This window comes from Talpa occidentalis, unplaced genomic scaffold (assembly GCF_014898055.3).
Source record: "Talpa occidentalis isolate TD23 unplaced genomic scaffold, MPIMG_talOcc4v2.1, whole genome shotgun sequence".
Taxonomy (NCBI): domain Eukaryota; kingdom Metazoa; phylum Chordata; class Mammalia; order Eulipotyphla; family Talpidae; genus Talpa; species Talpa occidentalis.
The window spans coordinates 4,755,092-4,826,163 of record NW_026555331.1 but is presented as its reverse complement, the minus strand read 5'-3'; the positions used below and the strand labels follow the sequence as shown (position 1 = coordinate 4,826,163).

At 53.0% G+C, this 71,072-nt stretch overlaps 1 long non-coding RNA gene across 1 annotated transcript; it reads right to left on the bottom strand.

The window, feature by feature from the left end:
- Positions 1 to 19,131: 19,131 nt before the first annotated feature.
- Positions 19,132 to 39,717, bottom strand: LOC119236547 (uncharacterized). The gene is made up of 3 exons (XR_005123100.2): positions 39,606 to 39,717; positions 27,366 to 27,488; positions 19,132 to 19,402 (listed from the first exon to the last, which is right to left on the bottom strand). It is a non-coding gene; the product is annotated as an uncharacterized LOC119236547 (long non-coding RNA).
- Positions 39,718 to 71,072: the final 31,355 nt, after the last annotated feature.

The following is a 71,072-nucleotide window of genomic DNA, read 5'->3' as shown; positions in this document are numbered from 1 at the left end:
GAGCTCCAAGGACTGGTGAGATGGCCAGTGGGAGTATCGAGCCAGGTGTTTAGCTTCCTCTGAGCCTATATTCCAGTTTCTGATGTGATATTGGCAGATGGAAACTGGACTAATAGGACATGTTTGCTTTCCCAGACTGACAGGATGAGTCAAGCCACAAACTGGCTCCAAGGCTTATGGACAAAGTGGGGCTTTCCATTAGTCTTAGAAACTGCCACCTTAAGAGCAGCCCCTGCCTACAGAGCATACCCACAGATTGGCTCAGTCTGCTCAAAAGTTCTGAAATACCCAAATTTGGGGAGCTTGTTTTCAAACTTCTGATCCCAAAATACTAAAGCTTGTTTGCATTAAAAATAAATGTAAAAATAAAATGTAAGTGAGGGAATTGGGGTTAGAGACCTAAGGTTTTCACTACCACCCCAGGATGTTGGGGCAGGCATGAAGGACAGATGGGCGGGTTGATAAGGGGTTTACTAAGTGGCTACAACTGCAAGTCCTGTGAGTTCTGAAATTCTAGAAGGCTTTCTCTGCCAGATTAGGAGCTGCAGGCTCCTGGGAGAGGGATGTAATTCTAGAGGGGAACCTCCTAGGTGGTGGCAGGATATATCATTTTGATGAGACACATGATCTTCCTGGAAAGATCTGTCTTACTCCTAAATTCTAAGAAAACTCTTCCTGACACTCTTAACTTTCCCCAGCAGTACATCAAGATGCCTCCAGGAAAATGCTGAGTACCATGTGCCTGCAATTAAACATCACAATTGATACTCAAATTTCACAATTCAGTCTCAAGAGCATCGAGAGTAGTATTGGGGTGAACAATAATTCAATTTTATCCATGCAGCAAGACTACCTCCTTGTACTGCTGCTAGAGATGGAAATGACTCAAACTCGGTGCCAAGATGCCAGGCTGCCTGGGTGTTCATCCCAAGAGGGATGCTCCAGAGAAGGGGCCGAGATGGGGCTCTCCTATGTTACTCGTGCGGACCTGTTGTCAAACAAGAGTGAGGCAGGACTCGGGCTTCTGGCTACATCAGTTGCTTAAAGGGAACCAAGCTCTTGCTGAGAGAAATCCAATTCTAATTGCTAGTAACCAACCAGTAATGTTTTCAGGAACTGATCAATTAGTCTTGACCAGGAGGTGAGGCTTGTCATTTCTAGTCTTCATATCAAGTGAAATGCAAGTTGCTCTTGCCAAAGGCAAGAAGTAATCACCATATCTTGGTTTCTGAAAGCTTGCTGTCTTGTCTTGACTACTGCATTTCTCCTAACCACATCCTCGAGCTGGGACTGCAAGCATCTTAGACTTTTGCTGCATCCTATGTCTCCTGTGCTGTGTAGTACCTTCAATGTCTTTACTAGTTCTACTTCACTGATTGTCTCCTGAGGTTCCTATTCTTTGATCTTGCATTAATTTCTAAGATGGTGGGAAGACGTTGGATGCTGGCTAATGGCATCTTGCACACTGTACTGGTGTCAGGCCAAAGGAATGTGAGACGCTGTGGAAACTTGCAGAGCCCTAGGAACTAGACCCAGAGCTACCCACAGCCCTGGGTGAGAAAAACCCTCCAAGACTCAGTTGCCACCGGGGCAGGTGGGAGGCTGAGGCAGCGAATTTTTAGGTCTAAACGAGCAGAGGGGACGTGCATCTGCCGTGGGCATAGAACAAGATGGTGCCCAGAGGGGCTCAGAAATCCTGCTGGGGGTGTAGGGGGCAGGAAAGCATACGTAAAACTCTGCAGACCTACTTGATGGTCAAAACGTTTCCCCAAAACCAGGTACGGACAACTTGAAAACTTGAATTCTGGAGTCTCCTGAGATATATTGGGGATAACTTAGGTCAGTTGGTGTCTGAAGGGAATTGCAAATTTGGGTTAATATTTTGGGAAAATTTGCAGTCATAGCCTAAACTCCATCATTTAAGATGTTTTCTGAGCCTCAACCTTGTAGTTATAGTTGGAGGAGACTGGGTTGGGGAAACAAGAGGTGTCCACTTAGAGCTGTGGTTGGGGTGTTAGCAGTGCCCACTCTGGCACTCAAAGCAGACACCTTCTGCTTGCTCGGCCCCTCAGGGGCCCCATGTGGAATGGGGCTGAGTGCCGCCAGGTGCTGAGGAAATACATCTGTAATGCAACCATCCCATAGCGGGTAGGTTCATCACCGGTTCAAGCATACATGTTGGTGTTTTCATGTTCTCCGTGGCTTGCCGCTGCACCCAGCCGCACGCCGCCGCACTGCTGTGTACTCCACACCACGTTGCTCCACACCATCCTCTGCCGCCCTGGCATTATATGCCCAGTCTCTTGGCCCAGGTGTATCCCATCTTCGCATGCCCACACCCTGCTCCAGGTGCCCGCCATCAGGCATGCATTCAGGACCTCAGATCCATCATCCGTCCTGATGGCGGAAGGGCAGGAAAGCCTGAATGCTTCATTGCCCTGCACATCTCATGGAAGGGAGATGAGTCTGCATCAGTGATGAAGGAAATGTTATGAAATAGTAACACACACTAGAACGTTAGTAGCTTGGGAGATGGGGCACACAGCCCCAGGTCAGGAGAGGGAGACGAGACTCCGATCAGCGGTGTGATGAGGCCGGAATTGGAAGTCCGACAGGAGGGGGGCTGCGGCCGGGTGGGCCTGCGTGGAGGGCATGTCCCTGGCTGTGGGCTCCAGGGTATCAAAGTCAGCAGGTGGACTGAAGATGACTTTTACCTTGACCACCATGAAGATAGGTTTTCTGGGTCACCCCAAACTCCTTTTTCTATTAACTCCTAGAATTGTAGACTATTTTTACTTTTCAATTAGGAGAAAGTGGAGCTAGAGATAAAAACCAATGTAGCCTGAGGCAGGAGCTGTGATTTTGGGGAGACTGGTCTTGATAACACTTCCGTTGTCCCCAGATATACATCCTCAGGATCTAGAAGTTCTCCCGCTGTGTCTCTTCCAGGGAAATCATGCAAGAATCATTGCCACTGATAAACCCATTACACTTGGGCTATGTGACAACCATCTCTTGCCTAAAGAATGTTTAAATCCTAAACCACTCAAATCAAGAGTTACTAGGAGCAACGGAGTGAAAGTCTGCCTAGCCTGGACTTTGAGAATGAAAGAAGCGACCGCCCTAGACTTCCAGAAAGTCAATTTCATGGCCATCAATCATCTGGAGGCCTGGAGGCTCCAAGGGTAGTATGGACAGATCTTGAGGTGCTGGAGAGCTGCTGCCTACCCAGAAGGGGGCAATTATTAGAGAAAATAGAAGCACTTCTTAAAAAGGGGGGGAGGCAATAGTTTCTCCAGGAATAAGCTCAAAGTTTAGTTTCCCAGACAGCCTGGAATTAAGGGGACATTTTGACTCAAGGAGCTTATTCATATCTGCATCTGAACACTTCTGTAGTGGTTAGCAATGAGTCTACCCATGTCCAAAATCTTTGCTTTTGAAGACAAGCCCGCCTAAGGGCTGCAGGCTGAGGAGCGTCAGCCTTACATTGGCCCTGGGTCCTCAAAATTCAAATAGGTGCCCTGTAGACTCGTGGCTAGATCCCTGGGGCGCTGTCGTGAGGTCTGCCTGGAGCCTGGTCTCAAAGGCACCGTTCTCTCCAACTACAGGTTGAAGAGATTGTTCTAGGCTCTAACATTGTCAGACCATGAGGGTGGACAGCTGGGGTGTTGGTTTGTGTAGCTGAATGTATCACAAAAGCACGCCTGGAGAGGGAAGGAAAAGAAAATGACAAACTGAAAAGGAAGCCAGGACAGGCGCCGTCTCCGCGAGACGAGCTTGAGCAGGCCAGGCTGACGCCACAGATCGGAGGCCAGCACCTGGGACCGGCCCAGGGGATCCGCAAAGCAGCAAGGCGCCCTTTACCTCCCCTAGGCCCAGGCGGGACACGGAGAAGCTGGGTGGGGAGATGAGACAATTCCGACGGAAAAGCTTGCTTCTGCAACGAGTCGCAGCAAATAGCCTTCCAGGTCTTTCAGCCCCTCAAACACCATCACCCCGTCCCCCACGTCTTCCGGGAGCAGAAGCCCGTGCAGCAAGAAATCACCCAAAGCTGGCACGATCGGCCAGATGGAGACCTCAGACTAACGCAGACCCACTGAGGCCTCTGCCCACTCGGCGGGATCGCCCTCGGCTCGCTCCTGTCAGCCTCGCTGCTGGAGGCCCGGCTGTCCCGCGCGGCGCCTCTCCTGGGCTCCCTTCCCAAGAGGCCCAGGGGCGGAGGCGCAGAGGGAGGGAAGGACGTTCTCACCCGCCTCCTTATAGAGGCTCCCTGACGAGGCCCAGGGCGAGTTCTGAGCTGGTGAGTTTAATCCAGGGGCACAAGAGCTGGAGTCAGCACGGGGGACACGGTCCCGGGAGCACCTGAAGGGGCAGGGGGCGTGGAAGGAAGAACGCCCACCGAGGGGGTGTGATGGAAGTTGCTCTTAATTCCTGTGGAGGTCCGTCGCGCCGGGCCTTTGGGGGGCTGGGGGAGCACGTCTCACGGGTCAAAAGTGACGGTGCTTAGGCCCCCAGAGGGACCTGGCTCTTGGAGGCAGACGCCTGCGCCTCCACGGGCCTCTCTGAGCTGTCTGATCCGCCCCCGCCCGTGCCCGGGGCCTCCGCCCCACCCTGCCTGCCCTGCTGGGGACCAGCCCCAGCTAGAAGTTGTGTCAGGGGTCTGAGGAGAGGACGGCGTCGGCCAGGTTGTCTCTCTGAGGACTGAGGGGAAGTGGAGCGAGGTAGACGTGAGGTAGATGTGAGGTAGACACAGACTCTCTGGTGCAAGTATCTCCTCCTGAGGGCCTCAGCAGGTCTTTATACCTTGAGGCGAGCGGTGAGATGACATCAGCGTAAGCATCAAAGCAGAACAGAGACCATCGTTACATATTTTCTCGTGAGCATACAAAGACCCTCTTGATCTCATACTACAAAAGGACACTTCCTCAATCTGATTAAGAAAATCAATAGGGACAATGACCCCTGTCAAGCCTTCCTGACTTTGGGGTGGACATGAAAGTCCATTGTTGTGCTGTATTACTAAGATCAGCCCATTCCCTAGTACTCGATTCCTCTAGCCCATTATCAACTACTTCAAAGTGATCTAAAGTAACTCATCAAATCTATAAGTTCTACTGAAGTCTCACTCTTAACTAGAAACTCCTAACCGCCACACACCCTGCAAACTATTAACCTCTTGCAAATACCAGGAAATGTACTGTTGCTGCAAACAGGTACCCCCCAGGTGAGGCGATGGTTTCCAAGCACAGCTGGTTCAGGGCAGCTTGTTCTCCATAGTTCTCGGGGCCGAAACATTTCTTTCCTAACTATATCTTTAACAATTTTTACTTTTGTGATAGTTCGCTAAGAACAATGAGCCAATTGTCACCTGGGTCCGAATTAGGTTTTCACAGGCCAGTTAATAACTAACTTCTGCATTAACCAAGAACAAAGGGGAGAGCAGTAGCAGGCGTTGCCATGGAGACTCCCTAGTTCAGATCTTCTTTGGGAAGTGCAAGAACTCCCCTCTTCTGGGAAGTACAACTTTCCCTCTTCGGGGGAGCACAGGAACTCCCCGCTTCTCGGGGGTCTCCCCCAATGCCCAGACCTTGTCAAGAGACGGCATGGGAGGCGCAGCCTGCCGCACTGCCCCACGGCCGGTCCAGGCCTCCCGGCAGCAACGAGGTTCTGCCCCAACACACCCCAAGTCTGGCAGCTGGCGCGGTCCTGACCGTTGTCGTTCTGGCTCTTCTCAAGCTGCGGATGCACCTTATTTTTCATAAGCCGTGATCTTCCTCCTTCCCTAGAAAGGCCGAGATGTTTAGCTGAGGTCTCCAGCTGCATCTTCACAGGCGATACCAGGCGAGGGTAACTCGGCCAGGGCGGGCCTCCGCCTCCAGCCCCTCGCCCGCGCGGGGGCATCGGTTACTTGGGAGGTCAGTCTCCTGCGACGTCTATCCTCTCGGAAGGTCCCTGGGAGGGCCCGGGTCATGCTCCAGGATGAAGCAGAGTCCACGTGACGGTGCTGGGGGTCTGCCACCGTGCGCGTCCTCTGGCTCGGGCCTTTGTTTACTCTGCGGTAGCCCCTAGACTCCCCACGGGAGTCGTGCGTCAGAGCTCCCGGGAATCCATGTTCTGTTCGGTCCTCGCCGACCCTGGGGACGCTCCGGGCAGGCCCAGGGTGTGCCGCCGAGGGGAGGTGGCCTCCGGAGCCTGAGTCTAGTGAGCAAAACTCCTTGACCGCCTTTCTCAGCCTTGACACGCAGCTATTGAGGTCGAGGGGTTCTCGGGAAAGCTGGCCCCACACCTGAGTTCCCAGGAGACGGGTGGGGTGAGGACAAGACCTCGCAGGCCGGGAATCCAGCAGAGACAAAACATGCCAGACGGGAGCTCACAAGCGGCGGGTGTCGGCCAAGCTCCAGACCCTCCAGGGAGGCTTCTGGCCATGGCGCAGGGGCTGCCCCCCGCGCTCTTGAGTTTTCAGACTCCGTTATCTCAGGCACGCGGGCCCTGAGTTGTCTGCCTCCCTGTGTGCCAATGGCACAGACTGTTCCAGGGTCTCCATCAATGTCAGGTGCCTTCAAACACGGAAAAACCTCCTTGGCTGTCTCTGCCTTCTCGCCGCTTCGGGGGTTGTGTATGAGACGAGCTCCATAGTGGCCTGCGTCACTGTTCCCACCCTGTGCTGAGGTGCCTCCATAGCTCCTGCTGGGCCGCCTTGTTCTCTGCGGGGCTGGCGATGTTAGCTTTGCTCATCCCAGACACTAGACTCCCTGTCTGTCTGAATGTGGATGCAGTGAGACGTGACCATGTAGACTGTCCACATGCAACTCCACTAAACCTTCCTCTGCGTGTGTCAGGCCTGGTTACGTTGGCCTTGCTCACCTCATGACATGCGGGACGGGCTCCCTGCTCATTCTTGCAGGCAGACGTTTAGTTGGCCTCTTTCTTATCAGAACTCCAGACTGACTCGGGCTGCTCCCCTCCTTGGTCTCGAGGCAAAAGCCCGCAGGCTTGGGAGGCTGCAGAGTGAACTCGATTCTGACCTAACAGCCTGCAGTGGCCTCCCCCCTACTTGACTTCCACTATATTGGCTGCCTTCTCGAGCCTCTGAGCACAGCGCCAACTCCCCCAGTGGGGCTGGCCAGTGGGAGGTCCTAGTGGGAGACCACTGGGCAGCATCTGAGTCCTGGCTCCAGCTTGGACAGGACAGCGACTGAGCAGATACGTCCATGTTTGGAGCAGATTCCTGGAGTCCCAACCACCCGCACCATCCGATTGTCCAGTCAGTCTGGGGACGGTCAGATGAATTCAGTCTCGGAGGCCAGGTGCATGCTCTGCATTCCCGTGAACTTTGACCTCTCATGTCAAAAATGTGCTGCAATCTCCGCTGCATCGTCTCCAGGACTCGGTGAGGGGAGTGCTCGGCCCTTGCTCACGTGAAGCCCTAGCACCAGGAGCTGCCTGTCCCTTGCCTGCATCCCTGGGCCAACTCTGCAACTCCCAAGATGGTTCGTGAACCAAGATATGGCTTCTGGTTTAAAAAAACGAAAAGCTTGTCCCTGAATCTGAGGACTACATGGAGCACTGAGCGTCTGGCAGGCGTGGCCTAGCAGGGTGCCATCCCTGTGGCTTGGTCGTCTTTGCACCTCAATGATTATCTGAACATTGACCTTGATTCTTTTGACTGGGGCGGGGTAGGGTTCAAACTCTTCCCAACTGTTCAGACACAAAGCCGCAAGCTACACCTGTTCAATGTGACGGTGCTTAGGCCCCCAGATGGACCCAGCTGTTAGGTCAAACCCAAGCACCCCTTAGTCATGATGGCTTGGGTGCTGCTGTCCCCAGGGGACACACAGGGTGCCCGACGCCGTGACAGGGTCAGGATGGCCCTTACCCCACCGGCGGTGGCATCCCTTGGGGAAGGTGGCTGCTTGGAACAGAGCTCTGTACCAGGTGGAACTTCCTGCGGAGAAACCTTGACATCAAACTGATCTGCTTCATGACCCCTAAAAGCCTTTGGGGCAACCTCAGTAGTTGAGAATGCTGGTTGGCATTTTGCATAATTTTTGGACTGACAAGCAGTGATTCCTGCAAAAAAAAAATGGTGACATTTGATAAAAATGAAATGTGTGGAAGCCAAGAAGTAGGCTGAGGCTGCTGGCACCTCTTCTGGCTGTACCTGGGTGTGGCAGGGCAGCCTGCGGCTGCACACAGGGCTGACTGCAAGGCCAGGAAGACCGTCCCACAGCTCTGAGGACGGGCCAACCTCGGGGTGTGCATGTGCACATGTGCAGGCAGAGGGAGCTGAAGGTCAAGTATAAAAGTCTAGAGTCAGACCATGCATTCTAGAAGATCAAGTTCCTTTCTAGGAAGAGTGTCCAACTCATGGCTTAGAAATAGCGCCACCCTTCAGTCTTGGTCGAGGTGCGCAGGTCCCGCTCCTGGTTCTCACGTGTTGCGTGTTTGGACTTAAGACCTTCAAGCACTTGGGTCTTGGCCTCCTCTGCTGTGACCTGCCTCAACTGTTTGGGGGTGTGACAGTGACACACGTGGTTGAGGGTTACGGGAAGGCTCCGCTACCCCACAAAGCCTGGCCGCCTGGCTTCAGTACCTCAGGGAGGGAGCTCGTGCCCATTCAGCGGTTCTCAAAGTGGTTTGATCAAACCACTTTCAAAAGCCGAACACTAGAGGGTAATAGACGAGTCCTTTCAGAGGGGTGGTCCAGGACAACCCCACCATTAATGTTCAGTCTAGGGTCATATAGGCCAGGACCGGCACAGGCTCCATAATGGGCTGAATTGAATCAGCGGGCGTGAGTCTTGAAGTCTGAGGCTCCTGTGCTGACGTAGCTGGTGTTTCCAGGGAAAGACTAAGGGTTGGGGAGTTCTTTTCAGAGTGAGCCATGCTGGGGAGTGGGCATGTCAAGGGCGGGGGGGTGGGGGGGTGGTCTTGTGATACCCATGAGGCCAACTGGAAGATGTGGCTTGGAGGAAGCAAGGCTGAAATTTCAATGTACTCTTTATGGAGTTGGCTGTCGCCATTGGGGTCCTGGATCTGCAGCTGGTGGATGCACACTTGGCCTTCAGGCTCGCGCGATGGCACGTTCCCCAAGCCCAGTGCCACATGCATCGACTGTTACATGCTGGTGGCCAGAACAGCCCTGGCCTGTGGCTAACCTGGGGAACTTGAGTTCTAGAACTTTTGCTGGAGAGGAGCCCCTGAACTCTAGGTTCTGGTGTTAATCTCCAAAGCTACTACTACCCATCCTGGAAATGTCTTGAGCCCTGGCTTCGCTGCAGGACTGAGGAAATGATTTGTTCTCACCTAGACCCTATTTAGCCACATAGACAGGCAGGAACCCAGGCTTCTGCAGGGTCTGGCCTCTGCAGGGGTAGAAGCTGCGTCTGCTCTGCTGGGGCGTTGACTTTCCCAAGTCCAGATTTCCAAGGATGGAGACAATCCCGTGGAACTCAGTCCCCATCAACACAAAGTCCTGGCCGAGAACAGGCACTTACTTCTCCCCTGCCGGGGTCTGCGATCAGCCAGGCCTGGCCTCCACGCTGCCTTGACTGTTTCCTGGGATCTCCATGCTGAGCAGACAGCTGAGGGATGCCCAGCGCAGAGCAGAACGACAGTTGGGAAGGAGCAGGCTCCGGCTCCAGGAGGAACCCCTGTTTGTAAACACGAACGAGGGACCTCAAATGGTTTGAGTCAGGAAGTGCCTTCTGCAGACCAGCATCCCAGGCCGATGGAATCTGGCTCTTTCTGGAGCCAAGATACCAGGAGCACGGCACAGGCGCCTTGGGCTGTACCAGAGGCTGGTGACAGCTGCAGAGATCGATTTACAACTTAGTAGAGTGTTGATTTCCAGCACTTTTTACGTAGAACTGTTGTGCCGGAAGGCACAGCGCAGGTTCCCTGTTGATTTGGACGGACGGATGAAGAGCTCCAGGCCCTCTGGGTTTTTCAGGCTTTAATGCTTTCTCGGGGACCCAGGGCCACAGGCAGAGAGGCTGGCAGGGGAGGAGGAGGGTATGGGTAGGGCAGGGGGTCTAGACTCAGGCAGGAAAGCAAGCCTCCCAGCCCCCCGCGATCTCTACTTTCTCTGAGCTCCGGTCTCGCCGCTCCTGTAGTCACACCGCTCGTCCTCTCGCAGCCGTCCTGTCTGAGCGTCGCTGCCCTTCCACGCCGGCCCTCCAGGTGCAGGGGTGCACACCCACGCTCCAGCGCCCACCACCAGGCACGTGGGCCCAAGCACCTCCTGCATCAACACCATCAAGGCCGTGGTAATGGCCACAGAGGCTAGTGGCGCAAGAAGCCTGATTACCTCAGTCACCCTAGAAGCTCACTGGGGTTTATGTGGCTGGGGCTCGGACAGCTCTACCCTCCACTCAGATGTGCCTCCTGGTGGGGAGAGAGGGGCCAGCAGGCAAGGCTCTTCTGACTGCGTGGGCGGGGACGAGGGAGCCGCAGACCACCTGGGGAGAGGGGACGCTTGGGGAGAGGCGGAAGGACAAGCCACACCTCAGCTCAAACACGCGCCCGCTGCCCTGCTGTCGGGCACAGCAGGCCCCTCTGCTGAACATGCTGGGCCAATAAACCCCGATACAGAAATAAACACTGTTATTGGCAGATGAGGTGGTGTGGATGTATGAAATTGAGCAGATGCTAGAACTCACTTCTGTGTAAGCAGTTTCATAACCTAAAAGGTATCTTCCTCTTGCTCAAATACAACTCTCAGATCAGGGACTATAAACCCGGTTCATGTCTCTGCGTGAGCCCGCATGCGACCCGGGAATGATCGCCGTTCACTGCTCTATCCCTCATTCCATAATGAGGATAAATAGTATAAAACAAACGAGGCAGAACGCATCACCGCGTGGGAGGGCCTACCACCCTCTTCCCAGCGTGCCCTTTAGGGGCAGGGATGTGGAGTGCCCAGAACAAAGCCCAGACTCAGCTTTGTCAGTTGCAATTGTATTGCTTGAATTATCATAACCAGTGTTATTAGATGCTTAGTGAATAAAATGCCAGTAGCATGTTCTTATGATTTTACATAAAACACCCCAGAGGCCAGTGCTTTAGAACTGCAACTCTTCTGGACACCCAAGATGGTCCTGAGTGGCACTCCCTAGTGTTGTGGGGAGACACTGCTGGCCTCACTGTATGGTGCGGGCCTAGCAGGACTGAGATTTTTCTGTCCTTTGGAGCAAATTTTAAACGATTCTGCATCCCACTTCACAGTTGCAGTTCCAACACCAGCTTTGCCCCAAAACCCAGGTTAGCAATGTGGTGTGCCGAGGCTCAGCCGCCACTCTCAGATCTTGTGCTTTAAAGATCCACCTCCCCAGTCTCACAAGGGAACTCCGGTACCATCCCTGGCTGACCACGAACAGCCCTCTCTTGGGTGACATGGAGCCAGCAGAGGAGGCTTTCATCTGAGGCGTGAGGCCCTTGAGCTGCAGCGTGGCTGGCTCCATGATGCTCTGCAAGAGCAATTCATTTTCTGGGCGAGCAGGGAATCAATCTTGAACAAGTTAACTTTCGGCTCATTTCCTCTGCAGAACATTCCAAAAATTGTTAATCACTCATGATGTATTTCTTCCAAAAGTGCAGAGTGCAGAGTCATTCTCCTGGGCTTCTTTCCAGGAATCATGTCAAAAAAAATCTGCACCCCATCCTAAAAGATGGGGCCCTAGTAAGTAAGACGCTGCCTTCTAGTTCCACATTGATGTTGGAGTTAGAGCTTCATTGGGGGCGCTCCTACCCACCAGCCCCACACAGGGCCCCATTAGAAAGCTCAGTAGTCTCCCCTTGCCTGACCTGCTCGGTCCTGGCTGGACTGGTTGACTCCCTGGTAACTACATGCTCATGGGTGGTGGCAGTGTGGCCAGGTGAGCCCCTGGAAGAAATGATCATATAGAGCTTGGCAAGGAGCCCTCCTTTCGTTATGAAAATTGTTATGAAGTTGGGGTTTCTGGGTCTCTTCAATTACCTTGGAAGGTTCTGGAACCTGACACCGAGGTTCCAGTTCCTCTAAAGCCTCACACTGCTGCCTACCTGGGCACTGACCTGTGCTGCTCAGGGCCCACAGCACAGGCGTGCACCTGCCTCCCAGCACCTGTGCCTCTGTCTCAGGCCAGTGCATGCCTGCTTGCAGGGCTATCAGCTCCCACCTATTCCCCTGCCTTGTCTTCCCAGGGACTTTACCAATGGCCTGGCACACAGAAGGTGCTCAGTAAATGTTGCCGAATTGAATGCTGATCAAAATGTTTTCCCAAGGCCTGACCTCGGTTTCATTTGAGATAGTCTCAAACAGATTTATGTACTGAGCAATGCCGGGCCTGGCAACCAATGCTAATCCTAGATTATACTTATTGTATAAACAAAGTATACAAAAAAGTGAAACAGCAGAACATTGCTAAAAATTCTTTATCCAGAATCTATAAAACAAAGCATTCTTTAACTTTGTAATTCTTTACTGTGGAATAGCACCGAATGTCACTTCTGGTTTAAATAACAGGTCTGATAACTGAGCAAAAGAAACATAATTTGGATTATAAAACTTTTTTAATAAAAATTCCTTACTGCATAGTAGGAAAAGAGAAAGTAGAATTTTCTCACACTGGTGCAATAACTCTTAGAGTTAGGTAAATACTTACATAGCTGTAGAAACTCATTGAACTCTAGGCAATTATCATTATATTCTTCCTCCCTGCATAATAGAGCTAAAAGGTTTTCAAACTCAAGAGACCTCTTACAAAGTCAGGGCAAGGCGAGATACTTAATCTTGCTGAGTCTTCACACTATGATTTTCCAGGTGGACGAGCTCATTATCTAAAAGCATAACTGAAGGGAAATCTCGCTTGCGAAAGCAACCTGGGAAATGTAATAAATGACCATACAACTCTTAATAACGAAGAGGCAGATCGTAACCGGCCCCACAGCCATGTCACTATCTGGATTTAAAGCCATGAACGTAGAAGTTATTCCAACTTCTCAGCTCAAGTGGCATCAGGAACTGGCCTGATCATTACCATTTTGTTCTCACGGGGTTATAGTGAAGACTCGACAAGGCAGTTATTATGCACTGATGCACTAACACCCAGGGGTGGAGTCAGGACGGGGGGGGGGCCTTTGGGAGGAGACCAGGGCTAGGTGAAGCATGAACGCAGCACCCCCCACCATGGCGGAATCTGTGCTCTCGCAAGAGACTCCCTGCACCAGGGTGGGGGACACGGCCAGGTGGTGGCCAGAACCTGCCCAGGCTGGCCCCTGGGCCCGGCCGGCCTCCAGACTGACGTTCCAGGCCCCTGAGCCCCAGCCATGGTAGACTGTTGCAGCAGCGCAAACCAGCTAACAGCATGAAAACAGCTTAGCTGTGTCTGCTGCCCCGTGACAGGCTGTAATAACAGGGACACTGCTTGGAGGAGCTGGAATACCAGTGAGGCCATGTTTGTCCTGGTGCCTTGGGCTCCTGCAGTCGGCTATGATGGTCTGGAAGTGTCCATCAAAGCACGCTTGACGAATGTTTTGAGGTTGAGGAATTTGTTCCTTGCAACTTTTTTTAACCACTTTGTAGGGGAACAGTTTATCGTGAGGCCACATGTGCCCTTGACACGCCAGCCCGGCAGCTGGGGTGCTCCGTGGAGTTGGCGCTCAGTGGCAGCGCGTGTGCTCTGAGGACACGAGCACCCAAAGCAACTCCAGGACAGGGAGTGTCCCGACCCGCGGGATTCATAGGCACGAAAAGAGAAGAGCTGAGGATGAAATGAGGGGCTTGAGACAACTTGACGCTAGCGCATGCTTCTTTATTCTTCCTTTTCCTTCTCTTACTTTTCCATGTCTGTCTTTCCACCTTCCCTGGCCTTCTCTCTGCTCCTCTCGCAGCACGCTCCTCTCTCGTGGTTCTCCTCTTAAATCTCTTCTCCCTCTCTCCCGGGTTCTCCTCTTATGTCCTGGTAGCTCCTCCCCCCGGACCTCCCAGTCTCATGTGATTTACAGGAAAAACTGTGGTTCTCCGAAGGCGAAACGGTAAAGCGAAACTTAACTCGTGGCGCGCAAACACAACACGGCGCGTGCTCCGGATGGCTCCGGACAGGGAGCTCACGGGGTCAAGCTCGAGGCGTTATAAAGTTGAGGGAGTGCTTGCACAGGAGGCTGTAGATGTCTTGCTATCCCTTGCTTGAGCCATGTTTTTCATGCCTCTGAATGTCAAGTGACCTGCATTCACTGGCCAGAGCTGGACACAGGCACTCTGGGACACCCCGTTTGTCCTGGTCATTCATGGCAGGTGAGGCTGTTGCCTGGGGCAGAAGGCTGGAGGGCTGGAGCTTCCAGAAGGAAGACAGATTCCGACTCCCAGGATGATCCTGGGTTTTGAGGGTCTCACTGACGCCGACAGCCCCTACCACTCCTGGGTAGAGCATCGGAGGGGTGTGAGGCAGCGATCGGAACAGCATGGACCTCCCGAGTCGGCAACTTTCTAGGCCCCAGGGCCCTCTGGTATCCCGAGCAAGCACTGAGTCCCGCAGATAGAGTGTGGGTGTCAAGAAGCACCCCTCCAGAGCCCGCATCCTGGAGCCATCACCCCTGAGCTGAGCGAGCCTCCACTTCCACCCTGCAGTGCGCCCAGCCCCACCTCGACCCGCCTCCTGCAGTTGGCTCCTTGCCAGCACAGCATGGGCGCCCTCGCGCCAGAGCTCCAAGGTGGACACACGTGGGGCGATGGTGCAAAAGCAACTTAGAGGGACAGCAACCTCTGTGGGGCCTGCTTGCAGTCGCAGCTACTGGTCAAGGTGCCCCTTCAGGAAACTTACCAAACACTGACCCCGATGCACTGCCTCTCCTCTAGGACTGAATAGGGGAGCACCATGGGTATCGCGGGGTCATGTGCGATGCAGCAGTGATAGACATCAAACACTGTCAACCCCCAAAGACCCCTCACAGCAGGGGCCTGTTCATGACTTAAAATACTTAGGGGACCAGGTGAGCCTGGCATTGAATTCAGAATGTGATACAGGAACCTAACTATTCCACAAATACATGGGCAGTTGGGAAAACTGCCCAACTAAATGAGGGGCGTCTGCCAGAGGGGAGGCCAGCTAAGCCCTGGCCGAGTGGATCAAGGGGCTTGTCATGAGCTGCACAGGTGAACGACTCGAGTCACTGCGTGTGCTAGCGCTGAACACTTAGCATGTGTATAGGGGTTGGTGGACGCAAAGTCCCTGTTCAAGTGTGAGGGTTGGATAGACGGGGAGGAGACTAGAATGATCTGAGGCCGGGACGGGACACATGCAGATGGCAAGGTCGGGGGATATTTTAGATGCAGGTACACGCACATCAGTCTCTTGCGCTGGCAGCTCAACAGCCAGCAGCAGCCAGCCCTCCCCACGCCTGGGTGGTCACTTCTAATTCTACTCCAGAGAAGAGCCAGGGCTTCTTGGAGACAGGTTGGAGCCCGGCCTGGGGCAGGCCGCTAGTGGGGCCCAGGACATCTCGTGTGCTGGGACACAGGACGTGCTCCACAGGCAACCCCCAATGCAGGAAGTGTGTCAAAGGGACACAGACCGAGGGAAAAGCGCCCGAGGACCGAGGCCAGAAGACTCCGGTGGAAAGCAATCCCGAGCCGGAGCAAGCGAATGAATAAAAATTACCAGGACAAGACCCCCCCATGCAGCTTCCCGAATGGTCCACGTGGATTGCACCCCCATCCCTAAGCGCGGCCGTACCTGGTGACTCATCAGTGTTGAATGAAAAGGGGGGAGGCGGTGGTAGGGTGGGGAGCTGGCCCAGTCCTGAGTCGGTACTGGACTCACAGCTCTAGCACCCTGGTACCGCAGGATGGCACCGGGGAGTCCTGAGGTGGTCTCTCCCATCGAAAGCCCCAGTCCAGTCGTGAGAGCAGCATCAGGAGTCTGAGGAACGTACTAAGAGGCCCCGATCCGCAGTGCTCCGACAGGAGAGGCGGTCGGGGAAACAGTCAGAGCCCAGGGGCTGGAGACTGTCACACAACGGGTCGTTGGTGGGCCCGGGGCACAGGGGGCACTGACGTGGCCTTGAGGCGTGGCCACGCACCCGCTGACAGACGAGGCTCGTAACCGGGGACCGGGCCGGGGCGTAGGGGAGCGCGCCCCACCTTGGGAAGGGTCCTTTAAATATGAAGCTGTTGGAAAAGTTCACCTTTTTTAAAGCATGAAGAGCAGCGTGGCTGACCCCAGCTGCCACGTTCCTTCAAGGCTCGTGAAACAAAACTGCGAGGAGCAGGAAGCCCGCACCTGGCCCACGCCCGTCTGCCGCACCTTGAGCCTCGGGGGCCCTTTCCTTCCAGCGCCTAGTCGATTTTCTTGGAAGGTGAACGTGGGGACTGCTGGGCGCCATGTCCCGGGAGACGCTCGCCCTTGCACCCGCCCATGGGGGACACCTGGCCACTGGCCACGTGGCTTTCAGCAACGCCCGTCCCCTGGCCGCGCCGACCCGTCCATGCAGGGGCTGTGCACAAGACCCGCGACGAGTCTGCCGGCCTGAGTCTCCAGGTTCCAGGGCTATTTCTAGAACACTGACATCAAACTGGGCCCCAGAAATGCCCAGGTGGGGAGAACACTCCACGGGTGAGCATGAGGGCCGGGAGGTCCTTCCCGGCATCTCGGGCGCAGCTACTCGCCGACACCGCCATACTTGCCTGAGCCTGAGGTCCGAGCAGCCTCTGCCCCTGAGTCTTGGGCATGCTGCCTGGCGGTGGCCTTCACCTGACCCCTACAGCGGCTTGTCTGGCCATCTTAGCGTCACTGGGCTCCGGTGCTCCCGCCCTTCCAGGCCGTCCTCGAAGCTTGGCACAGTCCTGATGCGCCTGTCTGCATCTGATGGAAAATCTTCTCCTGAGCCCAGGCCTACGGTGCTCCTCCCAGCCCAGACAGTCGTCACCAGGGGGCAGCTCTGCCATCCCCCCACCTGACACCAAGGCCCCCTGGGGACCACCTAGGTGGTCGGCTCTCAACCTGGTCGGCGCACTCAGCAGTGCAGTGTGCAAGGAATCCGTGCACGTACAGTTCCAGCTGAGGGTCGGAGCCTTTAAGGAGCTACTCATTTAGCTCAGGAACATGTGCTAAGCTGGAGGACAGCATGGTGGCACACGTTTTTAGTTCACTAAGGAGCAAGTGAGGTTTTAGAGCTAAAAGGATTGACTTTACGGAAAGTCTGTGTCGGTGGGTGGCAGAGGAAGATGTGGCGAGGGAGCAGGAGGGGGGAAGGTGGGGCGCAGTGTCCCCACTTGTGAGCTGGGTGAGGCTTGCTTGCCTCGCTGGATCCTGCACAGATCAGGAAGTTGCTCATGAGTCAGATCTGACTTGTAAAATACACTTTGAGGCTTACCCTGAGCTGACAGTGGGCTCTCAGTCATCACAGGACACTTTCCGGGGAGCTGGTTGGTTCCGGCGCTCACTAGCCAAACACCAACCTCCCATTCTCCAGGGCATTGCTCCCCCGCCCCAGGAGACTTGTAAGAACAAAGGCAGGATGGCTGCCCTCGGCCCCTTCCCTGATCCTGACCGTGATGGGGCAGGCGCGAGGCCGTGATGAGCATGTGGGGTGCAGGCGGCCCAGGGCGGGTTCCCGCCCAGCGGAGGAGAGCGTGTGGGATCCTCCTGGGAACACTCCTGCGGCGTCGCGCTCCGCCAAGCAGATGAAGAAGCTAGCACACGGCCTGGTACGGAGGCAGCCGAGACTGGGGGTGTGGAGTGTGGCTTGGGGAGGTGGAGAATCCTTCACACAGATCCTGGGAGCAGCTCGTCCAGGGCTCCATGGGCCTGAGTTCCAGGAAGAAACTAAGCAGAGAAGGGAGCTGGGTCAAGTTCTCACCTTTGTCTGCCCACTTAACCCCTCTTGCACTCACAGCTGACACTGGCTTGCCCCCTCCGCTCCTTCTGGAACCCTCCCTTTGACCGACCCCCTCAGTTAGACCCAGACTCCTAATCCTTTGGGGGTCAAGGCAGAGGAGTCAATGGGTCCTTGTCACTTCCCATCACAACCAGGCACAGCCACGCCAAGGGATCAAATTGGTCACTGGGTGGCAACCACGCTCCTCCCTGCTCATCTGCCATCCTGCTCCCCCCTGATCAGGACTAGGTCACGCTAAGGCCATGACTTGTCTGCCTGTCTCTGAGCACAGCAGCCTGGAGCTCCCGCATGAAGACAGTTTATATGGTCCATCCTCAATGCAGCACCTGCTCTGTGCCCTGGTGAAGTCACCGGGGTGTCAGAGCAGCTAATCCTGCAAAGCCAGTTTATGAGGCTAGAAAACAAAACTCTGCCAAGGGAGTCATTTGCAGGATGCGCAAGGCCCAGCTTCAGGCCACACGCTCCCTGCCAGGACGCAGCCTCACGGCATCCGTCAGGGCCTCTGGCATCCTGGAGGCTGGCACCAGTTCCCTGAAGCATTTGCCTCTCTGCTGGGGCCTTGCTGGCTCATGCCTTATCAGGTGGGCCGCCCCTACATGTAGCTCTCTGGACACCAGTCCTTTTGGGATGTCAAGTGGTCTGACGAGACATCAGTACGATCCCAAGCCAGGGGATCAGCCTGTTTTCTCTAAATGCCTCAATAGTAAATGTTCTAGACTCTGGAGGGCAGGCTTATTTTTATTTATAGGCTTAAATGTAAATCATGCCCGCCATGCCATTTACACAAACACAGTTCAGTCAGAACTTGGGCCAGGGGCTTACCTTGTTGAACCCTGCTCATGGGTTTCATTATATGAACTTGGCTTCTTGGCAAACATTCCACAGGTGTGATTGTGCTTCACACAGCAACACAACGGCGAGAGAGTCATAGCTAATTACTAATCACACCGATTCAGGTGGCCCTGCTTGAGTTCTCCTGCAAAATTCCTTGTCAATACATCATCGGATGCCTCATCAGTGAGGGGCTATTCTGAGTCAATCCCACCACTCGGAACTACCATTCCTTACGATGTGTTATTCAGTCTCTACAAACGTTTCCTTGCACATTAGAAATATTGGTCACCCTGAAATACAGTTTGTTCAGGAGCCCTGGGAATCATGCGTAATTCTCTCATTAGTGCCCTAGAATACAGCGGTTCTAAATGAGCTGTTTTCATAGTTGCTTTTGATTGGGTTTTGATTGGGTTTCTTTTCTTTCTCTCTGTATGTGTCATTACAAATATATAATTACTAGCTTTTCTCTGTAGTTTATAATCACATTTTACAAAAATTTTCCTTCTCAGGCCAACAGGAGCCTCTTTGTTGGTTCTTACGTCCTTTTGATAAGGCCCATTAGTCTTTGATAGCTTCCTTGAATTCTGGTACAAACTGCCCGAGGCTCCTCTTGAATACATTCTCATCCATTCCTCCAAGGAGCTGAGCTCTGATTCTTCCTTACGGGGAATGATTTCAGGAGCCTTACCATCTGGAAAGGAAGGAGACAAGAGATCAGAACAGCCAGGGGGGCCATGTGCTCGAGAGGCGGGAAAGAAAGAAAACGGGAAAATATGCAGTGACAGTGACACCTTGAGTCAGACACCTGAGGCTCCGCCCTCGATTTGGTCCATACCTAAGCCCCCCAGAGCAGCCCCCATACCTGAGCCTGTTTCCTCATTTGAGCAGCAAGGAATTCGGGTTCCTTGACCCTATGGCATCCTAGCTCTGCCCAACCTTGATTGCAACACCCTCTAACATATGCAGCAAATTAAAGTGGACCTTGTGCCTTTAGTGCCTGCTAGGTGCTCGGTGCCTATACTGGGAATGCATTTATTGATCCCATGGCAATCTGAAAATACAGAATTAAAAAAAAATGGGGAATTGGAACAGCTGATCTTGGGCTCAGCCTCCTACTGTATAGGCTTAAGCAAAAGGCAAAACCCTCCAAGACTCACACTCCAAAGCCAGAGTGAATGTTCTGGTGCCTTCGACAGTGAGGTCCAGTAGTCCACTGATGAACCTTTAACTCAGCAAAGGGAATTCGGGTCACTCTGAATCATCAACCTTGGTGCCTCCATTGAAGCCGCCATTGTGTGTTTGTTTCTGAATCAGGCACGTCGCCTGGGACAGACCACAGGCCCCCAGGACGGGGGCAGTGGGAAGACGGGAATCAAGACACTGCACAAGGGAAAGGGAGACTAGACCTAGCCAACCTGGAGCTGCGGCGCAGCTTCCTGTCACCCAGGAGAGGTCACAGCCTGGCAGCCCCGAGCTGCCGCTGATGGGCGCCCACAATCGGCACAACCAAGGACTCCAGCCAAGTCCACCGTCCTTGCTTGCTCAGTCAATAGTTTAGTTCCTTTCCCAAACCTCATGCCCAAAGAGCACACCACCCCGGCCATAGCACCTCCTGGCGTCTCCTTGCGGGTCTTCTCTTGATCTCTCACGGCCGGCAAGTGCCAACCCAGCACCCAAGGAGTCTCGCCAGCCTTGACCAGGGGTCTCAGGGGCCTTCCTGGCCTGGGAGCAGGACCGCTTGGTCCATCCCTCCGACTCCCGGTGGGGGGAGCAGTGAACAGCGGCTGTTACGCTGCTGGCTTATTCACCTGTCTGTGGGTGGCGATTGGGCTGAGAGGCCCTGGGCCTGTTCCCTTGTCCAGGACAATGTGGGCAGTTAAGTCCACACATGTTATCACACGCGAGTGAGCATGTGTGGGTTTTAACTACCCTGCACACCTGAAGCAGGAAGCCATGCACTCTTACCAGCTGGCCTGAGGATCAAGCCAATGCGGTGTTTTGTTTTTTTTTTAAATAGCTGTTTCCCAAGGCTACTTGGGTTGGCCTTGAGCTCCAAATATCACTAAGCAAACCATGGCCATGGACCAGCAGCTCCAAATAATGGTGCGGTGTCTGTGGAAAGCATCATTACTTTCCGCTGAAATTATACAACCAGCTAAGTAGGAAAGCAAACGTCACTATGTGGCCAGACTCTACTAACTTGGCCTTTGAGATCTCTAGTAACAACCTCTTGATTCTGAAGATGAGTCGCCAGCTGCAGAGGTGGCTCTCGTTTCATTTTGCCCAGTAGTTAGGGTGGTTAGTGCCTGGGCCAGTAAGTACTTAGATTACAAATGAATAAATCTCTCGGCACCAAGCATTTAGTAAGTACCTTTTGTGCTAAATCCAGGATGCCTTGGAGAAGGCTACTTGGCTAGGATGCTTTTCTGATGACCTAGAACAAGGCAGAGAATCAAAATGAAAGCTGAGACGCCCACGTCTGTAGCATGGATCAAGACTGGTCCTTCACCTCGGGCCTTAGATGCCTACGGAGCACCTGGCAGGTGCCCGCTGTCACTCATGTCCACTCAACTTAGTCCTCAACACCCCTAGTTTTGAGGTGGGGGAACTGGAGAATCTCGTAGACTGTCCAACCCAAGGTCCAATAAACAGCCGGATCATAGTCGGAGCTCAGCTCGACCCCAAAGCAATACTTGTAGCGTTTTACTAGAACTCCCCTTACTGAGTTTCCTGTCACCGAGTCAGATGCTGGACACCTTAAAACGGTAACTGGCTGTTCACCAACCAGCCAAGCTGTCCCAGACCAGCTATTTTCCAAAGCAGAACAGAGACCCTCCTCGGCGAGGCTTCACTGCGATCCCGGCCACACTCGGGAATTCGGCCCCCGGTGGCGGGATCTCAGCGCCAGCTTTTGCAGAGTCAGTTGTCCTGGGTGAGTGGCCGCGCCGCCCAGCCCCGGGAAATCGGCCTCAGCTGGCCCTGAGAGGCTGAGATGCTAAGCTGGGCTTGGCTTTGCAGCAGGCGTCTGGAGGTGCTACTGAGAACTGGGGAAATGACCCCCCAACAAGTCTGCCATGTTAGACTATTTTTGAGTTAAAGGCACTTGGGGGAGAATGTCAGTATCTTTCTTGCATTTCTCATAAAAGCAGGAGGTGAAGGTGCCCTCTCTGTGCCAGCAGCCAGGTCCACACAGCCTCGCCTCTTCTGCACGTCTTCATGCCTGAGGTTGCCTCTGCGTCCACGTGCTGTCACCTGAGGCGCCTTATGTCAATCTAATGCTCAGGCCAGGTGTGAGGTGCAACTGCCCGCCCCACTGCTGCTGGGGAGGGACCCAGGGGATGCAGCCAGCGTGTCCTGCGAGGTGGCGCTGGCCCTTGGCCCACTGTCTCCAGGCAGAGGTGACCCTGCGTGTTTGCAGCAGTGCCGGTGGCCAGACGGCTTCCACAAAAGTGCTGCTCCTGGCCTGGCGGGGGCTGGACGCCCCCGAGCCCTGCTCAGTTGGCTCTTTGCTGGGCAGAGGAGACTGAGGCACAGGGGGCAGCGGGTCTCCTTGTGCTCCATGGCATGGTGTGCTGGGGCTCTGCTGAGTGGCGGCAATGCTACCATGCCTCCTGGCTGCAGACAGGGTTCCTTACCTCAGACACCGTGTGTGGGTGGGGTAGCCAGGCCGTCTAGTCACACATGGGCACGTCTGGCCTCCAGCTCACCTCACCTCGTCCCTCCAGCCCGCAGGTCCAGCCAACTGGCTGGACCACGTTGGCTCAGAGTCTGGGCAGGGCTGTGAGCGGGGAGGTCTGGCAAGCTCACGGTGACCTTCGGGGCCAAACCTGCCCCCGATGCTCTGGGCGCCAGTAAGTCAAGGCCTGAGGTGGGCACTCGGGATATGCGAGCTGCTTTCCCTGTCACTCTGGTGTGGCTCTGGGCTCAGGGTCTTGTGGGCCTTGTTCTGTGCCCAATGTGGGTTTTCATTGGGTTATTCTCAACATGCCACCAGCCCTAGCATGCCCAGATGTCTGACTTCAGGATGACAGTTGGTTTGATAACTGTTTATGGATTCCTGCTGGAAGACCAGGGCAGTGCATGCTCGCTGGCCTTCAGGCAGCAGGCACTGGGCTCCTGGCTCCTTAAGGGAGAACTTGCCACTCTAGCTGCCACCTCCTTCAGGATTTCCTGAGCTGCTGGCATCACCCGGCCTGCTGCCTTTCAGGCCCTTGCTAATGCTGACACCAAGGTTTCTTCTCCTTGACTTAGGTCTGGTTCCAGGACATTGCACACAGGGGCTGTGCTTCCGACCTCCTGTTCTCCACTAGCCAGTGTCCCCGGAGGGGGCAGCACGTGGGACATCAGACAGGGCCTCACCACCCACTCCTGCCACTGCCTTTGTGGACTCAGCTGCTCCCACTCAGCCCTTGGGACCTAGTGGCAGAGGAATCGGACATCGGCTGCATTCATGGTCCAGTACTGACCGCTGCAGCCACAGGTTCAGTGGACACAGAGTGAGGGACTGGCTCCCTGCTGCCCCCACTCCAGGGGGCACCTGGTGTTGAAATCCTCACCCCCAACCCTTGCCATTTGGGATGGACCCGCACCTGAGCACACAACACTCCGTGTCTTGACGGTCTGCTCAGCTCCCCAAACCTGCCCCCTGCAGAGCGTGACACGCAAGCCCCCCTCTCCTCCTGGACCCCTGTCTGTGCCATCTGCCCAGCTACCTTGTGCCTGAATCTTCTGTCAGGCTGAATACCACGCCGAGGTGCCCACGCGTGGAGAAGTTGGGTTTGTGGAAATTGTAACTAGAAAGCAAATGTGTGTCTGTGATGATGGCAAACCCCACTTCTGCACAAAGAGATGCAAACAGTGCTTGCTAAACCCTCAGCGGTTGATAGAAAACAGCCACAAGCTCCCTGAGGCCGGGGTGAGCTGCCCCGGCCCCTGTTCTGGTAATCACTGTTTTGGAAAGCAACTTGGCAACTTATTCCAGAACCACAAAAATAATTCATATTCTTTGATCCAACAATTCACTTCTGGGAACTGAGCCTAAGGGTATAATTCTATGTCTGAGAAAGAAAAGCAACATCTATGTGTAAATATATTCCCTGAGGCATTATTTTTAATGGGGAAAAACTAGAAAGAGACTTAAATAATGAATAACGGGGAAATGGGTCTATAAATTATAGTGTGTGCACCCAGTAGACCAGCCACTGCTTAAAATGAGGGAGGAAAGTTCCGCAGCACTGTGGAAAAGTACTCGCCCCACGCACGGGGACAGGCCAGATATGACTGAGCACACACTTGATGTCTATGAAAACGTCGAAATATCTAAGAATGTCCTGAAACAAACGCCGATGTGCTGGGCAGGGGTCTCGGGTCATTCTCTGGTCCTCGGGGTCTGACACGCCGGCCTGCGAGTTTAAACAATGATTTGAGGGCAGTTACTGCCCCGGAGTCCGCGTTCGGAGGTGGCCGAGAGACTCCCCAGCCCAGAAAGGCAACTCCAGGGCTGGGTGCTCGGAACTGACCAAAAGCAAGGTCATCAGGTGTGTTCCTAAGGAGGCCATCAGATGTGGGGACCGGGCCCTCTTACGCAGTCAGTGGGTCCCTGATCTATAACCTGCCTGAAACGTTCTAGCTATATTCATCGCGTGGGCTCGGTAGAAGAATCTAGAACTCTCTCCAGCCTTGAGCCTTCTGAAGGCAACTATTTTAAGTGGCTGTTGTAGGTTGAAATGTCCCCCTCAAAAGCATGTTCCTGTCCAAACTCCCAGGACTTGACTATGGCCTTATGTGGAAACAGGACATGTTCTTTGTTCATGTAACCAAGACGTGGCCACACGAGGTTCCAGCAACGAGGATTTAAGGAACGGGGATTAATGGCTGGTGTCCATATAGGAGGGGTATTCTCACACCAGAGACCGAGAAGAGAGGCTGATGCAGACGGAGAGGCAGACTGTAGGAAGCCCAAGGAGTGCCGTGGACTGGCGGTGGCCACCAGCAGAGAGGCACGGAACACATTCCTCACCTCCTCCGTGGGACACCGTGTCTGCTGCTGACGCCTTGAATGGGACTTAGAGCCTCTGGAACTGAGACCATAAACTAAGTCACCCAGTCTGCGGTATCTTGCCCTAAGAAATAATACAACGGCTCTGTCCAACATTAGATAGAACTCAATCTGAGCTGACAAGAGGGTCCTATAGTTTCCTTTCTGGAATTCCATGTATGGCCACTGGCTATGCTTTCATACAAGGCATGGTTGGGTCAGCCAACAAGAACTAGGAGCACCCACCCCAAATGTGTTCAGGGCTACCCTCTGCCACTCGAGCCTCGTGACGGCTCAGGGCTAGGGTGCTGGCGACAGTGGCCGCTTCGATGAATCAGCAGCCAGGAAAGCCCAGGGCCTTTGGGGAGCTTCTGGCCTGGCCCTGCTGCTTATTTTGAGAATGCAGCAACTGAAACTGTCCAGAACGGTCCTTGTCCAGTGGACATCTGTAGCCGAGAAGCCTGTCCCTTGGGTCCCAATCTGCAGCTCCCTCACAGCAGGGCCGTGGGGTCGGGAGATGCTGTCCTCCAGTCCCTTGGAGAGGTTTCCAGAAGCCACAGGAGACCTTCAACCCCAGGGTTCTGAGAACACTCTTCCGACCTCATGCTGGTGTCTGCTCAGGTCCTCACTCCTCCGCCCAAGGGCCTTGAGCAGCTCCACCTGGACCCTGCAGCCCCGGGTCTCGGTGCAAGGTGCCCGGTGTGGCTCCCACAGGTCCAGCTCATCCTGAGCAGGGGCCCAGGTGGGGCAGGCAGGAGTCCAGACCCCACAGGAGGGGTCCCTGGGGTCCTCAGGCTCCATTGCCCCTGCTAGGAGGGTGAAGGGGCAGAACATGCCCAGACCTCGTTTGCTCTGAGAGAAGATACCTCTGTCTCAGGATTTCAAGTTCCAGCGCTCTCGAGTGCAATTCTCAGCTAAAACATTTTGAAACAGCCCAGTGCTGCAGGAGGATCAGAAGATGGGGGGAGGGGACAGAGTGGCAGCTGCCTGTGCTGCGTGCTCACCCCCACACCGTCCACACAGGGGGCTCTGCCACCGCTACCCTCGCTGTCTTCTAACACGGGATTAGGAACCTCTGAATAAATGTTACCCAAGTACACAGTGGCTTATTCATGCATTCACTCGATCACTCAGGAAATGTCTATCCTTGCTCACTTCTTGTGGGTTGATTTGCCAGTTCTTAGCCAATCTTGCCTGGGCACAGGGATGTCCGGTTGTTCCAGGATCATTTGTTGAATCATTTCTTTCAAAGAAGCAAATGGAATCCAATGCAGCAAAGACAGTTGTCTAGACTTACGGGGGTCTAGGTCTCTCGTCTACTTATTCTTGCACCAGGACCACACTGTGTTCTCGACTGTAGCTTTATAGTAATTTCTTGGACATCGTGCTAATGGTACGGATGGCTTTAAAGCAGTGTGTGATTGCTGATGCACTTTTAAAAAGCAGACCCCAAGCTCCACCCCAGGGGTTCTGATGAAGTATCTTCTGTGAAGCGAAGAATCAATAGTCTAATAAGCACCTGAAACCATTCTCTGCAATTAATCTGTAGACTGTCCTTTGCAAAACCTGGTGTACCTGGATCTGAGCAATTGTGCCAATTTGGTGTTCTAACCTACTTTGTGCCCTCAGCGAGGCATTTAAACTCCAAGTTGAAGGTTCATAAGGACTAAACTGTGGTTTACCGTTGATTTCAAATGCCCATGGGGAGGGACTGTGAGGCCGTAGACATGTGAGCTGCTTCCCGTCAAGGATGAGTCAGGCCCCATCTCCCTGCTGGAAAAGGGTCTTGCGGGTCCACATACCAGCTGGTCGCTGCTCACGACAAGGATGGTGGCTCAACGAGAGACAAAGCTCTTGAAGGCAGACCTTTCATTTCCGGCACAGCCCGCTGGCTCATGCGGTTTACAAGTGACGGCTGAATGTGATGCGGTGCAAGATGGGGGGAAGGACATTTACCCCCCAGACCTCAGGGTCACACCTAGAGCAACAGACTCAGTGATGCTTTCAGGTTTGTCTGGGGTGTTTGGGGTCCCGATACTGTAAATGACAGCAGGAAACATAACGGGGGCATGTCTGAACCCCCATGTCCTCTTCTGTGAAATGGGGTTTCTCATGTGCCGTACTCACATGATTAAGGAGGTGGAATCTGACCATGGATGCGGGAGAAAGCCTCTGCTAGCCAGAGGTCAGGGAGGGTCACATTGCCTGTTCGCCGGGCCCAGGTGTCCAGCTATGACTCACCTCCAGGACGTGGCGTCTCTCCTCCGCCCATCCCCTGACTTTCCTGGGTGCCTCTGGTTCTGAAGCCCATCTAAATGCCCCTCCTCACCTTCCCCCTGCAGGGGGCTCTATTCACCACTTCTCGGCTGCTCAGAATCCAGGGTCTGTCTGCACCCACATCCACTTTAAGGGGCAAAATTTAGAGAATCAGGCAGGGGAGGAATTCTTGATCTCTTATGGTCAATATCCACCGTCAGTGTTGCATATTCACGAAGGCATTGCTTCATGGTTAGCATGCAATTAAATATTAAAATCCATCTCATCAGCTTGGCAAGAGATACAAAGGTGGCCATCTGGGTGGTTTGTGCAGACGCTAAGGTCCCCCCTTGTTACCTACTAGGCACTGAAGCATTCAGGCGCATCATCAACTGTGAGAAAGGTCTGAGGTGGGTTCCTGGCCTGCCACGGGAGAACCGGCTCAACTCTCCTCAGGTCAATTGCTGAGTCCCAGGTTGCTCATCTGTAAAATGCAATAGCCGGCTAGTGGAGTTGCTGGCAGGAGGCAGCTTCTGACACATATAATCTGACAGTAAGTGCTAAGAAATAGAATTATTAGATATAGAATAATCATGGGAAAGACAGGCTTAGTCAATAGCCAGGAACGATGTTGCCTCTAAGCACCCGACTGCAGCATCCTGTCTGTACTAGCTGGGCTGGGGACGTGCCACCATTAATGTGCATCCTAGTACCTGTGGAGCTAATTAGAGGCCAGGTTATGAGTTGATACATCAGAGGTTCCACCTTTCTAACAAGCTCCCAGGTGACTCCAAGTGTTCTGGTGTGTGGACTGTACTTTGAATAGTGAGGCGCCAGCAGGTTCTGAGGCACACTGAAGTCAGAAGCTCTGTGGGCATCAGAGAAGGACCCTTTAATGACCAGGAGAAATATGGTGTGGCCAGTTCTCTGGAATGAGGCATTGACGCAGAGCAGAGGGTGTCACCAGGTGCATGCAGACATCAACAGCTCCGAGGCTGGTAGCAACTACAGCTAACATTCTGAGTTATTTCTACATGCCATATGCCTCTGTCTAATCTTGTCCTCACATGAAATCTGAGTCTGGGACTATTAGAATCATCTATAGATGAGTAAACCAGTGCTCCTGGGGGTGGACTCCTGGGCCCCACAGTTAAGTTTGAACAAGCCCTGTCTTGAGCGGATTAGGCCATCCTGCCCTCCAGTTCAGTTCTCCAACCAGCATGCCAGAAGCAGAGGGGCTGAAAAGAGGACATGGTGCCTAGTGACCTGGCACTGGCCTCAGCCCTGGGCATGAGTCATTTTTCTGTGCCCTGCACTTCTGTTTCTCCCGACAGTGGGTTTGAAGCTGAAGAACTGAGTCTGCTGCCCCTGGGGCATGTCTCAATCCCCTTTTCTCTTCCGTCCTTGTTCCATTAGGCTTGACAAGTACCTGTGTGTCAGACAGAGCTGGAGGAAATATGCAGACTTCCCTGTTCCTGCTCTGCCCGGGGCGGCTGGCTCCTGTGAACTGATGGATGTGTCCGTCAGCACCACGGACAGGGCCCGTGCGCCTTCATTTTCACTGGGCATTTTGTCTCCTACCTACAAGGCCATGTGAGGGCACATGAGTAGCTAAACTAATTTTCCCCTAAACCCTTTAATTATTGTAAAAATAGAAGGCCCTCAACCACAGTTATCCAACTTGATAACCATGAATAATGCACATTAATGCACAGCTAAGAATAGCAAGTGGGGGTGCTGATCAAGCCAGCCGTGAACAACCAAGATCAGGGGTAAACTAAGGGTGGGAATTCTAAGACTTATACACACACACCCCCAAATAAGCTGCTCAGAATCACCTGGAAGGAAAGTTGGGGGGGGGAGAGAGGAATAGAGCCCAGCAGTCTTATACTTTTACAAGCCCTCCAGTTGTTTTATCCAAGAATTGAGATTTATTTTAAAAATTTTAAATATCAGTAAGTTTGCCACACCTTGAAAAATGTCTCGGGAAGGAACTAGCTTTGGCCAACACAGGGGTTCAATGTGGGGGATCTAGAGTCAGGTGGCTCCAGCCAGAGCTCCGTCCAGTTGTGTGGCCTGAGACAGGTTAATTGCACCTTCTCTTGAGTTGCTGGGACCCTGAGAATGTGTCTGCTCACACACCGCAGTGATGTCCAGCGATAGTTCCCTGACCGTTAGCACTTTCTCATGGGATGCCTTCTCTCAAGCAGAAAATCACTATTCCACACCACAGAAAATCAAGAAATGGTCAACCAATTCCTTGAGGTCCTCAAGTCTTGGTCCTGCCATTGCTAATCCAGGAAGAATGAGTGCAGGGAACGTCTGCTATCCTTTGCACACAGGTATCTCACCTGCATCTCTATTCCAGGGACTGTAAACCCTCTTCAGTGTCTGGGAATGTCCATGTTCCCTGCCGGGGCCAGAGCACCTTTGAGGAAAACACTTACTCAAACCTCCCTTCTCCAGCCCACCCACATAGTAATGGACCAAATGACCTGGGCTGTCTACTTCTGGTTCAGAAACTTCTCTGACTCAGAATTTCAAAGAGTCTCTCTTTGAAAAACATCAGAGAAAGACCAGGGTCCTGTTCAAAGCCCTTTGCTCATGTGCTGTGTGCAGTGTAAGGAAGTCCACCCCAACTGGAATAGGGACCGAGGACATTGGCATGCCTCTGGCTGAGGAAGACCCCCAGGATGACCCCCCTTGCTGGGGCTGTTTTGTAGATGAGCTGCCTGGTGCAGCATCAGACCACTGGCTGGCCAAGGTCTGCTGTCCAGGTAGGCGTCGAGTGGAGTGGGGACATCACTCTTGGCCACTGCCTCTGCCCTACAAGCCGCAGAGCAGTGCCATCTCTCTGAAATGCAATGCTGTTAACGCACAAGGACTCCCTACGATCTATGAATAAAGCTGAAATTCTGTTTTGTCTTCTGGAACTTTCCCATCTGCCTTCATCAGTGGTTCTCAAGAGGAGGGGAGATGTTAGCCTCCTCCTGCAGGGGACATGTAACGATGTCTGGAGATGGTTTTGGTTTTTACCATTGGGCACAAGACAGCCCCAACCTCAAGATTTATCCAACTGAAACGTCACAGTGCTAACGTGGAGCAACCTGGGGCTAAGCTCTTCTGAGCTCAAATGCTGTCTTTCCCGAGGGGCATCCTGGCTCCGTGTGCTCCCCGTGTGGGCCCTGCAGAGGCGGCCCAGAGTCCCTCAGAGCACTCACCCCGTTCAACTCATAAGTTGCAGGTCTCATTAGTTTTATTTATCCTTTTAGGCTAAGAGGTTCTTCCTAGGATCAGGGTCTTTACAACCTCAGTGCAGAGTGTGAGGTTCTATGAATTAGTCGGTGAAATGAACTCATTCTAGTTGGTCTACACAACCTCTAACATCTGGCACACATAAGACTTGCTCTAAATATTTTTCTAATCACTGATACATTGAGAGATTATAACTCACTTTTGCCCCCTGCTGCAACCATTTAGTGTGAGAAATAAAGTTAAAGGCAGCTGGTGCCATGGGAGGGAGAGGACTGACCCATGGGGAGGAGCGGCCGTGGGCAGAGCCGACCCCGGTGAGCGCTGGGCCCTGCAGCCGCCATCCATCCCCGCCCATGCCGAGCTGTGGTCCCGAGGCTGCCATGCCAGCTGGGCGGGAGATTCGTTGGTGGGTCGGAAGACACAGCGGCAGGAAGGTGCTGGAGGGAGCTCAGAGGACCTGGACTTCAGGGCGGACACCCAGAAGCAGTCTTCCGGAGGCCGGGATGTTGGCACTGGCCGTCTCGGTTGCCAGGAGCCTGTCTCGCCCACCCTTCCAACTTGAGCTTGGGTTTCCTATACCCCCCCACACCCTCTGCCGGCAGCTACGTAGGCCGTGGCCGCGCCCTTGCTCTGCCGCCGAGACCTCTCCTCGGGAGGGCCCCCCAAAGTCACGGAAGCAGCGCCCTGGCACCCGGCACAGCCTTGGCTGCTGCTCAGCTCACGCCGCTCTCACGACTACGCTCCTCCCCTGACAGGTTTATGGCCCCAAGAGAAACTGAAGCGACCGGAAAGGACAACGACGGCCCGGTGCGCCATCCAAAATTCCGCCTGTGCTGAGTCGACAAACTCCATCAAATTCCATTGAGTTTCTTCTTTGTTTACTGAGCCTGTGCCAGTGTCACAAGCATGAAATTAGAGTATGACATCCGCGAGGGCTGATGTGCTGCCACGTGCGTTTCAGCGAAGGCACCGAGGAAGCGGCCGGGCCCGGCCTCCTGCCTGCTGGCCAGGTCCCCGTGGGCGCGTGGCCTGCTGGTCCCCGTGGCTTCCCTGTGCATGTCGGGGGTCTTACGGGGTGAGGTCCGAGTCCATCTGGTGTGAACCCCTCCAGTTTCAAACCCACGGCAGTGCCCTCTACTCTCTACTCCAAGGAACTCGGGCCGCTGGGAACAGAGCAAGGCCCTTGCCGCCCTCCCAGTCTGCAGCGGCTCCCCGCTCCCAGCCGCGGCTGCGCTTGGGATGAGAGTCAGCACGGTGGGGAGGTGGCGATCGGCACCACAAGCACTAGCTCTGATACTGCTCGACTCTTTGCAAATACTAATGTTGTCCTCGCAAGGGCCCTTCAGGCAGGCCCGACTAGTGACTGATTTTCCCGACCAGAACACTGAGTCACAAAGGGTTTAATTAACTTACCCAAAGTTGAACACCAAGGTGCAAACTCTGGGGCCAGAGTTCCTAATCCCTGAGCTGTCTCCAGGAACTACCAAACCTTGCCTCGCTGTCCTTACTCAGCAAATGTCACCAGCTCGGATGCCAGCACAAATCACCCAGCCTAGAAGAGCCCTCAGCTCTCGGAAATTGCATCACATTCTGTCTTACACCGTGGAGAATAAACTGGATTTTTAAATGATTCATTCTGTATTAAGACGAAAATCATTACCCCTTTATATAAGGATGTATATAAATTTTCTTTTAATGTTCGCTCAAGACGTTAGTATCTCCAAGCACATCATCTTAAATGTATTAGTTTCTTTCACTGCATATACTTTAGGCACACACATGCACGACTTTACAGCCTCCTCTTGCAATTCTCTAGTTCATACCTGCCTTCAGCTTGCGTCTTCTGATTCTAAATTAAATGCTGCATCATGTTCCATCTGACATAATCCTATGTATTAGACTATTTTCAAAGTCCTGAGTACAATATTTTCTGCGTATGATTTTAACTTTTAAATTTTTATCTATTATTCACTGAACCTAACTTCTTGGGAAGGCAATGCTAGGCCAAAGGAGATGGCATGTTTATGTTAATTCCCTCGCAGCTGTTTCTGAGGACGTCCACTCCCAAGGCTGCCTGCCACTTTGCCCACTCCCCTCACACTGGCCCTCCTGTCTTGGCACCCTGAGAGCTGGCATGGTTGTTAAAACGGCTTTTTTTTTTTTTTTTTTTTGTGGGACCCTCGCCGGCAGCCAGGGAATGAACCAGCACTGCAAAGGCTGCGGGCAGCCTCGCAACCCAGTGCTCAACCTCTGCGCCACCAGGGGAGCCCCAAAACAGCCTCTTTTCTATCTGAAACAAGAAAGGGATCATAATGGTCACACAGTCCTAAGGAATGTTAAGATTAACCTTCATGCAACTTTTTTCTAAAGATTTTATTTCTGCAAGCACTGGGGTACAGGCCAGAGGTGCAGGAGGGTGAGAGAATCCACCAGAGACAGAGCGGGGAGCAGAACAGGCAGAAGGACCGAAATACACTCTGAGGGGAGCAGCGGGCGAGACAAGAGAGGTCTGCCGCGCCATGTGGGAATCTCCCTGGCTGGCTGGGAATTGAACCGGTGCCACTGAGGCTGGGGACAGCTTCACAGCACTGTGCTCAACCTGCTGCGCCACCGGGGAGGCCTCATACAACATTTTAAAAGTATTTTCTGTATATTTTTGGAAAGGGATGACATAGATTTTGGAAATCTGTGACCCCAGCCTCTTTAGCAACCAGCCAACCTCTACAGAAAGAGTAAATGCTTCACTTTCCCCCTTCAGCGATGTCATCTAACAGAAAATATTGGAGTCAACGTAATGGATTTTAATGGGAATCTATTTACTGGTGTCGGAAAATGCTCAGATTCCACGCCCTTATCTGTCCCCCAATCACACACACAGCTCTGAGTAACTGACTCAAGAGCCTAGACAAGTCATTGCAGACCAGACCCCACGTTCGTGCCCGCAGGTGGACTCGAGAGGGAGCGCTTCCTGCCCTCCTCGAGCTCGGTCCCCCAGGACACAGGACAGACCAGGAGGCCTGGTGGGGAGGAAGCCGGCGTGGATGCTGGGTTCCACGCCACCAGGGGGCGCCGCAGGCCCAGTAAGCGGCCTCCTGCTCAGGCTCCTCCTCCAAGTCCGGCTGCATCTCCCGCGCAGAGGGTCTCTCAGGAGTCTCTGAAATAGCACTCGGTGGAAACAGTACAATTTAGAAAAGGCAACAAAAGCAGCCCACATCTTTTTCTGCTCAGATTGCACATCCCGGTGGAATCCACCCTGTAGATCACACTAAACCAGAATGACTCAGCTCTCCCCAAGACAGCTCTTCAACATCTCCTGGAGTCACTGAATTCTGGGGATCAGAAACTAAGCATTCAGAAAGGCTCCACTGCAGCCCCCGGCCCTCCCCTGCCACTGCTGGACTTCACACCTCGCGTTCATGGCCTCCGTGTCGGCCACTCTGCCAACATTGTGGCCCTCCCCACAGCCCGGCAGGTGAAGACTATGACCACTTCTGTTAGTTGGTTCAACAAGGAGCCATTAGATGGAGGCTGCACAGCAGCCTGCAGAAGCAAATCAAAATCTAAGTCTGTAAATGCCTCGAGCACAGAATCCAAACGCAGAGGATGGCCGATCCCAGCCAGCTAAGCTCCTGGCGGTGGCCCCATCATGTAACCTTTCTCCTGTGCTTCCTCTGTATGCCTCTCCTGTTGCTCTGCACAGCAGAACGCGCCAACCCCTTCTGGCCTGCATGCAAGTCCAGTCAGTTTTTGCTCAAATAAACTCTCTTGGTCTGACTTCCCCGGTACCACCCTGAGTTCAGGCTGGAGGTATTGCAGTTGAGACTTTCACTCATAGTTCAGTTATTCCACAGCAAACAGTACTCCTTAAGCTTGAGACATGCTTGATATACAAAAACTTGGGTCCACATCCGATGTAAACATCTTGAGTCTGGACATATGCTTGTAACCATGACTCTAAACCAAGGCACTGAACATCGCTTCCAGAATTTCCCTTCTGGTTTTTGTTTGTGAGGGCTTTACTTTTGTTTTGGCAAGAACACAATATGAACTCTAGCCTCTTAAGTAGTTAAGTACACGTTACTATATTGTTACAGGTACTGTGTTGTACAGCATCTCTCTAGATCCCCCTCATCCTAGGGGGCAAAACTTTATACCTGTTGAAAATCATTTTCCATTTCCCCATCTCCCTAGAGCCTGGCCACCACCATACTATTCTCCGCTTTTGAGTTTCACTAATTTGGAGCCCACATGTAAGTGGAGTCATAGAGTGTTTGTTCCTCTGACTGGCGTCCGTCACTACACCATCCTCTGGGTTCGCCCATGTCACATACAGCAGCTTTCCTCCTTTAAGGTTGAATAATCCTTTGCATATGTGTTCATTTTCTCTGCCCACTCATCATTAAAGGGCATATGTATTATTTCCATGTCATCATTGCGTAAATGATGACGCAATGAGCAAGGGAGTGCAGATATCTCTTCAAGACCCTGTTTTCTGTGGATATTTACCCAGCAGTGGGATTGCCAGGTCACATAGTATTTCTACATTTAATTCTCTTGGGAACACTGATGCTTTTTTCCATGCTACCTCACCATTTTTCACTCCTGTCAAGAGTGTGCAAGGCTTCCCTTTCCACGTCCTTCCGAATACTGTCAGAATTCTCTATTAATAATAGACATCCACAGGGGTGTGAGGTTATTGTGATTCTGATTATCATTTCCCTAGTGATCGGTGAGGGTGAGCATCTATCGATGTTTGGAAATTGTATGTTGTCATTGGAGAAATACCCACTCAAGTCTTTTGTCTAGTTTCTAACTGGGTTATTTGGTTTGCTTCATTGACTTATAGAAGATCTCACATGTTTTGACCTAATCCCTGATCAGACACATTGTTTGCATCACTTTCTCCCATTCACAAGATGTCTCTTCAGTCTCTTCATGGTTTTCTGGCTGAGCCGAAGTTTTTCAGGTTGGTGAGGTCCTGTTTGTCTACTTTCAGTTTTGTTGCCTATCTTTTTGGTGTAAAATCTAAGAAATCATCACCAAGATCAAAGTAAAGCTGTTTCCCGCATTTTCTTCAAAGATTTTTCAGTTTCAGGTCTTACATCTACATATTTGTGTTGATCGGTGTGTCTGGTGTAAGAGCCTGATTTCATTCTTAGGCATGTGGCTCTCCAGTTCTCCCAACACCATTTGTTAAAGAGACTGGCCATTTCCATTGTGTGTTCTTGGCACTCCTGTCAAAGATCCGTTGACCACATATGTATGGATTTATTTCTAGACTCTTCCGCTTCATTGATCTGTATGTCTGTCTTATACCATTAATATCATAATGTTCTCACTACGTTAGCTTGGTAACATTTTGAAATCAAGAAGTATGATGACTTCAGTTTTGTTCTCAAGATTCTTTGGGTCTTTTGAATAGCTTCAGGATTTCATATGAATGTTAAGGTTGTTTTTCCATTTAAACAATGCTGTTGGACTTTTGAGAGGCATCACACTTTCTCTAGATTACTTTGGATAGTAAACACATATTCACCATATTTATTTTCCAATCCATGAACATGGGATGTCTTTCTATATGTCTAAATTTTTTTCATCGGTATTTCATAGTTGTCAATATGCAACTGATTCACATCCTTGATTTTATTTGTATTCTTTGATGCTATTATAAGTGGTATTGCTTATCCTTTTCAGAAAAAAAAATCATTGTTCAAACAGCTTTTTTGATGGTGTTTTCAGTATTTTCCCTAAGTAAGATCTTATCTGCAGAGAGTTTTACTTCTCTCTTCAATTTGGATTCCTTTTTTCCTTGACTGATTTATATGGCTAGAGTTTTAAGTGCTATGTTAAATAGAAGTAGTGAGAGTGGGTGCCCTTGTTTTCTGATCTTGGAGGAAAAGCTTTCAGTTTCTCACTGAATATGATGTTTGTTGTGATCGTCTCATATGTGGCTTTTATTATGTTGAGATACATCCCCTCTATACCAAATCTGTTTTACAATGAAAGTGTTGTCAGGCTTTTCAAGTTTGAATTTTGTCAAATTTTTCCTGTATCTGAGATGATCACATTATCTTTCATTCTATCAATATGAGGCATCACATTTATTGACTTGTGAATGTGAAAACATCCTTATATTTCAGAGATAAATCCCACTTGATAATATATTGTGCTTTGAATTCACTTGGCTTAGATTTGAGTATTTAGAACTGTGTTCATCAGGGATATTAGCCTGCAGTTTTCGTACAATATGCTACGTGGTTTTCATATCAGGGATAATGCTGCTCTTATAAAGCAAATTTGAAATTGTTCCCTCCTTTTGGAATTTTTTGGACAAGTTTTAAAATATCAGTTTTTCAAAGATGTGGTGCTAGAATTCACCAGAGAAGACATCTGGTCCTGAGATTTTCTGTGCTTAGAGATTTTTGGTTACTGATTCAATCTCTTGAATCAGTACTTATTATTAATCTGTACATTTTTTAGTTATTACTCATTCTCGGTAGGTTCTATGTTTCTAAAAAAATCATTCTAGGTAGTTCAACATGTTGGTTTGTAAAATATTCATACTATCAAGATTCTTTGCATTTTTGTGACATAGGTTGTAATGGCTCCTCTACATTGCTAATTGAATCATCTGTATCATTTCAAAGCAGCTTAGTTTCACATTTTTCTAGTCTTTCTCTTGTAGTTTTTATTTCCTTTTGCTAAGTTTGAGCTAAGTTGTTTTCTTCTACTCCCTTAAAATGTAAAGCTATCTTGTTTGAGCTCTCACTAGTTAATGTGGGCAATTATCACTGTAAATTTCTTCTCAGACTGCTTTTATTAAGCACCTGCTGTATGCCCTTTCACTGAACACACACACAAAGTAATATGACACAAAATCTGACCTAGAATACAGGAAATCTCACCAGGGATGTTCCTAGATCTCTCTTCAGGGTCACCCAGATGCAGACCAACTCCCAAAGTCAGGAAATGAAGGAGAATGTGAGCCAAAATAACTGGATGGTTAAAATGGAAGAATGTGAAAAAAAATCAAGCAAATGTAAACATCAAGTTGCTTTGCAAGCACTCAGAAAAGCAACCTTCCTCTCAGCCCTTCACTCATCATAGCCATGTAGGTCTATGCTCTCTCCTCTCTGGACATATCCTCAGTTGAGGCTACAAGAGTCACTCGCAAGCACTCCTTTTCTTGTTACCGGAGACCTTCCCCACAGTGCTTTGCAACTATGGATGGATATGCCTCAATCTATTGGCAGCACTGAGTGGAGGAGAGGGGGCCTGGTTTCCAAAATGAGAGAGAGAGGCAGCCCATGACACAGACATGAAGCAGTAGTCTGAGCAAATGAAGGATGCCAGGAGAGGCAGTGCGCCCTGGGTCTGGAAAAGACATAACTGCTTTTGAACTGCTTTTCAGCTGTGGGAACTTTAGACCTCAACATCTCTAAACAAACCTGTTTCCTCGCTTGTAAAAAAAAATAATAGAATTTAATAAGTTTTCCAGCTTCTATTTTATTAATCATCAATGCATTTTACAGCCCACTCACTCGCTATATGACAACTAGTCATCTCTAAATCTAATTTCTAAATAATATCACCCTTGAAAATGAGGATAACATCAGTGCCCTTGAAGCATGTACATAAGAACCAGAGCTAAAGAATTAGCTACTTGCACTTGCTTAGCATAGAGTATGAGTCATGACTGAAAGTCACAAAATGTTGATGACTGAAAGCTAAAATCAAATACAATTCCTTGGGTCACCAGACTCATCCTGATGAATTTCCCTGGCATCTAGTGACTGGTAGACAATTCAGCTAAGGAGGCCCCATCCGTGCTCTGAGTCACAGCTGCCTCCCCTGCACAGAGGAGGGGTGAGGGTGGCCAGGACTGATCCGTGGGACCACAGAGTGGGGCTGGGGGGGCGGGGTGATTGTGCATCTGACAAAATGGGGAGTTTGGGCAAGATGATGCATAAAGGCCCTCCCAGGGGAGGAGATCTGAGATTTGGCAGAGACCCAGCAAGAGGAAGTGACTCACCCAAATGAGACAGCTAAGACCGGGCAGAGCTTGAATTTAATCATTGCTTTTAAAATGCCCAACTGTAAGAGTTGGTGAGGAACAGGACTAGAAGTTGCAGAGATCGTTCCACAGCCATTGTCTCCTGCTAGTCCTTGAGACAGAATATGCTCCCCCCTCTAAGGCTTTTGGAGGTCAGGCCACATTGAGTGTTTGGGCTTTGAATAAAGTAGTGTCTGGAGTTCTTAGGGAGTGGTCCCCAAGGATGATGAGATTAGAGATCTCCCTGTCAATCCACAAAGATGGTTCCCCAAGATGTGTCACTTTGGCATGTGGATAACTTCAAGCTGAAGTCAATCAACTTCAAGCTGAAGTCAATTAAGGCTCTGAAGTTTCAAGAAAAAATTTTACTACTCCCTCAGTGACCTAGAAGAATGAAAACTGGGATATTACCCAGAATGAAAGCTATTATCACAAAAATCTTTTCTATTGGAGAAAACTACCTCTATGGCAGGGCAAATATCTAATTAGAGTCTCTCCCCTCCTCTCTCCTTGAATCCCCAGGGCCCAATTTCATTCTTTAGCTCAGGACAAATACCCTCATTTTGCTCCCATTTACTTCAAATTTACATTCATGTAGATTCTCCATAGTATGCAATTCAATTTGTTTCTCCTAATCTTTCTGTTAATTGGGTCTCTCAGTCAGCACAAGAAAAGCCATAAGGGTGGGGGGAAGTTTCCTCCCTAACACTAAACACACCAGTGGAAAGCACTGGAATGTATACCAAATGTAGACTGAAATAATTGCATGCTAATCCACAACTTATTTTTACTAATTCCCCCACTGCAGGGCACTTTATTTTCCCTTTCATCCACAAATTCCACCATGGGGTTGTGGCCACACCACACCCACCACCAAGGGCCCATAATCCACCACCATGGTCCATTGGGCCCCCTCACCAATTTGTTCCCCATGTTCATACCCTCCACAGTATTGTAAACTAGTGTTACCTCAATAAAAAATGGTTTTAAAAAGGCGAAATATAGATCTGTATTGACGTCAAAGGATGTGTGTATAGCATCACTAAGAAAGTAGTTTATAAAAACTTACATGTATATGTAAACTTATAAGTATATGTCTAGAAGTGCTAGTCAGTAGAAATGTAAGTCACAGATGTAATTCAAATTTTCTGGTAGTACTTTAGAAATTAAAATATATTTTATTTAATCTACTATAGCTAAAACACTATCATTTAAACTTGTAACCCATAAGAATTATTACTAAGATCTTGTGTATTCTATTTTAGTCTCTTGTAAATCCTGCATATACTTTACCTTTACAGCACATCTTGATTCAGACAACATATTTTCAATAAAGTGAAATGTAATGAAGCCAAAAAAAAAAGGCTGCAAAGACTGAAGGCTAATGCTATCTCCTACTTGCCAGGTAGTGTGGCCCAGTTCTAGAACATCCAGAGCCCACCGGACCATTCTGATGCAGCGCTCAGAATGCTTACCTCCCAGGCTATCATGGGAATTAATTGAATAGAAGCTCATAAAATATAACATAGCAAGTTCAGATGGAACTTCTAATATTACCACTGTTATTATTTATTGCAACTTACCGTCTTCATGGTTTCACATCAAATATGCAACTGCCACAACATTAGTCAAACCAGACCCAGTCCCCCAGGGCAGGGGTGGGCAGTTGGTCCTTGAAAGAGCTGAAGTATATTTAACTTTGTCTTCGGAGTGCTTCTTCCCCCAAGCTCCTTTCTGATGTTTGTTTTTAGAGGGTACTTGATGGAGTCCTTTGATGCCCAGCAGGTGACCCCTTTGTAGCAGACAGCCTGTGGGTGTGACCTTGGGACTGTGGACTGTGGTGTAGATGGAGCTCAGTCATGCTCTGCAGGAAATGCGAATGTGAGCAGGGGGTAGGTGGGGCTAGGGTTAGGGTGAAGGGTTGGAGCACCCACATCTGACATAGGTGATATCCCAGGTCTTTAACTTCCTCTCTGGGCTAACTTAGGCAGGTTCCCAGCCTTTTCTGAGCCTCAGTTTTCCCTGTAATAGTGAAAGGAACTCCTAGGATTATTAAAAACTGACGTGGACCACACACAGAAATCCCTCTAGAGAATGCCTGAGGGTTAGTTAATAGTCAATAAACAATAGTTTTTACAATGATTGTATGAGCCTGGCAATGGCATTGATAATAGTAAAACAATAAATTCCTAACACAGTACTGCCAGAGACAACATTCTTACACTTTCTTATTCACCAGCTATTTCTGAGTGACTTCCATGGAGATAAAGTGGGCAAGAAGACAAATCCCTGATTCCATGGAATTTATAGAATTTATTTTAGGGGAAGACCAGAAATAAGCACAGTAACAAATACAAGCCAGGATGGATTCCATGGTCCCTCATTCATCAAAAGTAGGCCTTTGAGGTTGAACCTGTGGGAAGTCAGGATGCTCACCCCTGGGGCGGGGACTGTACGGCAGCCTGAGCCTGTGTAGGGCAAGTGGGGCAGTGACCACAAAGGATCACGGAATAAGATTCAGGCAGAAGCAGGTCTGCTGTGAGAACTGGAGCCTGCAGGCCCCTCCAGTTCTACCACAGCCCTTTCTCTAAAAACAAGGCCCCCTTGCACCAGCTTTTCTTACAGATGGAACTCTCACATCATATTAAGTACCTTTGGGACTTTCAGAGACCCCAACCAAACATGGCTGGGTTTGACATCATTGCCCTCCAGACCCCGGGGCACAAGCCCCCCTCCACCTACCCCAGAGATTTGCACTTGGTGGCTGCAGGTGGTCCGGCTCCCTGTCCCAGGGAACAGCTCCCTGTGCTCATCTTCCCTTCAGTGTTTTCCTGGGGGAGGTAAGAAAACCTGTATTTCCACCCAACCTGTATTTCTACTCTTTTGCTACAATTAAAAAAAAAAAAAAAAAAGCTGTTTGCTAGGTAGCCAATAAAAAAAAGTGAACCTAAGCATGAAAACTTGAACAAGCAATTAACTAGGTGGCAGCCAAGGGCACAGGAGGAAAGATGAATTGCCTGAAATAAATAAGGGCTGGAAGGAAAATGAAAAATGCTTCCAAGGTAAATGGACTATAATGCGAGGCGGCGCGAGATAAAGCAGCGATGGTCTAATGCAGAGACAATAAGAAGGCGCCGCACCCGCGCCGCAGAGCTGCAAGAACACGGGCGTTCATGCCCCCGGCTCCCGCGCGCTCAGTGCCAGGCCAGACCGGGCACCCTGGTGAGCAAGGCGTTTATCGACACGTAGATTTAAGAGTGTGCAGACCTGCAGACGGTCATGTCAGCCGGTCCCTAAAGCAGTGTGGTTCCCACGCAGCCCCGCAAGCAGCCTTGTCAAGTGTCGGTGTCTCTAGAATGACTCACAAATGTTTGAACAGACTCTGAAAATGCTCCTACCCGACAACTAATCTCTGGGCACAGAGGACGTGTGGAGCCAGCTTCTTCAATTAAGCGGGATGATATATTTCTTTAAATATAAAGTAATATTCTTCAATTTTCTTAAATAGTACTTTTATTTTTAATTTTAGTTTTTCTAAATGAAGTGCTTTTTTCTTGCATCACTTAAAAATGCTACTGTGTCAGCACGAGCTGGCTTTCTCACAGTACAAACGACAGAATAGTAACATCATTTTGCAGTCGTGCAGGGGTGCCGGCTCCTACCCCACCACGAGGCGCCCGCAGCCCCTTGGGCCCTCCCTACTGGGCTCCTCTCGCCCGTCGCCCCCTCTGGCAGCCTCGATTCTGCGGTCATATTTCAAGGGTTTGGTTGGGTTTTCTGGTCGTTGTCCTGCTCCTATTCCGCATAAGAGACCCCCCCAACTCGTCTTCCCCCGGGACCTCTCTGGCATAGCACGACCCTCTCCGGCTCCGCCGGTGTGGCCGCAGGCAGCAAGGTCCCGTCTTTTTAGCAGCTGGCCCCTATCCCGGCTTGTCCGAGGGCCACGTCTCCCCTCGCCGTGCTGGAAGCGGCCTGTTCTGCCTCCCAGCAGGACCAGCCGCTCCAGATGTTGAAGAGCTCAAGATAACGCCCCGGGAAAGGGCCTGTTGCCTCTGTCTCTGTAGGTGGTTTGTCCTGAAGGTGGGACCAGTCCAGTGTGTTCATCCACCCCTAAAAATGTCTCCTGTTTGTTCGAGTGAGACACTCCTTAAGTTAAAAGAAAGCAGGTGGGGACGGACAGCTTGAATCTCTTCCTTCTAGCTTCTAAGACCTGCTGTTAGTTCAGATTCCAATACTTGAGGAGGCAAATGTCTCTGCTCAGCTATCTGGAGAGCATCTAGAGGGAGAATCTTGAACACAAGCCCATCACTTCAGTGTAACGGGTAAATGACTAGTTGAGGCATGTCTACAGTGCCAGAGGAGCAGAGGGGAAATTTTTCTTACCCCGCTGAGCAGTCAGGGAGGACTTTCTGGAGGAGGCAAGACCTGATCTGAATTTGGAAGGACGAGCATAAGAGGTGCCCACTGGAGCCATAGCAGATGACTATGTGGCGGAGGTTTGATTTCCCACCCTCTGCAGGCAATAGGGAGACGAGGGCTGTGAGCAGTGGGGTGGGGCTGTATGACCAGAGAGACAGTTTAAGAGGTCGTTCTTTGAGCAGCATTTGGAGTGGAAGGGTGACGCCGGCAGTAGAGCCCCATTAGGAGACGCCTGAGCTAGGTCCCTGTGACACAACCGTGACTTTATCCCAGGCAGTGGCAGGGGTGGCAGCAAGACTGGATCTGAGACATCAAGGGTGAAAGGAATTAAAATCGCGAGTTCTTGGGATGTGGGGAGTGGGGAGAGCACCCAGAAGGTGCAGGGCTGAACTGAGGCTTGCACTTGTGTCTACATCTTAATTTAAAGCTTGAAATAATTAGTGCTTCATAAAAATCACAGAATTATGGATTCTGTGTTGGAATCTTCTGACCTGATTCATGTTGGCACCAGCCGCGGAGCCAGCTGTGCGGCTTTCAGGGCAAAGTACAAACATAAGGCCCCTCATTTTATAAAAAATGGAAATGAGTGCCAGTAAGCACTAAAATACAAAGTTTTCTGAGGTCTAGATACATTACAGTATTTTATAATTTACTAGTTAATGTCACTCTTGACAAAGACCGATTAAAACTTTAAATTTTTTGTGTGACTTTTACTGTTCATCCCTGTCATGAGTGTGCTAGTTTTATTTATTTTAAGATTTATTTATACAAGAACCAGGGTATAGGCCAGATGTGCGGGAGAGTGAGAGGATTCACCAGAGACAGAGCGGGGAGCAGAGCAGGCAGACGGATGAAATACACTGCTGAGGGGAGCAGCGGGCGAGACAGGAGAGGTCTGCCTCGCCATGTGGGACCCTCCCTGGCTGGCCAGGAATTGAACCGGCTTTGCAGAGGCTGCAGACAGCTTCACAGAGCGGCGCTCACCACCAGGGGAGGCCCTGTGCTAGTTTTAAATGCAAATATCAGGATATTACTCACACGCAGAATCGTAAGAGTGTTGCGGGGCGCGGGTCAGCATACACCCGGCATATCCATGTCAGTGTTAGAATCACCCCAAAACTAGTTTCCACCAGACTGGGGGTTCCCTTTATCCAACTCACCCGCTTCATGTGCACACTTTGCATGTGTTTGCCTGCTGGGGAGGAGGGAGGTGAGAGGGCAGGAACCTGGGGTGTCTGATCTTTCCCTTCCTGATGTCACTTTCAGTGGAAGATGTTGACCAATGTGGAGAGGGTGCTGGGTGAGAAAGGCTATGCAAGCTTCCTAAATTCTTCGTGTTTTCTAGAATGCCATTGCTGGCCAAAGGAAGGTCTGGTCCTGGGGGAGGCTGTGGTTTCTAGGACACCATGTGGCTTCCAGGGCCTCAGGAGTGGCTGGAACCTGTTCCTTCTGTCCTGCACCTCATCGGGGTCTCACCCATGGAATTCCGTTCCTAGGGGTATCTGGGCAGCGAAGGACAGTGTCACAGGAACCTCCCCTACAAGCCCCTTGTCCCACGGGACTTCCTTACAAACCCGGTATCTTGGAAAGAATGTCAAGAGGACAACAGCGGAGCAGGCCTCGAGCCTTCTGGGACCCTAAAGCCCACCCCTGGCAGTAAGGACAGGGACTCCGTGACCTCACATGGTGGCACCAATGCCAGGTCGCACAGCCGGGAGCCCAAAAGATCCGTCCAAGTCCCAGGTCTGTCCGGCAGGTGAACCCCCACCTGTGTTCCAGGCCACATACATTCAGCAGCCAGAAAGTGGTCACCCCAAATGCTCTGGGGACCGAATCCTGCTCACCATAGAAAGCTGCATCTTCTCACCCAGACAGGAAGCAGCTCTCATCCATGTGACTCGCCTGGGCAGAGGGTGTAGGACAGCTGTGTGAGAGGACAGTGCATAGAGCCCGTCCTCATGCTGACGGATGCCCACTGGCACTGCCACCCCTGCCAGAGCCTCAGGACCCACCTGCCGGCCAGTGGATGCAGTGGGTTTGAACGAGTCTTATTTCTATTCCCTGCTGAATGGGCTCTGCCTCAGGCTCTGCCCATCCCCGAGGGCAATGTTGAAAATCTGGGGGAAAACAAGGGTTCTGGGGTCAGTTCGAAACTTAGAAACGTAGCGGGCAAATCCGTGCGGTCTTGTGTGCTCCTGCTTACCCACAGCGCCCTGTCTTTGCTTGTGCATCGTGGCTGATGTGGCAGATGCTGTGCCCTGCCTCAGTCCAGAGTGCACATGCCCGTGTGGATGCTGCTCGTGAGCATCTTCTACACCACGTGGGGAAGGAGGGTGAATAACTTTGACATGGTATAATCAGGTTATCAATTCAGGGGCACTTGGAGCTGGGCTTTGAGGGATGAGTAAGAGTTCACCAGGTGAGACTACAATAAACTGGGTCAAGCATTCCTTCCGTTGGGCTCGGCAAGTGTGGCAACAACACTCCTGGACAAGACCTGAGGCAGCAGCCAGACCTTCCTGCTGAACGAAGGTGCGTGATGACAGTGACGTGGAGGCTGAGTAGGAGAGAGCTTTCAAATGAACCAGGGTTCCGGTGAAGCCCTCCAGCGGCGTGTCTGCAAGGAGGGAGGCTGGGAGGAGGCTGTGTGGAAGCAGAGGTGCTAGTTGGGTGTTGAACAGCAGCACAGATGAGAAACCAGACCTCGAGCCACCTCCTCCTGCCCAGGTGCCCTTCCTGACGCCTCCCAGCTCAGCTGCCCACGCTCTCCTTGGCAATCAGTCCATCCCCCATTTGATGTTTGTCCTTGTTCAGCCATGTTCTTTCCAGCTCACTTGCTGTGTTTTCTAGAGAGCCTGAGGCTCTTCCACCATAAACGCCGGCTGAAGTGCTGCGTCTAGAGAACCTCCCACCTCCAGGAGCAGCGCCTGGAGACCTGGAGACCAACTGACAGCCCCCGGGGCTGGAGCTCACAGCACCCACCAACCTGAGCACCCTCCGACCTAAGCACCCTCGCCCCAACACAAGCATGGCACCCGGAGGAGAGGCAGAAGGTGCAGGACGTGTCCTTCCTGCTGAGCCCCCTTCCTGCACGCCCGTCCACAAGGGGTGTGTTCGTGTCTGGGGCTGCCCCAGCAGAGGCCCAGGGACCAGGCAGCCTGGAGACCAAAGCGCTGACAGGACCCTGCCCCTTTGGGGACACCAGGAGGGTGAGTTCTGGCTCCCCCTGGCGTCTGGGGGTCTCAGGCCCTCCTTGTGACAAGCTGACTTCTCACATCCTCCTTCCTCTGCACATGGCAGTTCCTCTTTACGTCCGGACATGGTCTTCCCTAGGGCTCAGTGTCACCTGGTCACCCTGCAAATCCCCTTTTGGGACACAGGAAATCGAGGATAAGGCCACATACCCCTGTGAGCTGATAACCTTCAAGGGTGCGTGTGGGGACACAGGAAGCCCTGACCCAGCCCCAGGGAAAGCAGGAGGTCTCCCTGGAGGAGGTGACATGCTTTGCCATCTGTTTTAAGGAAAATGTAAGATAAAGAAGAAAGAAAATATTTTGGAAAAGGTATAGACAGAGAACTTGGAAGTTGTGATGAGACGCCAGTGACAACAAAAATCCGTTTATAAAATTGTCTTCTATCCCGTAAGGACGAGCCCTGTGTACAACTCTGGAAGGATGGGGGAATAAACCAATCACTATATCATGAGTATAATTAAAATTGATATTTGACTCGAGGAAAGGGCTGAGGCAGCTTTACACCCGGGTGTTTACAGCTCCTGTCTTCCCGAGAAAAATGACTGTAAATTAAATTGATCCAAACTGACCGAGATTTTCCATTAGATAAAATGTTTTAATAGTAAATCAGGTTCTTGTTTGAGAATTAATAACAAATGTCATAGACATAGGGCCACAAATGGAATTTTAATCCACTGAAACTCATTCCTGGGGTCTATGCAGCAAGGAAATTTCTAAATGACATCGACACAGTGAGGCAGAACGACGGAGGCCCAGAGCTTGCCCTGGTGGAATCGTGCTCCCCAAGATGACTCCCTGGGAGGACCGGTAGTTGGGGTCACAAAGTCCCTTCTCATGGCACGTGGAATCCAGAGGCCCGCGTGCAAGCCCCGCCTTCTCCCCAGTAAGCCTCCAGAACGAGTCCACGCCCTGGCCCCTGGGGTTTAGGACCCCTAAAATGACTGGGAGATTGCAAAGAGAAAAATGCTCAACTCCCAGGATTCCTGAGCGCTGGACATGCGCCCCGGGAGCAGTGTCCCTTCCCCCGTGGGGTCACCTTAGCGTGCTTTGTCCCGCGGGGCTGGCCTGGTTGAAATCGCGTTAGATGCTGTCACTTCACCGACCCTTCTTGGGGTCCTGGGAGAACCACAGCAGCGAACCGGAATCGGGTGCCCCTGTCTGGGAAAATGGCAGTTTCAGCTTTCCCTGAAAGATGCCCCTGAGTTCTCAACCCCACGACAGTGGCCCGCTGGCATCTTATCCATATGGCAGGTGTCCCAAGCAGGCTTGGGACACAGTGCCCACGGGGAGGGCGCCCCATGAAGGCTGGAGCTGCTGCAGCAGAGCCTGGGGCGCCGAGCCCAGGAGAGAGCAGGACGGGGCCGCCCGGACCCTGGCCTCCAGAACTTCGACCACACGCCTGTGGTCGGGGCCCCAGTTTCGGCAGCACTAGTGTGGGGTGCATTTTGGAAACCGCATAGAGCTGCTTGTTCAGACCCAAAGGATCGTGCAGGCGCAGCCACGGGTAACGTGGACTTCGCAAACCGACAGCTCTGGTCTCCTGTGGACGGCGTGAGTGCACCGCGTCGACCTTGGTGCTGTGACGGAGACAGTGACCTGGACTCCCCGATGTGTAAAAGCCTTTTCACAGCAAGGTCTTTGCACCTGCCCACAGGGGTCCTTGCTGGCTTCAGTCAGACCCACTCCCGATCAGCCTGCGAGGGCTGGTGAAGCCATTTCCAAGGCTACAACGCCAGGCCCCCCGTTTGCACCCCAACTCTGCCCCAGAGGAGGACCTGTTTGGGGCAGAGTCTCTGTGCTGGGCGCTTCCACACTGGACATTACAGGTGACTGAGCGTGGGGGCGTGTGTCCCAGCCCCTGGCCGACCTGCTGGCTGTGTCTCCAGAGCAGGGGACCAGAAGGCCCCATGAGAGCACCTGCCAGCTTCTTGGGGGCACTGGCTGGGAGGGACGGGCACAGGGAGGAGCCCGAGGATCAGGCGCTGCTGAGGGCTGTGCCCCTGGGGCCGTCAGCACCCACATCACTGCCCTGCACACGCAGGTGTATGCGTGGAGGGTGCTGAGCGAGGTGCGGAGTGTGAATTCAGTGATCTGGGGGCTCCCCATGGGCTCCCCTCACACATCTGGATGCTAAAATGTCCAGCAATACCACCCCCGACTGGGCGCCTCTCCAGCACTTTGCTTGACTCTGGAGTTGATGGCTCCCACGGGAGGAGGCGACTCCCATGCGGGGCACGCCTGGCTCCTTGGAACATCACCCTCACGGCCTCTCCCCACTCACCTACTATGGGGGCCTCACGGCTGGGCCCCGCCCAGGCCTCCTTACCCCTAAGGTGAGGGCCAGGAGCAGCCTCGGATTGTGACCCCAGGGGCAAAGGAAAAGGAAGCCCGGCCAAGGGGCTGAGAGAGGACAGAGCCTGAGGGTGCTCTCTGGGGCTGAGATGCGGTGACAGGCCTGAGCTGCCCCTGACAGCCAGGGAGCCCGGGCACACTACCCCTGCTGAGGCCGCCTTCCCGCCCCTCCGGCTGTGCAGAGCGAGCGGCAGGGCCGGGGCAGGTGCCGGAGCAGGTGCGGGCAGCAGCTTCCGCTCAGCGTTGCTGGTTCTTAAACTGCCTTTTCCTTGTTCCAAGAAACACATCGCCCATCACGGAGTGTGGAGAAACAGAAGACGGGCAGCTGCTGCGGGGAGGCCGGGGACACAGACCTGGGGTGGCCGCGGGCGGGGGCCTGCAAAGATGGTGTCCCTGCTCACGCACCTGACAGCTGCTCCTCCACGGCGCCGAGGCCGTGCTGCAGCTCACTGGGCTCGACGCTGCAACGCTGACTGGTTGGGGCGGACTGCGAAGGCCCTGAGAGAGGGGCGTGATCTGACTGCCTGGACAGCCCCAAGGCTTGCAGTTCACCCCCGGGGAGTCATCACGCATCATAAGTCCGTTCAATGTGGCTGAGGACAAAGAGAAAACTGTAAAACAACTGGCCCCCAATGTGATCACAGGCTGGTTATGTAAATAGGAGTTACATAAACATACCCTGTATAATAGATACAGTATACATGGCTGATAGCAACAGGATGGCGTTGTAGGGAATACTTTTCTCCATACTCTTTATTTTCTAAATATATTGTGCAAATAATTTATTATCTCAAAGAAAAAGCAAAACTATTTACACGTACATCAGGCATCCCTGCATGAATGTAAGCGTATTTGTGTGAATAGTACATGTGTATTGCATATGCACATGTGCTTCTATGTGGTATACACGTGTACCTATGTGTGTGCATGTACAGAAGTACATGTTATGCATGTGTGCCTGGTATGTGTGTGCATCTGTGTGTACAGAAGTGTGCGCTGTGTTCCTAATGTGCATTTGTGTGTATGTGTATAGATAGATATAGTGTGTAAGTGTGCACACGTGTGCAGGCACAGAAGTGTGCATTGCTTACATATGTGCAGACTTTCCAATTTATTCTGGGGCCCACCCCAGTCTTCTGTCTCTCTTCAGCATCTTTGTTTTGATTTTCTGAACCTTGTGGAGCTGTATCCTGGCCTCACAGCTCACCAGTTGTCCTGGCAGAGTTGACGGGACTTGCAGACATGGTCACGCAGTCACGAATTCGCGCGGCTCCCTCCACCCTGCTCCGCGGCTCTACTCTCGGGCTGTGCAGGAGTGTGACTCCCAGGCCCACCAGCCGCTGACTTCTGTCTGCTTCATCAGTTCTCCGCTCTCTTGCCCGTCCGGACTTCTCTGTGGTCAGCTTAGATTTTATTACTTCACATATCTCTACCTCTCAGTTTTATGTAAAGGGGATGCTCCAGGGCTCATGTGCTGTTCCCCAGGAGTGGGGGCCTCAGGTGAGCGCCCCCTCTCCCGCGTCCTCAGCGGGCCTCAGGCTCCAGCGCCTGCACCTGGAACTTCTACATGCGCTTTACATGCCACCGTTGAAATGGCTTCTGCTGTAAACATTCGATTATCTCTCAATGGTATTTAAAAACTGGGAAAATTTATCATCTCTTCACCCACATAGTTAACATTTATGCTCCTTCTGGAAGGACCATGCAGCTTGGACAAGGTCTGCAGATTTTTGCCTGCAACAGAATTCAAGGATAACAAGGATTTCTTCCCGCTCCTGCCTCCTTCCCTCCAGCCCTTTCTTTAAGATGTATTCTGTTTCTTTTCTGGCTCGCCAAGTTTCTGTTTTTAAGTCTTTTATGTGTATCCTTTTGTACGTAGCGTGCAATGTCCTTTTTCTTTAAGATTTTCCTTTTATTTGTTTTTAATAGTTGGGTTATAATGGGGCCTCCCCAGTGGCGCAGCGTGTTGAGTGCAGTGCTGTGAAGCTGTCCGCAGCCTCTGCAGCGCGGGTTCGATTCCCGGCCAGGCCAGGGAGATTCCCACATGGCGCAGAAGACCTCTCCTGACTAGCCTGCTGCTCCCCTCAGCAGTGTATTTCATCAGTCTGCCTGTTCTGCTCCCCACTCTGTCTCTGGTGAATCCTCTCACCCCCCACAACTCTGACCTGTACCCCAGTTCTTGTATTAAAAAAAAAAAATCTTTAAAAAAAAACTAGGTTATAATGTCTTGGTGCTTTCTGTGTGTGGGGGGGGGGGGGGGTTGTGAATGCCCTCTCTTGGATTTATGATTTTCATCAACTTAGAAATTTTTAGTCATTGCTTCAAATCCTTTTTTCTGGGCCCTCATATCCAAGGAATCCAATTGCATATATGTCAAATAAATTAATGTTATGAAAAGTTCCCTGATTCTCTATCTTCCTCTTTTCTCCCCCTGTGCTTCATTTTGAACAATTACTATGTGTTCAAACTCATTATTTCTTCTTCAGTCTTTTGTTAAATCCAACTGTATCTTTCATTTCAGATAATGTGAATTTTTTGCTAAAATTTCATTAAGTTCTTTTTAAAATAGCTTCCATTCTCTCCTTACCATTTTTATGGTATTCTCTATCATCTCAGTACATAATAGTACTTTATAATATTTGAACATAATAGCACATATTTATAATAGTATTTTAACGGTCTTACCTGATAATTCTACCATCTCTGTTACTCCTACATCTGTTTTGGTTTTTTTTTTTCCCTTCTGGTTCTCACTTGTATTTTCCTATTTCTTTGCCAACTTGGCAGGTTCCACTGAATTTTAGGCTTTGCCTTTGTGCTGGATTGTGTTGTATTCCTTTGGGTAGTGTTGGCTTTGTTCTGGGATGCAGTGAAGTTTGGAGTTCGGTGATCTTTTGAAGCTTGCTTTCCAGCTTTGTAAGGGCATAGCCAAAGGAGCCTTTAGACTGGAGCAAATTTAGACGCCCCATTAAGCAATGGCCTTCTGAGCACTCTGCCAAATGCCCAAACTTTACAAAACCCATCAGCATCTAGCTAAGACACACGACCATTCCTCTGCAGATCCCAAAGGTGCACTTTCTCACTATCTCTTTCTTTAAATACCAAATAAAAGCATTTCAAATTCTGTTCCCTTAACCTACCTCCTAGGTAGAGAAATTAAACTAATTTCTGTCTTCTCAACCTAGTGTGACTCTTGGGCTGTCTTTGGATCTCCTGCAGGCTAGAAACTTCCATTAGGTTTATAATTTGGGCAATTGCAAGAAATAGTTGCTTCCCCATTCTCAGGAAACTGTCCAGATATTTCCAGTGTCTAAAAAATGAATGTATATAACATGTATGTATTCATTAGGGACAAATTATATATGTAATATATATGTTAAATGCATATCCGTTTTTCTAATTGTTTAAGGTGGAAGTAAACTTGGTTTCCTGTTCTAACCTGAGCATAGGTGGGTATTTCCTTTATTTTTCACTCATGCACGCACGTTAGCATCTTCATGCTGCTCAGCTGAGTTCGTCTCCGCCTTAGCAGAGCTGATCTCTAATAGAACGAAAGCACTTGGAGTGCTCGCCCACTTGCCGAGAGATCATTCTCAGAATATTTTCTCCTTGACTCGAAAGCTGTCCTTTGTCTGGGGGGCATCTGGGCTGCCAGAGCTTTCAGGGCAATTGTGGGTGAAGGTCATGCAGGGTTCAGCCTTGCAGGCTTTAATCCCACAGCACATTTGTCGTGAGACTGCAGAGGGCGTGTGAGTTCAGGAGGCCTCACCAAAGAGCACTTTATAGCTTTTAAAAATCGTCCCCAAGAAGCCCAGGAATGGACTACATGGTGAGTATGTGAGAAAAAGGCGGGATGTGGCAGAGTCATTTCTAAAAGCCACCCTCATGTCCCGGCTTCTGGCCCCTGTTCCGAGCTGAGGGCTGTGTGACTTTGGGCCACTTGCTGGGCCTCTGGGGCGTCTCCCCACACTCTGGGAATGAGGCTTGGGTAAGATGGTCTCCACGGCCTCAAGTCGGTGCAGCCCATGTCCATGCAGCAGAGTCTGAGGCCAGGCTTCTCAGAATTGGCTTGTAAAACTGTATATGGAACCCCTTTTTGCATACATGCTAGCGTTCTAGATTGAGTTGCATCCCCCAAAATGCATATGTTGAAGCCCTAAGTGCAAGTGCCCCCAAAGGTGACAGCCGCTGGGCATTGTGCAGAGGGGGATCAGACCAGCGAGGGCGTGTGAGCACGTGGCTCAGCACGGGAAGCCCCAGGAGGGGCACTGTGTTTCAGCAGCTGACACGGGGAAACACCCAGGCACCGTGGGGGTTCGCTCACCAGGCCCCTGGAGCTGAGTCTACCACCCTCGCCATCACCAGCAGAAAAGACAAACTGTAAAGGGATGTCAGCCGAGGACCCGTCCTCATGCTCAGAGTTGGGGGACGGAGCTAGAGCCTGGGGAAGTGTCCTCAGGGGGCTCAGCCCCCAGCTCACTGTGTCCTCTGTGTGAGTTACTAAACATCTGCACGTCAGGAAATGGGGGGGCCCTCCTCAGTCAGCCCGGGCCCCCAGGAGTTGGGCTGCCCTGGTCAGTGGATGCATCAGAGCCCGCCCTGCGAGCTGTTGCAGCTTTTTGCTATTTCTACCCGGGAGCTTGGCCCACACCTGCTGTGAGGAAGTCAGGCGGCCTGCAGGAGGAGAGGACAGGCCCCAGGCCAGCAGACCTGCTGGACACGGCGGCGCCTCTCACAGCCCCACCCCATGGGAAGGGGCTTCACTGGGGGAAAGAAACTAGAAAGCTAACTCTAATTCTTCTAATTGTATACCTGCAATCGTTGGGAAGGAGGTTCATGAAGAGAAAGCTGTTAAGTGGGTGTCAAGGGAGTAAGTTAAGAGTTAATGCCATTTGTCTGATGTGTCTTTACAAAGGATGGAACACCATGCCACATGCAGAGGGAGCATGGGGCAAAGCACAGGCAGGGTTAGAGCAGGGGGGGACCCCAAGCGCCAGCCAGATCTGGGGGTGTGGGGAGCGTGTAGTGGGGAAACCCGTGGGCTGGAGCAAAGAGCTTATGGGGAATGTGTTATTTTTGTAATAATTTCCCAAGTCCTATCATTTCATCAGTGAATCAGTAGGGTTTTTTCAATTGAACAGCTTTATTGAAGCATAATTTATATACTAGAACGCTCACCTTTTTTGCATGCAGGAGTAAATGATCTTGTTAAATTTAGAGCTGTGCAACTACCCTCTCATCCAATTTTAGATCATGTCTATCACCCCATAAATATCCTGAGGACTCTCTAATTGCTTCCCATTCCATCTCAGACCCACATTAACCTACTTCCTGCCTCTTGCCTGTTGTCGACACTCCTGGGCACTGGCCTGCACTAAACCTTGCGCATCTGCCTCCTTGCACCCGGCGCGGCTTAGAAGCCCATCCACACAGCAGCTGTGCAGGCCATGTTCTTTTTCATTGCTGAGTAATATTCCAGTGGGTGACTGTACCATTTTTTCTTTACCCATGGAGCTCTCAGTGGACATTGGGGCCACTTTCACTGGGGTTTGAATAATGCTGCTATAAGCATTTATATCTGTGAACATATATCCCAGTTGCCCCGAGTAGGTAACCAGAAGTGGAATTGCTGGGGCTCATGGTAAATCAACACTTTGCTACACCATTTTAGAGTCCACCTGCAGGAAAAAAACTCCATTTCCTCTGGCACTTAAGTAACACCTGTTCCTGCCCTTTGGGTTACAGCTACGCCGCTCTGGTGGGCAGGATGTGGTGTGCCGTGGCGGGTTTATTTGCACTCTTTATAAATGAGGTTGAGTATCTTGTCACGAGTGAGAAAATTTACTGCATAACAAAATACCTTGAAACTTAACAGATTAAGTCAACTACCTCACGTTCACCCCTCCGGGCTGCCTTCCACCAGGCAGCTGTTCTCTTTCTGGGCGAGGCTTCAACAACTGGCTGCAGCTGGCATGGGGCTGGCTGGTCTGGGATGGCTGGGCCGAGGAGCTGGCAGCTCTGGGGTCCCACAGCAGGCTGGGCCCCCAGCTCATGGGCTGCCTCGACGGGAACCATGGGAACCTACTCTCTCCAGGCCCAGCGGGACAGCGGCGCCAGCTTGGTGGAAGGTCAGCCCAAGGCCAAAGGAAGGGCAAAACCACCCCACCCTTGGCTGGAGGAGCTGCCAAGTGACCAAGTGTGTGGCACAGGGAAGGGAGGAGAGCTAGGCCCCTTGGAATCTATCATGAAGCACTTTCAGCCACGATTTTCACTTATTTAAATGGGCTCCCACGTTGGGCACACAGACCTGGGACGCGGAGGAGAGCTAGAGAAACTCCAAGCAGCTGTGCTGGGGGTGGGGCCAGGAGTGGTGGCCTCCTCATCCTCACACAGCCACGGGGGTTGTGCCAGAAAGGAAGTGGGGCCTCCCTGGTGGCGCAAGGGGTATAGCACAGGGCTGTGAGGCTCTCTGGCCTCTGCAGCATGAGTTCCATCTTCAGCCAGCCAGGGAGCTGCCCACATGGTACAGCAGACCGCTCCTCACTCGCCCGCTGCTCCCCTCAGCAGTGGGTTTCAGTCAGTCTGCCTGTTCTGCTCCCCACTCTGTCTCTGGTGAATCCTCTCACCCCCCAGACCTCTGGCCTGCACCTCAGCTCTTGTATGCATAAATAAATAAATCTTTAAAAAAGTAAAAAGAAAGGAAGTGGCACACGGAAGAGAGGGAACACGCAGACTGGCTGCTGCCGGAACATCTGCCTCCCCCCAACATTGACTTCGGCCAGGCTGAATCAGTGGGCTGCTCAGAGCGGTGGCCCCACACCTTTGCTCACGTTGGTTCTTGGGGCAACGAGACCACAGGCCAAGGGCACATCAGCCCCTTTGACCACAGTGGGTGATTACAGAGCCCACAGGTCAGCGATCTGCCCCCTCAGATGGGAAACTGACGCTCAGCCTTGTGAAGTAACCCCCAGACGCGCTGGAGAAGCGCTGGGGCTGGGCCTCGACGCCCCACCCAGTCCCCTCGCAAACCCCACTGTAACCCGGCACAAGCCCCACCTCTGCAGCCGCACGCATCTCTCCTGCCTTTCAGGCCCTTCACACCTGCAGGGAGATGGCCCTTCGCCCAGCAGGTCAGCCCCACGAGTCCCCCGCCCAGGGCCCCTGCCCGTCTGCTGCCAGTACCCACCTCGTGGGCCGGAGTCCCGGGGCCCAGCAGAGCTGAGCCCTCAGCAGCCCCTGCTTGGCTTTCACGGCGTTGTGTGGTGCTAGTTTAAGCTCGCTCCTGAATCTGTACCCACACAAATGCCAGTGGGCAGCAAAGAGCTGGTGGATCCAAGCTCATGGCCTCTGTGACCCCGCACCCCATCTGGATGGCTGCCCCGCCAGTCTGACGGGGGTTCGGCCTAGGAAAAGAACCTTCTCTCTGCTGGCATCCCCAGTAGTCTGGGTGGTGTCTGCACCATCTGCTCCCGGGCTGACTGTAAACCCTGCAGCTGCTTAGGGGGGCTTTATTCCTAATATCCTCCTGCAGATGGATGGTGAACCCAAGGCCAGCAGTCAGGGGGAGTGACCCCCATGGCATTCACCTGCATCTCGAAAAGCCCCTTGTCCCTCGTGTCCCCCCTCTGGGGCTCTCAGCCCAGCACCTGTGTCCTCTCCGGTTTCCGTCACCCCCACGAACCTCTGAGCCCTGAGGCCAGAGACAGGCCCTCTTGTATTTCTCCCCAGGACCGCACAGAGCAGGTCTGAGTCTGTGGTGATGGGGAGAGAGGAACGGGAGGTGTGTCGGAGGACTCAGGAGCTCAGGGGGAAGGGGCCGGGGGTAGTGCATCACCTGGCCTCCCGGAGTCCTTCGGGACAGGACTAATTTTTCCTTTTAATAAAAATAAGCGGCGTTCTGCTGCCCTGCTCGGAGTTGGGCTGTGTGTTTTAGTCTTTGCCCAACAGGTGTCATTTAAGCTCATTCCCAGAGTCCACTCTCTTCGTGGGCAACGCCACCATCACCCCACTCGACGGATAGAAAAACAAAGCACTGAGTGTGAAGAATTAGGCCGAGGCCGTGCAGCGAGGGGCAGACACGCCACGCACGGAGCCTGCGCTGGAGCCGGCGCCAGGCCCTCTAGCGGTGCTGCGCCGCCTGCCCTCTTCCCTGGCCGGCGGGAACTCGGGGGCACAGCCCTGCTCTCCTGCAAGCCATTTTATCTTGAGCAGCTTGTAGGTCAGACCTTTCGATGGACTCCGCTTCTGGAGATGGGCCGGCTGGCGCTGTCTTTGCCTCCCTCTGAGTACAACCGAGAACCAGACACACGGATACGCAGCAGTGGAGGCTACCAGGACCCGAGTGGGGATGAGCTCCCCGAACTCCTAGACTGGCCACTAGAGAGCCTGCAAGCCGGGAACACCCACGGCAGAAGCAACAGGAGCCCCAGCCCACACTCTCGCCGGTGGAGCGGCCGGGGCCGCCCAGCGAGGCAGGGAGCTGAGCTGGTAAGGACTGTTCTGGCCAAAACTGCGCCCCCGTCCCCGCCCCACCCACAAGGCCGAGTGGAGACTCCAGACTTCTGCTCCTGCCAAGTTCTAAAGAATTATCCCAGCTCATGGGGTCAGAGGTCAAGCAGGAGGCGGAGACTGTCCCCTTTGAGTAGTGAGGAGTGTCACGCACAGACCACGTGGACCCCGGACGCCCCCCACTCAGTGTCGAGGTGCCCAAGGTCGGGGGGAGGTTCTTGAGCTTGACAACAAAGGCAAATTCCATAGAAGAGAAGATGGATCTATCGGGCCTTATCCAGACTAACAATGTTTTTCCTGTCTTTTCACCCCCCCACCAGGGGCTCCTCACATAGATCCGGCTCGTTCTCAGGTTTCTCTGCACTTGATTTGTTACACATTTATTTATTGGGCGTTTACTGAGAGCCTGTCGCCTGCAGGCGCGAGGACGCTTTCCTCAGCAGCCTGACACCCCCCGGCACCTGCGCTGGGGTCTCCGTCTTCTCTGTGCTGGCACAGCAGCACCACGCCAGGCCGCGTGCGGAGGGGTGCTCCGGGGCATTCCGGGGCGTGTCTGACATACGCTCCTGGGGTGTGGGCTCCTTCAGTGTGAGCACAACGTCGGCTGTGCCGGGCGCCTCCCGTTTACAGTCCGGCCTTTTTCCTGGTGCGGGGAGGCACTACTGGGGACGCCAGGATGGAGGAGTGGGTGTAAAGTGGGGCTCAGAGAAGAAGAAAACGAGGGCACCCCGAAGGCTGAGCACAGACTGCGCATTTGGCGCATTCGGAGACGCCCTCGGTGTCCCCCACCACCCCGCACGGGTGGCAGACACTCAAGGGGGACTGTGATGTAGGTGTTACTCCCCGGTTCTCTGCAGTGAGACGCGTGAAGCCAAGAAAGTGAAAACCCAGCCTGTGCCCAGGCCTGCCCCTGGAGGGCCACTGCCAGGGTCAAGGTGGGCACAGCAGGGCAGGGCTGGGATGGAGCCTCCAGCTGAGGGGGGGGGGCGGCGGGAGCTGCCTGCGAGGCTGCAGGGGCGAGGGGACGGGTAAGTATGTAGCAGGAAACGACAAAAGCCAGGGTGGAGATTGCACGGCCTGCGAGCTCTGCGGGGGCACCTCATCATCCATCTTCCTTGCTTAAGAGAGAAAATAAATCCACTTTGCTAAGCCGCGGGTCCCTCTCCGCAGGGCGGGACTCTGCCTGCCTGGCTGCGAGCACCTGTCCCTGCCCACGCAGGGTGGTCTCAATCATCCTGACAAATTGCAGCAGCCCCTCCGGCTTCCCGCTCACCCACCTTCACCGGGAAGGGAGAGGCTCTTGACAGGTATTTACAGCATAAACAGTCACGGCGCTGAGGCCTCGCCAGCTCCACGGCCAGCAACAGTAAACCAGCAGAGCTTGAATCTGGCTGTGGTGTGTGCTAGCGTCATGAAAATTGGTAAACGCTGAGAATCGAGACTTCTGATGGACATCGAGGGGCGTGCAGACCCTGGGGGCAGAGCTTCCTCACTGGGCAGCCCAAGGCCAGTCGGTGGGGGCAGCCACGGGGGAGCCCCAAGGGCTGGAGAGCTGGTCCTGTGAGCTCTCCTGCGCCCTGGCAGCCCAGGAGCACTCCGTGCTGGCCTAGGAAGTGGGGGCCGGTGCCCCAGCTCCACGGCCAACAACAACAACCCGGCAGAACTTGAATCTGGCTGTGGTGTGAGACCCAACAGCCCAGTGCCCGACGCGTCGCCCGGTGTGCTGCGCGATGCTCAGCTTGGTCCAGGCCTGGCCCGTCCTTCCCGGCAAGAGTCTTGCATCCACTGAGTGAACCAGGCACCCACTCATTCAGTTGCCCCTATTAGCCCTGCACTGCTCGCTGATGTCCTGCTTAACACATCAACACTGTGTAGATCCTGTCAGCTTCACAGAGCAAGAGGAACTTGGGACGAGAAGGGTCCCGGTAACTGGCTGAGGGTCCACGAGCCTCAGCTGTGACTAGACCCAATGTTAGGGGGAAGTGATGTCCTGAGCTAATCCCATGCAGGCTTTGTGGACGCCACCCCCACTCCAGACTAAAGCCACCAAGACTCTGGGAAAGACACATCCCGTCACCACCAAGGGAGGGTGGCTGGGACCTGAGGGTGGAGTTGGGCAGCCAGGTTGGATGTAAAAACCAGACACGTGGGCCTTGGGCTCTCTCTGGCTCGCGATCGCTTGCCTCCTGGCCTCACCGCTCCTGGCTGGCGGCCAACTCTGAGAGCGCCATTTTGGGATTCCTGATCGGCGGATCGGGTAGGACTCATTTAAAACTTTGTCTCCCACTTTTCTCCCTGAGCTGTACATCTCCTCATTTCCCCTTCCCTTGTAAATAAACCTTTTATTAACCTTTCACGTGTGCCTGCAGTAGAGCATGGATAAGTCCTTTCAAGCGCGCGGGTGAGGACCCACGGTCAGGCACCCCGTTTTGTATCAGGGTTGCTCTACAACACCAAGACTCCAGTTTGTCCTCTAGATCATGGGCACAGCTGAACCCAGGCCTGAGTTGCCGGGAACCCACACAGCTCGGCTCACCTGCTGACCTTCTTCACCTGCCCGGCACGCAGGTGGTGCCCTCAGCCCCTGGTTTCTCCCCAGGTCTCTGCACCCCTGTCCGACCCGCCCTCTGCTCCTCCCTCCTGCTCCCCGGTGTTGGTCTCGTGAGATGAACAGCCAGTCTCAGCCCCCCCTGCAAGTCTTTCCGGGTCTCCTGGGCCTGGCCCGCCTCCAGACCAATGCAGTGCCTCCAGGCCACTGGGTGCAGAGGAATTTCGAGCTCTTGCAAATAAGGAACGGCCATCTAGAGTGGCATGGAGGGCCTCCCTGGTGAGTCCTCTCACCCCCCACACCTCTGGCCTGTACCCCAGTTCTTGTATGCATAAATAATTAAATCTTAAAAAAAAATAGAACAGCACAGAGAAGCTGGCTCCTTTTCTCTTGCTTCCTCTCTCCGTCCACTCAGTACTGAAACGCGGTCGAGGCGAGGGGGGCAGATAATGCACCCGGTGAGAATTCTGAGGCTGCTAATGGAGTTCAGAGCATAAGGGATTTGGCAGCTGTTCCCCGGGGGGCTGGTGGCCCCCCACCTCTTCAAGACAGTGAGTTCCTGGAGCTCCCTGGAGACCCTGGAGCAACACATGGTAGGCAGCGTGTTTGCTAAGTCAAAACTCAAGGGAGGCATGGGATTCCTTTTCATTTTAGGAAGTTAAAAAGATGGTCTTTATTCCTCTTGTCAGGCCACTGGGGAAGGCTGGAGACTATAAACACAGACAATGCACTTGCTATCAAAGAGGACTGGAGCTCCCAGCTGTGCAGAACAATTGGCGAATTCACCACTGTGGGCTCTGTTTATCCTTCTATTGTGATGTATAATCACTGTTTCCTTAAGAAAGTCTGTGTATCTTAATCAGATTTGACTTGGCAAATCTTGCATTTTCCCAGAGAGAACATGCAAATGGTAGCCTCTACCTGGTAGCAGATTAACCCCATTCTTGCTTCTCAAACAAAGCACTGGAAATTCAGCTGAAGGCACTGAAACACAACCTCAGCATTCCAGGGAGGAAGCAGCACATGGACCTTAAACCCCCTGCACGGCCCCCCTCTCAGCGCCCTCGCCCCTTCAGCCGCACCCCTGCAGGCTCGACCAGTCGGGGCTAGACACCCACTCCTCTCCTTAGGAGACTCTTCTCTCCTGGGGCAGCTGTGGCTGCCAGGTGCAAAGGAACACCCCACCCTGCCCTCCCCTCTGAAGGGCCTGCTACACCTTCAGGATGCCCCTTTGCGCATAGCAGGGACCTCCCGCATCCACCAGCCTCTGCCAGGTCACACACAACCTGTGACCTTGCACAAAGCATTTAACCCCTCTGAGTTTCCATTTCCCCGTCAGGATCATCTACGGGGTCGTTGTGATGACTCAGCGAGATTGAGCTTGGGGACTCCCGTGTGGGTGAGAGCTCCTGGCACCTGATGACGTCTCTGCATGAGTTCATGACATCATCACCGTCCCTGTGACAACAGCAGCAGCAGCATCGCAGCGGCACAATGTCCTGCTCTCAGAATCCAAGAGCTTCTTTGTGTTTGTTTTTTCTTTTGCTTTGTTTCTTATTGTCTCCATGTGAGCGAAATCAGTGTTTCTTTCTGGTCTTGTTAGGGGAAAAAGGCTGTCCTAAAGCTAATTCCATACAGGCTTTGTGGACTCCACCCCCACCCCAGGCCAAAGCCAAAGACACTGGGAACTCCAAATCCCATCACCACCCAAGGGAAGGTGGCTGGGACCTGAGGGTGGGGTTCAGCAGCCAGGTGGGTATAAAGCCAGACACGTGGGCTTTGGGGATCCCCCATTTTGGCTCCCCGCCAGCTCGCAGCGTCCGGCCAGCTCTGAGAGTGCCTTTGGGTTTCCAGATCGGCGGATCGGGTAGGACGCATGAAAGACTTTATTTCCCTATTTTCTCCCTGAGTTGCACATTTTCCTTATTTCCTTTTCCCTTGTAAATAAACCTTTTATGAACCTTTTGTGTGTGTCTGCAGTGGAGTATTCATAAGTCCCTTGTAAGCGCGCGGGTGAGGACCCACAGCCAGGAACCCGTTCAATATCGGGGCTGCCCTATAACAGTCTGACTTACTTCCCTTAGCGCCATCTGAGTGGTGTTCCACCACATGCGGCGCCTCCTCGGTCTAGTCCCCTGCTGGCAGGCAAGCAGGTCGCTCTATCCCTAGGTTATTGTGGATAATCCTGCAATAAACCCAGGGGCACACACAGCTTTCCGAATGGGTGCTTTTGACTTCTTCAGATAAATACCCAGAGGTGACATGGCTGCATTATATGGTAGCTCTATTTTGAGTTTTTTGAAGCTCCTCCGTGCTGTTTCCTTTAGTGACTGTACCGTTTACATTCCCGCCAATAGTATCACATGCTCTCATTCCTCGCATCCTGCCAGCTCCGACTGTTCCTTTTTTAACATAGCATCGCTAGTCTAACAAGTGCGAGGTGAGAGCTCACTGGTGTTTTGATTTGCAATTCCCTAATAATAAGCGGTGGAGAGCCTCTACCATGCGCCTGCTGGCCATCTGCATGTCTTCTTGGATGACACGTCTGTTTATATCCTCTGCCCATTTTTTAATCTGGTTGTTTGGTTTTTTGTTGTTGCTGTTAAGTTGTATGAATCGTTGAGCTATTTCTGGTATGCACTCTTGTCAGATGGATGATCTGCAAGGAGCTTCTCCCAGCCAGTGGGTTTCTTTTCATTTTGACAACAATGTATTTTGAGGTACAGAAGTTTTTTCATTTGATGTAGCCTCATTTGTTTTTCTTACCCTTGGGCCCCCAAAGATATCTGTGAGGACCACATCAAGAAGTTTACGACCCATATTTTCTTCTACAGATTTTAGGGTGTGAGTGTGTGTGTGTGTGTGTTTAGCAGGTGTCAGTCTCTAGATAATGTTTCAAGCGTAGTAGCTCATGAAATCCTAGCACACACGTAACATTTCATGAAATCCTGACAAATCTCTCACTGGCACCCCCATTTTAAAAAGCAGAACCCCGTCCATCCTACCTGGCGCCTGGGGTCACAGCATCACCACCACCTGACTAGATGCTGCGTGTCCCCATGTCTCAGGGTATTCCTCGGTGCCCCACACACTTGCACCAGCTGCATGCCCCACATGGGCAGGAAGCTATGAACAACCACGTCTGGGCAGAGCTGGGGCTCTGCTGCTGCTGCCCCTCGGGCTCCGGCTTCATCCCTGACGCCATCTTAATAGGAGCAGCTCGGCTCAGCTAAATGCCTGTAGCTCCCAAGCTGGTGGGGACGGCCAGGCTCCCGCTGGGGCTGGTCTCCTGTGGGGCCTTTGGGAGCCCTGGGGATTGGAGGAGGTCGCAAGGGCGGGGCCAGCAGTGGGCTCAGGCCCTCTGCAAAGAGGGGTCGCTCCCCAGGCCAAGGGAAGTGCTCCTGTGCCCACAGCAGCGGGGAGAGGGGGCTTGCCGGCACCTTGGCCCCAGATTCCTGGCACGGGAGCTGCGAGGCTCAGACCCCAGCCGAGGCCGCCCATGGCCACAGAAGCGTGTGGGAGGGTGGCTTTGCTGGTGTCAGAGCAGAATTATCTTTGTGTCTTTTAAGGCCCCTTTCCATGGCTTACCTGGCATGACATTAATCACTGCAAGCAGAAAAAGACTCGAAATTCAATTTTCTTTGCTCTCGAATGCCAGCCACACCGCCTGTTTACAGGGAGCACAAAACAAAAGCAGAGGAAGAGAAGAAGGTGCAATCAATCCTCCCGCTTGCTAATTGGGGATTTATTCCTGGTTCGTTTGCTCCCAATGGCAGGGCCGACCCACCCTCCCGTTCCCGGGCCCTGGGCGGCTAATTGGAATCTGCAGCGTGTTCTGAAGTTGTTCCCCACGGCTGCCTCCTAAAGGAGCAGAGAGCTGGAGACAAAGTGGTTTTTATCCACTTGCCATGCTCTCTGCAGGCTGACAGCGTCTTCCAGAATGGCGCGGGCACCCTGGGCTGTGCCCTGGCGGGGTGGGGGCGCGAGAGGGGAGCCAGCGGCTTGTGCCCGTCTTGACTCCACACTCCTGTTTTGATGGACTTTCCTGCCTCCTCGCTGGGCAGCCCCTGTGCCGGCACGTGGGGTGTCAGACACCCTCGGTCTTCAGGGCACTGACCATGTAGGGGAGGTGCAGGCCCGGCAGCAGCATCACAAACCACCAGGCAGCAGGGGCTGTGTGAGGACCAGGGGCCGGGCCACGCGCCGGGGGCTCAGGGGTCAGCCCACCGAGTTCTGAGGGGCCAGGCACCTCAAGCACAGAGGACGGGGCCAGAGCTGAGCCCCTCCCATGGGGAGCTGCTACCCTGCTCAGCGGCTGGGCCAGACAGAGCCTCGGGCGCTCCAGAGGGGGAGCAGGGCAGAGACCCACGGGGGGCGCCAGGCGGGCCACTGCTGGGGTGCACTGAGCAGAGAAGAGTGATATGGAGTCGGGGGAAGAAAGGCAGAGGCAGAGCTGAAAGCTGTGGGGTCGGGGGGGCAAATGTGCTGCTGCTGTGGGAGGGCCTGGAGAGCCGGGTGCTGGACGGACACCGGGAGAGACGGACTCGCGACCCTCAGCTGCCCCCGCTCCCCGCCTTCTTAGCGCCACCTGAATTTGGCCGTTACCCCTGGCCCGTGGGATCTTCATTAGGGCCTCGCCACTCACAGGCTGGCACTCGGGGCTGATCTTACTCCCGCTCAGAGCACGCTGCGAAGCCTGACCCACGGAACTGAGCAAAAAAAAAAAAAAAAAAAAAAACCTAAATGAAAACACAGGCTTATGAAGATCCCAGAGAGTCGGGGTGAGACTAGGAAACTTGCGAGGGCGTCGTGCCCGCCCGCCAGCCCAGAGCTGTCCGTGAAGCACCGTCTCTCCCGCGCCCCCAGCCCGGGAAAGGCCAGCAACGTCCACGCCACCGGCCGGGCGCTGTGCTGAGGCGTCGCGGGCCTGAGACGGTGAGGGGGACAGGCGGGAGCAGGCGTCCCCGCCCGGGTCATGGGGGCCGTGGCGGCTCCCCTCTCTCTGCCGGGCTGAGGAGCGGCTGCTGCCTCCCGGTAACAGGGGCCGGGCGGGGACGGGGCTGAACGCGCATCTTGACTCAGGAGATGGAAGCAGCAGGAAGCCCAGGAGCAAGAGAACCGCTCCAAGCCTGGGCAGGAAGCCCCAAGCTCGGCCTGTCCCTTCGAGACCGCGCAGTGGCATCCGTTCAGGATCCATTCCTGGGCACAAGCCCCCTGCCAGGTGCCGAGAAAGTGAAGCAGCCAGACTGGGGGTATCAGGAGAACCACAGCTGACAAGGGGCGGGGGGCAGGGAAGGCTGGAGACCATGTGCTGGGGACATCACCGCCCCCTGGTGACACAGCGACCACAAAGAGACGCCATCACGACTCTCTGGGGGTCTCTGTCTCCCACTCCTGCCACTCAACCTCAGAATCTAGTCTCTTCCTCCATCACCTTGAGCCCACGTAAGAGGCTCCTGCAGAAGATCTTGAGTGTTGGGGCCACAGGCGGGCGCCCCCAGCCCCTGTGCCCTCAAAGCTTCTGGGGAAGCAACGGGAGAGAACTGAGGGCAGAACATGGACATGCAGGAGCAATTACGGAAACAAAGTGGATGAGCTGACTTAGCAAAATACCGCCCAAAAGCTCTCAGGGAGCACAGGTCCAAGGGCAGGAGAGGCCAGGCGGGGGTCCCCAGTGCCCCTGAATTGAACAGCAGGCCCTCGATCGGAGCCCAGGGGTGCATCCCCACCCAGGGCCTCTTTCTAGAATTCCGTGCACCAGAGAAACTTGGGGGTGTCGGACAGGCCAAAACCCAGCAACATTCTTAGGGTGCAGGAAGGGCAGGAAAATAGTGGAAAGCACTCAAGGCTTGGTGACTGCTGGGGGTCAGGGCGGCTGAGGGACCGGAGCAGAGCTGCAGGAAGCCGCAGAGGAAGCTGGCACTGTTGAGCATGGCCCGGCCCTCTCTGCCAATTGCCTCCCCCTCTCTCATGGCGAGGGACCCCGTTTAAAATGCTCAGTGCGTTGGCATCCTGTGTCCTTGCATCTCGAGTCCATGCTGACTCGGTTTGTTGGGCCGTGAGTGAGCTGTGTGCACGGGAGGACCGCTCTGCCGCGCTTGCACCCCTCAAATCCCTGCCTGGTTCATTAAAACAGCAGCGTCACGTCCAGGCGGCGGGTGTGAGCCCTGCCTGCCCCCCGTCATCCTGATTAGCAAGGAGAGAAGGGATTTGTCTGCTTTCAGTGTGTTGTGTTCACGGCTAGCAGAATCCGCGGAAGACAGGCCTGACTGCGCCCAGCGTGAAAGTCGTGAATTTTCAAACATGATTTGGGGCTGCTCGATGCGGGTCCCCGTTTTGTGCCGGCCAGAGGCTCTGACAAAGCACAGAGCCGCAGGAATGAGCGTGTAGCTCGGCACATCTGGAAAATGAGGAACTGGGAGTAAGGAGGGAGGTGAGATGGCAGCAGTCATGACAGATGGGGGAGTGGGGCGCCCCTCCAGGAACTCACAGCTAAAGGGCCGCAGAGTCAATAACCCCTGGTCGAGAAGGGGCGACGCTGGCCCCACCAGCAGCAGAGGAGCAGCAGGCAGGGAAGTTGACCTGGAGCCCCGTGGGGGCGTTGCTCTTCCCTCTGTCCATGCTGGAGTAGCCCCAGGCTTGTTTCCTTCTGAGGCAGGAAATGCTCAATGCGGTGGCTCAAGCTGTTTCTGGCTTTGGGGGTTCCTTAGTTCTGGACGGTGGCCATGAAAGTGTCCAATGCCATGTCTAGAAACATAAAGCAAAGTTCATTTGGAGCCAGGGCACCCAGGAAGAACAGCAGAGAGGCCAGGGGCTCCTGACACAAGTGGGGGTGCAAGGGCTGCTCACTCTCCCTTCCTGGGGTGCACAGGGGTTTATTGGTCCAGGCGGCAGTTTCTAATCCACCCTCCTCCCCGTTCAGGCTGCCTAACAGCGAGCACTATTTATAGGAAATCTCCTTCCTGCCAGAAGACGCCCACCGTGTCCCTGGCCTTGGCACCTCTCACGTGCCACCTTGGAACCCATGCCGCCTTGGAGCCAGATCTGGCCACCAGCCCGGCCCGCGCTGACCGTCCCGGAACAGATGCCCCGTTTATTTAGAGCAACACCCAGAGGTGACTGTTGGTGACTATGAATATTTTCAGATGTTCTTCAAATGTCATTTTATTTCTTTTTCTTTTTTTTAAAGATTTACTTATGTACACAAGAACTGGGGTACAGGCCAGAGATTCGGGGTGAGAGGACTCACTAGAGACAGAGTGAGGAGCAGAACAGGTGGATGGACTGAAATCCACTGCTGAGGGGAGCAGCGGGGAGACAGGAGAGGTCTGCTGCGCCATGTGGGTGGCTCCCTGGCCAGGGATCGGACTCATGCTGCAGAGGCTGCGGATAGCTTCTTAGTGCTGTGCTTAACCCCTTGTGCCACCAGGGAGGCCCCCTCAAATGTCATTTTAAAAGTGAGCAATCAGCCCCAATGAGATGCTTCCATCCCAATCCAAATTTCCATTTTATCTCTGAATTTTTTTTTAATTTTAAAAAGTGAAAACACAATATATAATATTTTCAGATTGACACTAGTTTTGGAGCATACATACACAGTGTATTAAATGCTTCTCTCTACATTAGTAATATGTAATAAACTTAGGACTGATAGTATATACAAATCCAGGTCTCTGGGAGCTCAGGCAGGGGTGAGTTTGCCTGGAACTCGCCATGGGGACTTGACAAGAGTAAAAGCTTAATATCGCAGTGTTAGTGACGATCACTTATCCTAACCAAAACAGAAAACAAATGTTAGCAAATGCAAAGAGCATTTAAAAAAGCAAAAAAAGAAAAAGAAAAACCAAATGGAAAATATACGCCCCTCACTTCAAAACAACGCTGAGGCGGCCGTGATGGAGTCAGTGTGGCGTCAGCACGCGGACAAACAGGCCCGTGGAGCCAGAAACTCCATACACAGACCCACACATTTCTGTCAACTGATCTTCAACCAAGGAACCAAGATGATTCACCTGGAAAAATCTGAGTAATCCTCTCTGCTGATAAAAGAAAATAAATTCACATTTAAACCCTTCTACAAAAGATCCAGTAATACAATGTGACTGTAATAAATCCAGTAATACAATGATAGTCTTCTCAACAAATGGCATTGCCACTGACACCTGCTGAGAAGCAGCTCCCCCGCCACCCCGGCACCTCCCTGGGGGCCCTGGCTCCTGCTCCGAGGAGCCTCGCTCTCCTCCACGCCCGTGTCCATCCTGCTCAGCAGTCTGTGCCGCAGGCAAGCCGGGCGGGCGTGGCAGTCTCCGGGGAGTCTCTGCGGAGATGGGAGAGGAAGCCACGGTCCAGATCTGTAGTGGTCACTGCACTGGCTGCTGGGGGCCGCCTTGTGCTCTGGTGATCAGCTCCCTCCCCTGTAAAGTGGGGAGAGGTTGGGAACTGTGGGGTCTGGGTTTCCAAGGATTCCGATGATCTTAGAAAATGCCAAGCCCTGTCCTTCCAGAAATAATACCCAAGTCCTCTGAACACAGCGCTGATACACCAGGCAGGCGTCCTGTGCCAGGTGTCCTCGAGGCCCCCCGGTGCCGCCTGGCCACCTCGTCCTCTTCAAGGAGCAGGAATCTGTTCTCTGTTGACGCACGGCCAGCAACCGGCCAGGCCACCTGCTTGCCTCCAGGTGAGAGCAGAGAGGAGGCCTCAGGTGACAGCCGGGCCCGGGGAGGGAGCCCGGGCCACATTCGCGGGGACCTGGGGCTCGTTGTTCAAGCTCCAGTGGGCCCTGTGAGAGGGGGAAGGCCAGATGACACCATATTAATCAAGGCTGTCACTTCGGGGCAGGCGATGGAGTTACTGCTTTATTAATTGATTAACTCGTTCACACTCTCGTCCCTTTCACCTTCAAACCCGCTCAGCTTTTCTTTTTCTATACACAGGGGGGTGGTGATGTCTGCCATGGGTCAGTGCCGTGACTGGCCTGCGTGTGGGGCCTGCCTCCGGCTCTGGGCTCAGGGGTCTGTGTCGGAGGGAGCTACCTGCCCGCTCTGGATCGGGGGTCCCCTGGTCTGTCTCCACCGCCACTAACCAGTCTCTGCCGGGCCCAGCGTCTCTGCTGGGAGCTAGAGAACCCGACCTGGCCGGGAGGAGAGGATCACACAGGATGTCACTGTGGCTCGCAAGCAGGTGCAGCCTCAGCACCTGGGTGGGCTGGTCCCCACCCCTCGTCACATGGGGCCCAACACAGGGCCCAAGAGGGCTCAAGTCTCACCTACCTGTGGAGCATAGAAGCGATTTTTCTTCATCTACGGAAAGTGAGGTGGGTGGGCCTCCGATGCCAGCGAGTGACCACGGTCAAGCCGAGCCCTCTCCGGAGGCGGAGGGCAAGGCAGAGGTGGCGAGGTCGCGCTGGCACCAGTGGGTGGAGGTCAGCCATGCTGTCAAGCCTCTGGCAAAGCCCAGGAGGGCCCCACACAGAAACATATCTAGCCTTAAATATCACTTTCCCAAGCGTGAGGGTCCTTGTCTCAGGCATATATCACGCCCCAGACCCACTAGCACAGCAGCTCTCAGGCTTCACTCATTCCAATTTTGTCACAACCGATTCAAATTTTGTCTACCCACCAACACCCTAAGGAGCTCAGGAGAGATGTTCAAATCGAGATTCAAGCAGCAGTTTTATGGGCTGGCCGGGAATGGAGAGAGAGGCCTGCTCCACAGGCCTTCTCCCTGCAACGGGGAAGCAGAGAGTCCGATGGGGAGCCCTGCAGAGAGGCGGAGGCTGGAGAGTCGTCACCCGCGGGAGTGCACAGACATAGGCCAGGGTGTCCCGGAACTGCGTTCGAGACCCTTTCGCTTCGGCTCGCTGGTGGCGACGGGGGAGTGCTTTTTACCATAGTCATGAAGCTGTGGCTGATCCTCGTCTACTTCTGCCTGCATCTTGGATTCAGCCAGTCTTGCCCGGGTTTTTCTGGTTATGCCTGCAAGAGCCAGAATGAACAGGCAAGGGCGAGGAGCTGATGGTTCCGGAAACACTTTCACCACATGGTGAGCCTGGCCAAGGGCTCCAACCCCCTTGCTGCCTCGTCGTCAACCCTCCGATTGGTCTGAATGTCCTCTAGGTAGAGTCAACAGTGTGACAGTCCGAGGGACTCCCAAATGGTCCCGATCCCTCAGACGACATTATGGCAAGAGATGTAAGACTAACAAGGCTTCGGGGCTCCCTGCCCCAATTTCATGAGTGCGCTTTGTGATTAAGATTTTTAAAAGACGGCCCTATCGATGGCCTCTTCAAAGATATAAAACACATTCATTGCAGTGTGAGGGAGTGGAATGTGAATGACAGCTGGGCGCATTAATGATCCACCCATAAAAGAAGGGAGTTCCGGCACCCACCAGGGATGGTCGTCATGCTATGGCCTTCCATGAACTCAGGAAAAACACCGACCTGTCCTGTGCATTCGTCTGCTGGGGCTGCAGAACACAGATACGTAACACAGTAGCATAGACAGGGCAGCTTAAGCAATAGCAATTTATTTCTCCACGTTCTGGAGGCTGGAAGTCCAGGACCATGCTGGCATGTTTGGTGGCAGCATGGTCAGCCCCAGCCCAAGGCGACAGCATCCCAAACACGGGGCGAGTCCTGGACACCAGGGAACAGGAGGACACGTGTGCTGGGGGGAGACGAGGGCAAGAAGGCGCGGGCAGGTGTGCTCGGCCTGCAAGAACTGGAAGGGTCTCCTGGTGAGCAGAAGGCAGAGCAGAGGAGGGCTCGAGCCGAGGTGGAGAAGAAAGCAAGGCCCGCGTGCCGGCTGGTCAAGCCTGCTGAAGTGACCGCAGGGACGGGCAGAGCATGGAGTATCTCCTGCGCCCCAGGCACATGCTCTCAGGTCACTGGCATGGAGAGAACTTGACCCCCACGCCCAGGATGCTGGGGACGTGCGTGGCTCTGGGCTGACCTCACCGCAGCACCCAGGAGAGTGTGGCCCCTGTTCGTCCTGCGCCCAGTGGAGCAGCAGCGCCAGCTCGGGGGCTGTGACGATTCGATGGCCCCATGATAGGAACGCGCCCAGCAACAGGGGCCCCTGTCCCGATGACCCGGGAGCCCCAGAGCACAGCAAAATCCTCCAGGACTCAGGTTGGCTCTTCGTGGACGGCAGGGCGGGGGGCGCAGGACGCCATTCCTGCTCCCGCGAACGTAGAAAGTGCCGTTTTCCTCCAAGTCAGGTCTTTACGGAAACTTTAAAATGGTGCAAAATCCCGGCACCTCGGCTCCCTTCCCTGCCTCTATTTTTATCTCCTCGCACCCTGCAGCGTTCATGGGGCGCTGCTGCTCCCGGGTGACAGACAGGAGGCTGGCTTGGGAGCAATCAGACAGATGGGCAAGACCTTCCGGAAGAATCCTGGAAGGGAGAAGCTGGAAGGCCCTCGGTGAGCTCCCCCACTGCTCTGCCAGCCCTGCAAGCTCGGGAGAGAAGGGTCACACCCTCCTTCCAGCTCCCTGGCTATGCCTCACAGGACAGATGTCCATGCCGGACACTGAGCTGGACACTGAGCCGAACACTCGTGCTGCAGGTAGGGCCCATCCCGAGGAGCAGACGGGAGGCCTGGCTGCTCTCTTCCAGGCCGAGACAGAGCCTGTGGGCTCTGATTTCTCATCTGCAAATGTGCATGACCCTATGGAGG